This window comes from Parasteatoda tepidariorum, chromosome 3, assembly GCF_043381705.1.
Source record: "Parasteatoda tepidariorum isolate YZ-2023 chromosome 3, CAS_Ptep_4.0, whole genome shotgun sequence".
In the NCBI taxonomy this organism is placed as follows: domain Eukaryota; kingdom Metazoa; phylum Arthropoda; class Arachnida; order Araneae; family Theridiidae; genus Parasteatoda; species Parasteatoda tepidariorum.
The window spans coordinates 16232166-16304254 of NC_092206.1; the positions used below are offsets into that span (position 1 = coordinate 16232166).

At 30.1% G+C, this 72089-nt stretch overlaps 2 protein-coding genes across 2 annotated transcripts in view; one reads left to right on the forward strand and one right to left on the reverse strand.

The window, feature by feature from the left end:
• Positions 1-34280: 34280 nt before the first annotated feature.
• Positions 34281-57623, reverse strand: LOC107453393 (glucose-6-phosphate exchanger SLC37A4-like). Its single transcript, XM_016070214.4, has 9 exons — positions 57404-57623; positions 47987-48219; positions 46921-47056; positions 45303-45410; positions 44429-44584; positions 42469-42569; positions 38767-38880; positions 36670-36808; positions 34281-35728 (listed from the first exon to the last, which is right to left on the reverse strand). The coding sequence occupies exons 1-9, from the start codon at positions 57519-57521 to the stop codon at positions 35565-35567; spliced, it is 1269 nt and encodes a 422-aa protein (XP_015925700.2). The 5' UTR covers positions 57522-57623; the 3' UTR covers positions 34281-35564.
• Positions 57624-66044: 8421 nt separating this feature from the next.
• The window catches only part of LOC107453394 (uncharacterized), a 10935-nt gene continuing 4890 nt past the window's right edge, over positions 66045-72089 (forward strand). Inside the window, exon 1 of the mRNA XM_016070215.4 lies at positions 66045-67253. Within this exon, the coding sequence (XP_015925701.1) occupies positions 67051-67253 (203 nt within the window). The 5' untranslated portion in view covers positions 66045-67050. The remainder of the gene's footprint in view (positions 67254-72089) is intronic.

Below are 72089 nucleotides of genomic sequence, written 5' to 3' on the forward strand. Positions count from 1 at the left end.
TTTGCTGCCATCAGTATAGATGAGAATATCTGTGGCTGGTATTTGGTTAATTATTTCAAGAGCAAGTTGGCGTAAGTAATCAGGTAAGTCTTGCTTTTTGTTAGTATGAGCTCCAAGATCAGGCTGGAAATGTACCCCAGGAAAGCCATCCATGGGATTGAAGATTTTTCTCACGGAGTGACTCTCAACATTCATATTTAGTAAATCCATCAGGTGAAAATAAGAAAAAGGGCTGTCTCTTTTCAATCTTTGTTTGTTTGTCCAATTACGGAAATAATTTGCAGTGCGGTTAAAAACACCAAAACTGTAAAGCTTGTAAAAATACCTAGCCAGTAACTCATTCTTTCTTAGCTTTAATCACTATCTTGTTACGTATAGTAGTTGATAGTTACATGTAGTAGTTGCATAAAGTAATCTTGTTACATATTGCAGCATTTCACATGATTTGAAAGCATTAATGTGATTCATTGATGATAATTCCACTTTTAAAAAATTGATTCTGANAGTGTACTTGTTAATTTCTTTAAAAAAAACTAGTAGCAGACCAAAATACTGCAGGATGATCAAAAATGTAGAAAATATTGCGTAGAAATACTTGCAAGTGCAACAAGAGAAGAATTCAGTATCTGATCCGCAGAATTCACTAGGCTTTGCTAATTTATTAAGTAATTCCTTAAATTTTTGTGAGATAAAACAACGATCTTCTATCTATATCTGTCACAATTAATGGTGTTGAAATATTAAATGATTAATTAGACATTTTCTAGTCATTTTATGCTTATATTCATAGCTCTAGAGAATTGAAAAGAATAGAAAAAACATTTCTAATTTAAGCCAAGTAATAAAAAGATGCATTATATGAAAGTGTGAAAGAAAGGAATTAAAAAATAAATTGACTAAGGAATATATCCCTAAGTGTGAAAAAGTTGCCTCAAGTACCTTTTCTCTAGAGAGATTCTGTTTATCCGTACTTCTGGCTAAATTAATTTCCTTAATGTTGAGCCATCTTTGAAATGATTAAATTGAGGAAAAAAACCGTTTTTTGTTGAAGAAAAAAAAGTATTTTTTAATTGGAAACTTTAAAAACTTGGCTTTCTAAAAATTTTCTTTTTTTTTATTCTAAGGTATAGCTATAGCTATAAGGATTCAGGACATATATGAAGTATACAGAAAGTTTAAGTAATCAAATATAATTTCAGTTATTAGAATGAGATGGCTGGGCTACATCAGTAGAAGGGATGGTGGGGACCTAGTTAAGAAGCTGATTTTGGAAAAGTATGTAGGCAACCGAGAAGGAGGAAGACCGAACACCAGATGGATAGATTCGGTTGAAAACGATCTCAAAACCATGGGAGTCAATAAATAGAGAAACCTGGTACCTGATCGAGCCAGATGGAGAGGAATAGCTAGGACGGCTCTGGCCTGTACTAGGCTGTCATGCTGATGGAGGATGAAAAATAATGTATTGAAGTGAAACTTCTAATGCGACTTCCATCAAGGTTGCGTTAAACGTTTAACGCTACCATGGCAACGAGCGGCCTTGCAGGAGATGATCCTTGCAGGAGATTTTAATGTGAATTTCTCGTTACCTAAAGCTGAAACATTATTAACCTTCCTTAAAGACAAATTTGGATTGGAAACCATTGATACAGTTTTTGCAAGAAATATTGAAAAAATAGAACTCAAACATTTCGTAATGTTATAGATTTGGATATTTCTCCACTCGAAAATGATAATTAAAAGATGCGATAAATTGTAAATTGTAAGCAATGTTAATAAAGTTTGTATTAAAGAAACAATATGATTTCACTAAAAATCAATTTCTACCCCTTCGTATTTTCATTTCCACATTAAGAAGCTTCACTTCTTCCGCGTAGAGGGACTCCACGCACTATTTTTTGAGTTCTAAACTTCTAAAAGTAATAGGACACCTTCCTAGCAGTTAATAAGGATTTTTAATTTCTTCTGATAGAAATTTTTAAAAAATGAAGAAAAAAACAGCATCTGAAACTGTTGAGGTATATTTATATGTATTTTTAATATGAATTCCTTGATTTTCTGAACACAAGCTTTTGAAATATAATTAGAGGATTAATTTTTGTTTTTTGAGGTAACTAATAACATAACAGAGTCTGTACAAATTTCTAAATGGATTAAATTTCTCGTTTCTTTTCAAAGTAAGAAAAAAAAAGCTCAACTCACATCCCTGTTTAATTTGCAAATTTTAAATAATAATAAAATTTTAAATAGTATCGAACTCCCTCCAGACATTATCTAGTACATTATTGGAATAAAAATTTTTGACATGCATTTTTAAGCATGAATAAGTGTCTGTAAAAAATGCAAAACTATACATTGATAATACGTTTTCCTTAATTTAAAAGTCAAATTGCAGCATAAATTCCAACTATCAGGCATTAAAGAGAAAAATAATAATAATTTTCATATAATATCTGTAAAAACAATTTTAAAAGATTAAAAAATGCAAGCGAAATTTTTTATAAGATGTCAAATAATATTAAATGAAATATTTAATGTGTTATGAAGTATGACTACTGTTTTAAAAATCACCATATCCGAAAGCAATACGATATGCTATGCTGAAATTTGCTCCAAAAGATTAAGGATTGACAATGACAGATTAACTTTTTAATTATTTATGTCGCTAAGATTCTCCAATGAACTTATTTTTTTTTAAAGAAAAAGAGAGATTTTCTTGCCTACCTAAACAAAATAGTTTTTTCTTATAAAATATTTGCTTCAGGCTTATGTTATGATGCGGAAAACTTTATTTTTATACCTCGACAAAAAAATGTTTTTTTTTTTTACCTAGATCCATGAAATATTAGTAACGTTATTACTGCAATAAAATATTTATTATTTAAATAACTGATTCCTTGTTTAAATTAAAATCCTCCTGTAAAAAATATTAAAACATAAGTTAAACGTACTACAATATTTCCTTTAAAAAAATCAGTGTTTAATTAAGAAAATAAAAAATAGGTTATTTTTAGAGAAAAATATTTGTAATAAATCTTAAAACTTCAGTAAATCAACTTATTTTCATAATCTTTCCAATATTAAAAAAAAAATTCAATCCTTAGTTTGTTCATTTTTTTCGAAAATATGTAAGTGTTCTTAATTTATTTTTAAATCTAATATCAAGAAGTTTATATCTACATACAGTTGTAACTAGTATTTCCATTTCATCAGCCGATGTAACAGTGCTAGCTATTTTTTGTTTGTCTGTTTGTTTAATGTAAACATTTTTATCTGTACGATTAAGTTAACTACAAATAATGTAAAACCTAGTTCATCTCTACAGAAAAAATTAAACTTGTCATCTTACATTTTTCTAACGCTTTGACAATCCTAACTAAAAGAACTAATTCTAGAAAAAAATATTTAAATATTTTCAAAAGATTCAAGCGAATGATTTTTTTCATTTTAAATATTTGCGTCTTATTTTAAATAATATATGGATTCTAAGAAACTATTATACAAACTATATTTAATGGGGTTTTTAATTTTTTATTTGCATTTTTATCTAATGCATAATGTTATCTACACTAAAAAAATAAATTCTGGTAAAACTACCGTTCTGTATGGTAATGGTAAATAATTCCTGATTTTAAAAAAAACATAATTCTGGATATTGAAACCAACATTTACTGGATTTAAGCCATTCGGGCCTTTTTCGACCAATATTTCTTGCAGAGATCAAAATTGCGATAACAGGTCTTCGGATCATCTTCAGGGATGTTTGCCAGACAGTCGACAAAAGCCCATTGTGCAGCTCTAGAGCGACGTAACTAAAGTACCTACCTTGACCATATTTTTTTCTCAGTGTACAATGCTTCTTTCTTAGTACAAAAACACTATTTTTCTTGTAAATAAACTAAACAGTTTTTATAAATCTTTAACCATCTTAAAACAAAATGGAAATGTAACAATTCTTTAAAAATGTTTTAAATATTTTAAACAAATGATGAAATTTTCAATATATGCATTTAATTATCCTAGTAAATCTATTCGATTAGCAATCTATACGATATATCAGTAAATCTATTCAAACAGAACCAATGTTAGCTATTTGTTTTTAATTGTATCATCCTCTAAACGTCCCCAATAGCAACGTATATCGGGTCTTTTTTTCGACCAATATTCCTGAATATTGGTAGAAAAGGGGCTAGAGGGATGTCAGTCAGTAATTTGCTATATCTGTCAGTAAGAGAATATTTAACTTAGATAGAGCCTTTACAAATTTCTCTAATTCAGTCACAATTCTTGATCGAGCCATGGTGACTGAGGGGATAGAGGGTTCGCATCTTAAGGAGGGGACTTAGGTTTAAATCCCAGCGGTAGCTGGTTAATTTAAATTCTGCACCCGCCACTCACCGACCACTGTGAAGACGTGAAATATCAAATGAAATATCTCAATGGTAGACGGATTATGGGCTAGAATCTCTTTTCGGTGGTGCTAACCATGGGAGTTTTTCGTGATTTTCCTCTCCATGTAACGCAAATGCGGATTAGTTCCCTCAAAAGTTCTCCACAAAGACTGGTTGGCCCAAACCTTAATCAAGGAGTTATCTTGTTTTCTGGGTTGGGTTCAAAATTTCAAGGCTACCGAGTTGATCATAAATACAAAAATAGGCTGGTTTTCCAACACTGGTTGTAAAAAAAAATAAAAAAATAGTATTAGTAGTTAAATGAAAATGTTGAGTCCCAGTTTTATCCATTCAGCGCCAATTATAAACTGAAACATTCTAGATCTATTGTTTCCTCATGTTATTCAGTGAGAATATAGAATAAATCTTGAAATTTTCCGTATAGTTTTTCAAAGTCTTGGAGAATTTATAAATACAAATTTTTCAAACTGATTATGTCAGTTGCAAATACTTCTATCTTAATCATGCAAAAGCACACTCATCTTCATCAATTAAATTCGGTGAAAGCGTAAATATTTTCGAGAAACATCCCTAAGATTATCTTAAACTACCCAAACTTTAGGCTTCTAAAATAATTGGATGAAAGAGGATTTCTTAATTTGATCAAAGACCTTTTAAATTCAATTACATTTTCTTCAAAAGTATTGAGAATCAAACTTTAAAACACCACTTCTCAAACTAAATTAGTGCTATGGCACTAATTTAGTTTGCACTAATTTAAGTTGATTAGAGTATATTTATCAATAAGACTATTTTATAAGGACTATAAAGACTATATTTATAAACTTCTAGACATAAGGAGTACTTTTTTTATTAAATCCTCTTAAAGTATGACTTTTTATTTAAACAAGATTTTTCCATAATTATTTTTGCATAATTAATTAATTTATGAAATATTTTAATATTAAAAACAATTAAAATAAGAAAAAATTGATTCAAAAAATTATTTTGTTCTTCTGTGAGGATAATTTAGATTATTAAATAAATAAACCCAAAACAAGGAAGTGGTAAAATATTACTTCATTAAAAACATCATTCGTGTCAAAAATATATAAATAGGAAATAACAGTCAACATGTTACAAGCGCTAAAAAAAACACCTTTTTCCAAAACTTGCCAGACGTGAAAGAGAAGAAACAAAAGTGATTTAAAAGATAAAACGTAAAGTTGTTAACAAAAATCGGCAAATTAAAGGTGAGAAGCAAAACTGGAAAAACCACAGTAGCCAAGAAAAAAATTAAAATCAGAGCAAGAAAAATTACAGTGACAGAGAGGGGAAAATCGGGGGTAAAATGCAATTCCACGTGCTATGGAGAAATGGTGAGGAACTAATATACTTATGCCGCTAACCAATTAGTTTCAAATAATTTTTGTTTCTTCTTATTTAGGTCTGGAAAGTTTTGAAAATAATTGCCAGTTTTTGAGCGCCTAAAACATATCAACTGTTATCTTATAATAATATTTATAAGTTTAATCTAGTAATAGTCTAAATTCTATGAAACAGAGTTTATTAATATGCCCAATAGACAAATAATTTTTACTAAGTTTCTTCCACACATATGAGGGGAAATCTTATAATGAAAATGTACACCCCTTTATGACTAACTAGAATACACAAGTCTCTATTGAAGCTTCTTGCTTCATGACAATGCAAATAGGATTTCTGATTTTCACTTTTATTCTTTTATCACCTAAAAGTATTGATCAACAATAGACTTTCCAACAACTTAAGAGTTCTCAAGTTTCCAATGGAACTTTAAACCTGTTGAGAATATAGGCCTAATATAGCCTAATTTTTTTTTAAAAAAATTGAGAATATGCAATTAAATACTCAAAATTTGACTTTGGAACCCTCGTTGAACCCACGTTCATAAAACTTAGATTTCTGTCAAATTTAAACCGTTTACGTAATAGAGGTAAGATAAACAGACTTTGCTATAAACTATGTCTGTCACATAAAAAACTGTAATGGAAACTTTGTACAAAGATAAAAACATTTTCTCCTACTTTAAAATGTAAGAGAGTTTTAGGCGAAAATTAAAAATGATAATAATAATATATTTTTAAAAGTTACATTTTTTGAGACAATTAAAAAGTTAACTAAGATTCGAGGGTTTAGAAAATGAGTTTAGGAAAATGAGTGCTAGAAAAATTAGAAATTACTGTTATTGTCAAAAATGAAATTCATTGGAAAAATTAAAATTTGTAATAAAATAGGCAGGGATTAGAGCAATTTCTGTAAAAATTCGTTCAGAAACAGATAAATCTGATGATTGAATAGGCTTGAAAGAAGAAAAAAATTAAAAATTTTAATAATTTTTATTAAGCATCAGATTATTTTTTAAATAAATTCGAAACTTTAAATTTATTTTTAAAAAAATGTTTTACGAAATAAATTATATTTTAGGAGTTTTCGTCAATTTTTCTTAATCAGAACTTTTTATTTTGCAATTGTGTAACTTTTTTTTTCATAGAGTATTAGTTGTTTTCTATTTGAAGTACACATTACATTTAGAATCTTTAATTTCAAACAAAAATACTTTAATTGAAAATGAAAAAAATCTAATAACAAGAAGTGATCATCAATTTTTCATCAAAAAATGTATTTCTTTGTCTTCGGTTTCAAACTGTCTTCAATTTCATTTGTGACTAAATATATAAAATGACACAACCTTGAAAACTATTTCTACCTCGACAGCAATGACAAAGCGACATAAAGATATATTTATTTGAAAAATATTTCGAATTGTGAAACCAAGAATTAGAATACGGTTGTCATTTTTCACTGAGACTAAGCTGTTAAGACAGTTTAATTAGAAATATATCCTTCATTACGAAAGCAATTTCGACTTTAGTTTAGATGACGGTTAATTCCTTACTGTCTACAGCCAATATAGCCAACTATGGTATTTTGGTCACGTGACAGGTATTCCACTGGGGAAGATTTGAAATAATGAAATGTTTATCTCTTTTACTCCTCTTTCGCAGAGTAATTGCCAAAGAAGACATCATCATAACTGCGAACTATTTCGGATTCAATTGCTGCGATTAGGAAAAATTACGCCGTAAAATAGAAACGTATTTTTCTTGCGTTTCTCGACTTACAAATAACATCATAATCTAAAATTCTATGATTTCAAACAGAAGCACCAACTTTCGTCACTAGCAGTCATCTTTTTCATCACTTGACCTGAAACAGATAGATATTAAAAATTAGCGTGAATAAATTGTGAAATGGTTTTATATTGTTTTGAAATGTAATCGTTTTTAGGGTACTTTTTAAGGTCGAAATAAAGTGCAAAAAGTTATGAAAATCATAAAATAACAAAGAAGACATCACCATAAGCATAATCATCATATGCACATGCTACCGCGAATTGCAATCAAGAGAATGTCGACTTTCACCGGTGAATGTCAACAATCACATAATCGTTTTGAAGAATGTCCGAAATATTTCTTATAGGGTAAACCAACCAGTGAAGGAACATTTCATACATATTGATTAAAAATACGAATTTGAAAGTTTTTCTTTAGATTGATTAGTAACAATAGCTTACTGCCAAACAATAGGAAGTCATCTAGCAATGTTTTGGATTACCTGGCCAAATAGAATTTTTGAATTTGTTATCATCTCTGCAACACCTTGTTTCTTTTAAAAAATTATCAGGTGAGTGTTTGTATTTATATGTTTGAAGTGGAATTAATTGCATGTAATAGTTTTATTTTTCTCACTGTGAAAAAGAGAATTCAAAATATAGCTATTGAAGTTACGTTTTATTTCTTTTAAAGCATCATAGCATAATCAAGTACTGAGATAAGGGGATGTTTATTCACTGGATCACCAAACAATGAAAAGCCAGTGAAGGAACAAGTGTTCCTTTACTGGACTTTTTTCTAAATTAAGGAAAATAAAAGATAAACTTTAATTTTCGTGTACCTTTAGTGATGTTCCACATCAAAAGTATGTTAAAAATACGAAAAACAACTTCTAACCAGTGAGGAAACAGGCATGTTCCTTTACTGGGCATAGATTTCCCGGTTAATGAACAGTATGTGTTAATATGTTGACACTTTAATTTTCAATTCAAGATTACAAAAAGAAAGTTAACATTTTCCAAGTATTTATATGTTATAATTTCAAGAATAGGCTTGTTTTTAAACATTTGTGTGGCTTATAAATTCATAAAGAGCATTAAAAAATAACCAAAATTAAGTGTTCCTTTACTGGGTGTTCATTCACTGGTAAGAGCTGTTCTTTCACTTGGTCTTCCTACCACTTGTTATTTGAACCTCCAAACCTTTGAAACAATATTATGTAAGCTCTCTACAATTTTTTTACATAATTTGCAATTAGTAGCAAGTATATGTTACTAATTGCAAATTATGTCGCTGTCATTGAACTAAAATTACGAATTTTGAAATTAATATGATTTTTTAAAAGGCAAGCGAAGCTTGAGTATTCCTTCACTGGTTAGTTTACCCTATCCGATTTTATAGAAATTTATTCGTGGATATTCTTATATTTACTCGATATTTTTATATCTGCTGAGGATTGATTAGGAGAAACATCAGTGTTCGGAGTACCGGGCAAATGGGCACCAACAAGCGACTTCAATTGTTAGAACCACGCAGGATAGAATTCTGTAAATAAAAATAAATCCATGTTAAATTACGTATTCTCCTGTTCAAACGCATATTTGTCAAGAGAATTAGGGAAGATAAGGGTTTTTCTTTGAGCTTTGCTCAAGATATTTTGATGTGCTTTTATTTACTTAATGAGGAAATAGCAGCCAATTCGGTATGGAGGGGACACTCTCTGCTGGAGGGTACACTCATGCTTCGGCTATGGTAAGATTTTCCAGAGAAAAAAAAATTTATTGAATTTATTCAATCGTATTTGTGTGGTTCATATTTCCGTTGTAAAGCAATGCCTCAGGTATTTTTGAAGCTAAAAAGGGCTTTAATGTATAAGTGCGAGGAAATAATTTGTAGAGTTTTTCTCACTTTATTTCTAATAAATGACTGAGCCTCGTGTGAATATTTGTCTGAATGTTTACAGAAATGTTACGTTTTATATTCTCTATAAATTTACAAGAAACTCCTGATTTCCACCATTAAGAGCTCAGGGGATAGAGAGTTCGCCTTCCAATGAGGTAAACCGGATTCGAATCCCAGTCATAGCTGGTCGATACTAATTCCGCATCCGACTTGCACCGACCACAGTGATGACGTGAAATATCCTCAGTAGTAGACGGATCATGGGTTAAAGTCCCCTTGTCGTCAGGCTAACCATGGAATAACCATTTTCCTTTGGATCCATCAAAAAAAGTCATCCACGAAGGCAGATTTCTCCCAATACTTGATTCAGGAGTTCCCTTGTCTTCCGGATTGGGTTCAGAATTACAAGGATATGGAGTTAAACATTGGTAATCGTAAACTGAAAATTCGGTCTTCTGTTCAATGACGGTTATAAAATAAAATAATATTAAGAATTCTTGAGCTGCTGTGGCTAAGTGGTCAGAGCGATCACCTCTCAGTGAGGTGACCCAGATTCGAATCCCAGCGATGGCTGGTAGATACGAATTCTGCTCCTTGCTCTCACAGACCCTAGTGCTGACGTAAAATATCCTAAGTGGTAGACATATCATGGGTTAAAATCCCCTTGCTGTCGGGTAAACTGTGGGAGGTTTTTGTGGTTATGTGGGTAAATTCCATCAAAATAGTCCTCGACGAAGGTTAGTTTGTTCTCATGCATGATCAAAGAGTTCCCTTTTCATCTGGATTGGGTTATTCTGGACATCTGGTCTGAACTCATCTGGACTAGGCTATTTGAAACTATATAAAATTATAACGAAGTTATATAAAATTAAGAGGCTGCGGAGTTGAACTTTTATAATCGTAAACTCAGAATTCGGTCAGCTGTTCAACACCGGTTATAAAGTGAAATAAAATTTTAAAAATTTTTAGAATAAAACAAGATTCTAACAAAAAGAATTACAATGTACCAATACTTTCTCCAAATATCTCCAAATTCGCCTTTGATACATGATATTAAAAAAAATAGTATCCGTTCTATAAATCAAATTTGCTTAATACAATCATTCTGGAAATGAGATTACTCATACTTTCTCGAGATAAGTACCCCTATGATTTATGCCAGACCTTTAATTTATTTATTTATCGTACTTCCGTTCTTTATGTATAATGTTTTCAAAAATTTTTCACGGTAAACAAAACTTTCGCTTCGATAATGCACACTTGCGTACCCAGATACAACTTTTAACCAAATATTTTAACACTAACTCCATATAAATAAAAGCATTTAATAATGAATATTTCTAATGCTCCGCATTTAATTCATTTATATATTTGCTCGAATTCTGACAAACATTCTTAAATGGGCATCAAGATTCTGCTTACTAAACGCCTATCCTCCCTTCCATTAATTGATCCAATTTCCTCTTTCGATTGTACTTTACCAACGAAGCAAAACAAGAAAGTTTTCAGTTCAGTTATTTCACATTTTATGAAATCTGCATTGTCAATTAAGCGTAAATGCATTCATGTGTAATTATGCAGCTTAAAATGCATTGGTTATATTCATAGCGAAACGGAAATGAATTCAGAAGAGCGTTTGAATTACTAAAAATCTTTGCGTTGATTCAAATGCGTAGAGGTAAATTAAATTAGTCTTAATTTTTGTAATTTTCTAGCTAATTTTATTATAATAAATTAACTGGTATTTGGTGTGAGTGTTTATAGTTAAATTAATATTTATATTTTATTTAATTTAAACAAAAACTTTTGTGTAAATACTTTGCGATTTAATTATTAATTAATAATTAATAATAATATTTAAAAAGTTTATATTCTAATTTTTATAAATTGCAAAACCATTTGATTATGTAACTGTTTACCTTTAATGTTTCTCAAGTTACGAAAATATTTTTTTCAAATCATTAAAGCTCTAATGATTCTAATCTGCATTTAAATAATTAATAGTATTCTATGATCAACTTTAAGTTATCTTTATATTTAAAGTCATTATTAATAGAAACGTTTAATTATTTCAGTTGTTCCAAATTGCATTATCAGTAAAATTGGTTTAAATTTGAACTATACCTTAACCATAATGCAGTACCTTAAACCATAATGCAGTACAAATTTGCAAGAATCTTTAATAAGTTGTTAAATTGAACTATGTTTTTGTTCTAGGTAAATCATAATATTGTGTAATAAGATCTGAAAACAACTATTATATGACTCAATTTAGCGCCGTATTCATGTTGTAAAAAAATGAATGATAGTAAGGTTCGACGTAGTTAAAATTTTCCGGCAGTTTCCTGATTATTGCTCAACACGTTTCGAAATCTCTAACATTTTTTTGATTATTGCTCAACAAATATCAAAATTTAGAATAATTTCATGGTCATGCTTCAAAACATTAAACAATTTCAGACAATTTCCTGATGATTAATTAAAACATTCCAAAATTTCTAACAGAATATGTTATAGCTCAACAAATTCCAAAATTTCTAACCGTTTCGTGATTATGGCTCAACATATTCCAAACTTTTTAACAGCTTCACGATTATGGTTCGAAATATTCCAAAAATTTCTGTTAATGGTCTGATTATTGCTCAACACAGTCCAAAATTTCGAACAGAACATATTATGGCTCAACACATTCCAAAACCTCTAACAGTTCCCTTATTACTGTTCAACACGTTCCAAACTTCTTTTAACAGTTCAATAATCATTACTCAACACATTCCAAATTTTCTGCAACAGTTCTAGTATTGCTCAACACATTTCAAACTTTCTAATAGCTCAATAACTATTGCTCAACGCATTCCAAACTTTTAAACAGTTTCACGATTTTTTTTTCTCAATACATTACAAAGTTTCCAACAGTTTAAAGTTTAGAACTCAACATAATTCAAAACTGCAGACAATTAATGGTTATAGCAAAAATGCATTCAGAAATTTCAGGAAGCTTTATGATTGCGGCACACACCCGTTCAAAAATTCATAACACATCATGATTTTTTCATAAACGTTTAAAATGAAGTGACGAAAACAAACAAGAAAAACCCAACTAAAAAAAAACTCTTCTTGTATTCCCAAAAAAAGGATATTTCATATCATTGGACTTTTATTATGCAAGACACAGTTCTGTTAGCGTCGTGAAGTTTTGAAGGGAAAAAAATTTATTTTCCTTCACATTCTATTCTTAAAAGTCTTTCAAGAAGTTGAAGGTTACAAATATTTAAAATCAATATATAGCATGGCTTCAGGCTCCTTTTTTGGTTATTCCATACAACACTTTAAAGTCATTGGCTCTATTCAAGATCTATAAAATCAGATTACGTTGTGAAGTATGAAATAGGGCTTTTTTTGTCTCTGGTTGCTGAAATTGATATTTTAAAAACCTCTTAGGAGTTCAAATACACGTTTTGCGTCAATGCATGAAATTGTTGACACTTTATATAACGTTTCACGTATTTTGAGAAACAATAGAAAAACATTTTTTTTTTAATTTTAAAGTATATGCAATTTTTAGTAAACTATCATAAATTCTCTTTTGAAAGATAGAAAGGGAACTGAATACAATGTTTTGAGAAACAATAGAAAAATGATAGTTTTTTTTAGTTTTAAGCTTTAACAATTTTCAGTAAGCTAAAATCATACATTTGTTTTTCCTTTGACATTTAGAAAAGAAGCCGAACATGTTATTTTAAGAAAAAATGGAAGTTATCAGTTTTATTATTTTAAAGCATATACAGTTTTCAGAAAACTAAAACCTCTCATAAATTTGTTTACTTTTTATTGTTAAAAGAGGAGCGGATACTGCACAATGCTCTTAAGCAAAATCCTTTGTCAGAGTTGCAGTAACTAGATAAGCTGATGAAAAAAGTGTGGTCGGAACTACCAGAATATGGGAAATTTATCTTGTTTCTTGTTCTACGGTAAAACCAAAGAACTCGATAATGTTTACCGAAACGCTTTGATAATGGTTTGAGAAAAATTAACAATAAAATCTGGTTTTATAATACGTGATAAAATTTAGTAAAAGTAGTAAAAATTGGCAATTTTATCATGACATCTTAAAGCGAGGCATTAAGACCATTTATTTTATAACTGTCGTTGAACAGCTGACCCAATTTAATGGATTTACGGCTACTAATGTTCAACTCCGTAGCCTTGTAATTTTCAATCTAATTCAGAAGACAAGGGAACTCCTGGATCGAGTATTGGGAGAAATTTGCCTTCGTTGAGATTTTTTGATGGAGCTAACCCGCATTTGCGTTACATGGAGAGGAAGACCACGAGAACCTCCCACGGTTAGCCTGACTGCAAGGGGACTGTAACCCATGATCCGTCTACCACTGAGGATATTTCACGTCAGCACTGTGGTCGGTGCAAGCAGGATGAGGAATTCTTATCGACTGGGATTCGAACCCGATTCGCCGCAATGGAAGGCGAACGCTCTGTCCCCTGAGCCATCACGGCTTAAGACCATCTATTTGGTTTAATTTACTTTTCAGTTTTTTATTTTTCACTAAACATCTAGTAAGAAAAAAAAACTTTAATTATGAAAAGCAGAATTTTTGGTTTGCCGTTACTATATGAACGGAAAAATTTCCAAATGAATGGTTTATGTATTGTATTTTGGTATTGGATTTAGTATTATGTATTTGGGATTTTATTAACCAGAATTATGTTCTTTTACAGGAAATGTCATTACCATACATTACGGCAATTTTACCATAATTTCTTTTTCCCTGTGTATATACTAGCTGATAGTTCTATGGATATACAGGGTTATTCATAATTCCCTCTGCCTGTAAACGCCTTTTTTCTTTGCTACAACTGGCTTCAGTGGTACATGCTACTGCCATCTACCGGCAATTGCTAAAATTAAAACTTAAATACTTTCGGAATAATTTCATATGTTCTTTTCTGCCATATTCGTCTTCGTTTTTTTACTATAACGCTTCGAAATCCCGGAGGGAATTATGAATAACACTGTATTCCTAGTTCATTTGAGACACAAAAGGTTTTTTTTTCCTATCTTGACTACCTTGAGTATGGTACGTCACTTTGAAAAACGTGTGACTCTTTTATTGATCAGATTCAAGTTCCTTTTTTCTTCTCAAATTCAAGTTCTGTGAATCCGAAAAGGATTTTAGCTTCATAACTAGTATACCACTGTCAAAGCTCCCTTCAGTATCCATTTCTCTTGACCATTTGTTTAATCTAATTTGAAATTCACTTAATCGGCAGGTCTGTCTGTATTGCCACCAAACCATGGCCAAGGATCCAGCACATTTTCACATCCCTTTGTATTAACAGCCATTACAGGATTGCCACTTGATTATAACCCCGTCCCGGAGAAGTGGATAGCATCTGAGCCAATATCCCTTTTTCCAAACTTCTACACCACAAAAGACTTTCAGCAATTATAGATTTAACTTGCACTTTTCTGCATATGCCCACTGGTTGTTTAACTTTATGCACTCAGACTCCTTCCCTGATACGACATCAAGAGTGACCATTCTGAAATTAATTCTTTTTACATCTTTATAAGTAACCGCGTTATTTTATGAATTTTAAAAATTATGTAAAAATACCGTATTATGTATTTTAATTGATATAGTGATTACATTAGTTCAAACAGTATTTTGAAGTATTAAAATAAAGTATTTAATACTTTGTATAACGTATTTCAAAGTGCTAAGGGTTATTCTGCTGCGAGTATCGAACTCACAACAGAAGACTGAGCGACTGATATACCTATTGCGTTACCAAAGAGCTTATTTTAATAACAAATAGATTTGTTGTATTACAAGTTTTAAAGAGAGAGAAGTAAATTGGGCCATTTTGTTACTGAAAAAATATAATTTCATTACGTTTTTCTTCTTCTAATCTGATATATTTTTTTTAATTTTAGAATCCTTTGTAAATAAATAATATAGTCTTATAGGGTTTCTTTTCTAATCAATAAACAGGGTTTTTTAACCCTTATAAACTCTTAATAAACCATATTTTTTTTCTAAATTCTGTTTAACTATTAAAAAAGAGATAAAAATCAAAAACGAAATAAATGTATTACTAAATTATATGCTGAAAATGCACTAATGATGGCTAAATGATACGATAATTACTATATGATATGATAATTATTGAATGATACCGAGATGTTGAGTGATTGAGATACCAATGTGATAGACTGAAGTTCAATCCTCAGTAGTGGCTTCAAACCCATTCAGCATCAGATCGATCGAGTAACAGTTTGTCTGAGAAGTAAGGATGAATTGTGCGATTGCCGCAATAAAACCGTTGGCCACGCATTTGTGAAACAATGGCCTACAATGGGCTGCTGCGGATATGGTATTTAGTTTACGGTACATTTTTTACTTAGCATGAAGATTTAGTAATTTTACACATGGTAAAACCGGTGGTTCAGGAGATATAGAGTATTCGCCTCACAATATGACCAGGCTTGAATCCCAGTGATGGTTGGTTGGAAAGATTTCTTTTCCCGGCACGTATTGACCCCAAGGAAATATCCTCAATGGTAGACAGATCATAGGCTAGAATCCCCTTGCCCACGGGCTAACAGTGGGAGATTTACCTCTCCATGAAAAACAAATGCGGCTTAATTCCATCAAAAAATACCTCCACAAGGGTAGTTTGTCCCAATGCTTGATCCAGGAGTTCCCTTGACTTCTGGGTTGGGTTCAAAATCACAAGGCTACGGAGTTGAACTCTGACAGTCATATACTCAGAATTGAGTTGACTGTTCGATGCCGTTAATGAAAAAATACGGTTAAATGTTCTTTAAATCTTCTCAACGAAAAGCATTATCTTATTTCCATACCTAACCAAATAAAAGGTATCTTCTTTAGAGCTTTATCAGTGATATGCGATAAAAACAATCGGTAACTTTAACTGCAGCCCGAAGAAACTTAAAAATGCAGACTCTGTAGAAGATAAGTAAAAGATTTTTTTTTCCAGAATTTATTTTCGTCTTTTTTAATCCACAATCTAAAGAAAGGAAATGGAATGTTACTTTTTACTCATCCGACTTATTTCCTCACTTTATGCGACTTCTCAGTGAAAAATTTATTCTTTGATTTGAGTGAAAAGCTTAAGAATACTCAGAAGTTTGAGAAACAACTTCAAACGAATTAAATATTTAAGAATTCATTTCCACTTTTATCTTTTTCTAAATGTGACTTTAAGTATTTAAAAGTTCTTTAAGATGCATTCTAAGTAATAGAACTAAGTCTTCAAAAGGAAAATATTTTATTTGACGCGTTTGGTGAATATTTGGAAAGAATCTTATTTGTGTTCGAGACTTAATTAAATCATTTAAGACTGCTGCAAGTTGCTAAACCAATGTAAAACATGATAATTGTAAGGCAAATATTTAGTTAGAGATATCAATTTCTTTTTCTGAAAAATAGTCTTTCTTAACCAAAGCATAACTAATTTAGCTTCAACTCTTTACATTTCACATTTTCAGATAATATATATTTATCGATTTTGTTCAAGAAACTTTGTATGCAATTATTTTTAGGAAGTTTAAATGATTCAAACAATTAAACATTTAAGAAAGTTATTTTAATAGCATGGTTACCTAATAGTTTAGCTAATTTATAACTAATATTTTAACTTTAATTTTAAAAAATTTAGTTTATTTATGATTTTAAATGATAACTTCGAAAATAGCTTTATTCAATGTTAAATCAATCTTCATTCAATGTCTTAGGTTTTAAATCTGCATATTTACACTAGGAAAAAAATATATCTTCACAACATTTTCTTCGTTCTTGACGAAACCGTTTCCTGGTATATGCTCCGATAAAACATTTCGTCAAAGCAACGAAATAACTATCTCATTTCATATCCGTCGTTGAACAGCTGACCCAATTTGGGGTTTATTACTACTAATGTTCAACTCCGTAGCCTTGTAATTTTGAACCAATCCAGAAGACAAGGAAACTCCTGGAACAGTATCCCCAGAAGTATTGATTTGTTATGGGAACATGGTGGACTTAGTGACTTGACAGATTTAACATGCATCAGTCACCATTTACTACACGGGGAGTCTTTGGCCAGATGGGATCGAACCAACGAACTCTTGGACATGGGCCCAATGCCCTACCAACCAGGCTATCCCGGCCTCAAAATAATTATTGCCATTTCTACGAAGAAAGCGAATTTCGTCAAGACTAAATAAATATTTCTTCATTATATTTTTTTATCAAAAAAAAATCCTGTAATGCCTAAGGTATTTAACTTTTCTAAAATTCGCTTTATCATAAGCACCATATAGCTAGTCCAATGTCACCTTAACAACACAAGAAAGACAATTAACAAAGAGAGATAATTTACAACCACGCTCGGAGTTGGATTCAAACCAAGGATTTTCCTTTCATAAAGGCAGCTCCTTGACCACCTCACATCCAGTCTACCTAGTTTGACACCGTATTTTCGATCATTTAGTCCTCATCCCAGTTTCGTCATTCTAGTTAACAATCTATATACACTTCAACAATATAGTTAACAATATATACAGGGTGATTCTAAAAAGATGGGCAAAATTTTAGGAAGTGATAGTACACACCCAAGCAAACAATTTTTATCAAGGAATGCATGGTCGAAAACAAAGCGCAAAGGTGCTGGCTCATTTGGAAAGTTGTTTGCTGCAAACGTGAAAGCTCCATTCATATTGAGAGTTACTGCTCTGCGTTACTTGTCGCCAAGCTTTCGGATTCTGCAGGAAAAGTTCGTGATATGCCTGGTGTTTTTCAGAATATTCTTCTCTTTGCCGTTGTACTGCATGCATAGCCGCTGCCGGCTCCTGTTTTGAACTCTTATTGCCACTAAATTTGCTTTTATAAGTTAACTTCATTGTTCTCTGNGCTCCATTCTTGTTGCGAGTTGCTGCTCTGCGTTACTTGTCGCCAAGCTTTCGGATGCTGCAGGAAAAGTTCGTGATATGCCTGGTGTGTTTCAGAATGTTCGCCTATCTTTCCTTCGTCGTTGCACTGCGTGCATAGCCGCTGCCGGCCACTGTTTTAAACACTTATTGTAATCACATGCCATTAAATTTGCTTTTATAACTTAACTTCATCGTTCCTTGTGTGTTTTTGCCTCATATAAGAACTTTGACGCCCTCTAGCGGTTTTGAGTTTTGTTTTCGACCATGCATTCTTCGAAAAAAATTGTTTGCTTGGGTGTGTACTATCACTTCCTAAAATTTTGCCCATCTTTTTGGAATTACCCTGTATATATGTATGTATATAGACTCCACTTCCTGATAATGATTGTTTTGTGCACTAGACCAGACTTATCGTGTCTCACATGTGTATGTATATATTAATTTAAATATATACTTGCTAAAATTTGCTTTTACAAATCTATTGCTGCACTTCATTGTCACTTGCTAAATACAAATATGTTGCTACTCTTGTTTTATTACTGTTCACTGCTTAAAAACTCCCTTTGAAAATTGTAAAAATGAGAACTAGTTCTAATTTTTAAAAAGTTTTTTTGGATTTGTTATAAGCTTAAGTTTAAAAATTCTTCAGTTGTGTAGACAATTAAATTAAAACACGAAATTTGCGTATTTTACTTAATAAATCTGACTTAGTTACATTATTTAATATTATTCACATAATTTTTTTTAAAAAAACCAGTACGATATTCTTACATAATAATTACAGAAATTAATTTGCACCTTTTGAGGAAAATTAAATACTCAAATTTAAAATTTAAAAAAAAAATTTAAAACATTATTATTGCACTCCATTACCTTGAAAAATAATATTCACTTTGATTTAAAGATATTTCTTTTATTTCACATTCTGTTCCCAATAACTTTTTAGATAAATAATTTAAAATTTCCCTTAGAAAATTAAAATGATTCCTAAAATAATAAAACCTCGACATTTAAGACGTTGATAAAAACTATTCTTATATACAGATAATTGAAACTGAATAAATTGCGTTCAGATATATCAACATTGCGGGGTTTAATTTTAAACTTTCATGCATATTAAATAGCAGTCGCATAATGAAACAACTCAAAATAACTTTTGAATATTTTCTTGAAGTTTCTGCATTCACTCATTTCACTTCCTTATAAACAAATATATTGAATTTCTCGTTCTAATGAATTTTCTCATATTGTTGTCAAATTCCGCCTGAAGACCACTGATTGTAATTCGAAGAATTGAACTGAAAGTATTGTTTTGATACTGAAAGAGAACCATTCATATTGTTTATATCTCATTTTAAACTCGAAGTTGACATTGGCAATTATGAGGGACTTTATTATCTGAAAAATTTTCATATGTCTTTAATATTAAACAAACCTCATAAGCAATATATCATTCCTGAACGTTGCGAAAATTAATAAGCAAATGGACATTATTTCATTACTATTTAAACAATATCCGAGATCGGCTATTGTGAGATGTTTTATTATTTTAATATATATTTCTATATTTACTTAATTAAAAAGTATTATTTTCTTTATTTAGACTGTAATTGAGGTCAACATTTGGGATATTTTTTAATTTTCTGAATAATTATCATGTGTCTAGTCGTTGTTGTAGTTGTTGTTGTAGTTCATTTACGTCGCACTAGAGCTGCACAATGGGCTATTGGAGACGGTCTGGGAAACATCCCTGAGGATGATCCGAGTACACGCCATCACAATTTTGATCCTCTGAGGAGGGGATGGCACCCCCGCTTCAGTAGCCTGACGACCTGCACGCGAAGTCGAGCACTTCACGGTAGAACAGTTTAACGAGGACCAATACCGCACACCCTCGGTCCCTACGCAGACTGATCCAAGTGGTCACCCACCCGCACACTGACCGCAGCTAGTGATGCTTGACATGTGTCTAGTCAATAAGGCTATAGGTCTGCCAATCACCTTGCTCTCTCTCTCTCGCAAGCACTAATTAGGAACGGGTTGCTTTGCGACCCTTGCTCGCTCACCAGATACTGAAACATAGCAGTCTGGTACACTGTTAAAATTTTAATTCTAAAATTTTGCTAAATTAAAAGGGCAGGAGTTCGTTCATCCAATTAACCGTAAAGTTTAAGGTAAAAAAATTTCTTTTTACCTTTACGGTTTTGAAACCGCTTACAACTAGTGATTGAAAAACCATGAATACAAACTATACTGTTTTTAACCATTTACGACTAACGTGGTTTCATAACCATAAAATAGGAATTCAACTGAGTATTTTTGAGCTAGGTTTTTCGTTTTGTAATTTGCATTTGAGTTCGGTAACGATAGAGTTGAGTTTCATCAAACGAACCGAAGGAGGAAATATCGTGGTGTCAATGCTAAGACTCGAACTCCCGTTTTGTCCATCATGAAAATAACAGATTAGCCCTCTCGGCTGTATGTGCTCAGCTGAGAGGAACTAGATGGCTTCAGAAGGTAGGCCTAATTAGTGCGATAAAATTCTGGTTGTTTAACCGTATTAGGTGGAAGAAGTTAATAAATGGTTATTCTCACAGTTATTAGTTTGAATACCACCTTATTTACGGTTATTTAACTTTTTTGTTTGAATATGGTCAAATGACAATTAAATAAATAGTTATCTAACCATTTTTTCGAAGAATTTTTAACAGTGTATATTGTCGTTGAAGCCATGTTCCAAACATTAAAATAGTACTTTAATTGAACTTAGATCAAGAAATATTAAATACATTATAAGCACTAAAAATATCATGCATATAAATCATATATATACATTTAAATATCGTGTAGATATTTGTCTCTTACAAATGGGAAATGAAAATTTAGCACAATATATTAAACAAATGCCTCTATTTTTACTTATCAATAAATTAATAAATTATGATTTGATATTTATAATTGGTACTTGCTATAAACATTCACTCTTTTTTTTTTTTTTTAATTATGTGTTAGTTTTTTAGATTGACCGGCTTTTCGAAAAACTAATGTTGTACTTAAAGGTGGCCATGTAACTATAAAATGTCAAATTATAACACTGAGTAAAAAGTATGGTTGAAACTACCAAAATAAGGTAAAATAATTTCTTTCTTTTTTTTTACTAGAAATACCGTAGGTCATTATTAGATATGCACAGTAGTTTTACTGGGATTCTTTTCTCCGTGTAATTATAATTCTAAGAATACGTTTTTTGTGTCTCATATGATTAAATNGTTTTGTACTTTGCATTGGAGTTCGGTAGTGGTAGAGTTGAATTTCATCAAACGAACCGAAGGAGGAAATATCGTGGTGTCAATGCTAAGACTCGAACCTATTCCGCGGCCTTGCGGAATTTTGTTTTTAATGTAAATTTGTAAATTTTTTCTTCTTTTTGCTTTCTACTTACAACCGTAAGCCTCATGCTATACTTTGTGGTGCATGAGGAGTTTTAAGTCGTTTAAATAAAATAAAAAATAATAAATAAAAAAATGCTAAGACTCGAACTCCCGTTTTGTCGGTCATGAAAATAACAGACTCATGAAAATAACTCAGCTGAGAGGAACTAGATGACTTCAGAAAGTAGGCCTAATTAGTGCGATAAAATTCTGGTTGTTCAACCGTATTAGGGGGAAGAAGTTAATAAATGGTTATTCTCACAGTTATTAGTTTGAATACCACCTTATTTACGGTTATTTAACTTTTTTGTTTGAATATGGTCAAATGACAATTAAATAAATAGTTATCTAACAATTTTTTCGAAAAATTTTTAACAGTGTATATTCTCGTTGAAGCCATGTTCTTTCACATAAAACAAAACTTCCAAACATTACAATAGTACTTTAATTGAACACTTATACATCCTGCAGTCTAATTGTCTTTATAATAGTTGAATTAAATATCGATGTTTATTTTTGAAGTTTTGATGTTTATTTTTAAGTTAAATTACACCGGACTTATTTTAATTTTGAACTTAGATCAAGAAATATTAAATACATTATAAACACTAAAAATATCATGCATATAAATCATAGATATTTGTCTCTTACAAATGGGAAATGAAAATTTAGCACAATATATTAAACAAATGCCTCTATTTTTACTTATCAATAAATTAATAAATTATGATTTGATATTTATAATTGGTACTTGCTATAAACATGCCCGCTTTCTTTTTAATTATGTGTTAGTTTTCTTAGATTGACCGGCTTTTCGAAAAACTAATGTTGTACTTTAAGGTGGCCATGTAACTATAAAATGTCAAATTATAACACTGAGTAAAAAGTATGATTAAAACTACCAAAATAAGGTAAGATAATTTCTTTTTTTTTTTACTAGAAATACCGAAGGTCATTATTAGACATTCACAGTAGTTTTACTGGGATTTTTTTCTAATTCTAAGAATACGTTTTTTGTGTCTCATATGATTAAATTTTGATAGTTTTTTGCTTTAAATATTTTGCAATTATTCATTTATTTATTTATTTTAGCAAATAAATAATCAATTTCTGGCCAAATTTTGTAGCGAATTTTCTGGGATAACTTCAGTCTTCAAAAAATTTAGTTTTTTTGGCAAAGTTAAGTGATCGATTGTAAAAAGATTCTATATTATCTGCTTAATGTTCATAATTCTATTAAAATAACCTATTCAAATTTAACTTTTAAATTTTATAAGCTCAATCTTTTTTTTATTTTTATTTATTTATTGATTTTTATTTTTTACTGAAAATTTGTTTTAAAAGATGAAGTAGAAAAACGAACGAAACATTTCAAGAGTTTTCAAACAGTAAAAAAAAAGTAAAAAATTGCTATATGATTCAATTAAATAAAAGTTAATTTATTATTATTTTTTTAGACACACCCGTTTCACCTTTTGTTAATTTATTTATAAGTTTATTACTTTTTAACAAAAATAAATCTGTTATTTTCTGTAAAATTTCTTTAGTTTTATTGTTCAAAAAATAATCATTGAAATGGCCTTTTTATAATATTATTTAGTTCTGATGTTTGTAACAATAAGTACAAGATTTTGTTTTACATCAGTATGTTTTTCAATCTTTTTCGGTCCCTGATTAGTGACTCTGTTATAAATATATCATCGTACTGTCCCCAAAAAACTCAAGTTGTAACTGATATCTGTCATATCAAGAGTTTGCTAGTGATAAGTTTTGTTATTAATGAAATTTGTTTCGAATGCTGTTCTAGAAAGTTTTCGCAGTTCTAGAAAGTTTTCGTTATTCTGAAACTTAGTAGCATTAATAATATTAACTTAAAGCAGTTGGGATTCTAAATTTAGTTCCAATACTAAAAGAAAAACATTATTTTTACTTTATGTTAAGTTCTTTCTTTTCTTAAATACATTGTCTTTATTTCTTGTTTTTTTTTCTTGCTATTATTTACTACATTTTATCTTATTTCATAATCGTCGTTGAACATTCAACCCAATTTCGCGTTTACGACTACCAATGTTCAATTCCGTAACCTCTTAATTTTGAACCCAATCCAGAAGACAAGGGAACTCCTGGATAAAGAATTAGGAGATATGTGCCTTGGTAGAGAACTTTTCGATGGAACTAACCCACATTTGCGTTACATTGAGAAGAAATCCACGAAAACCTCCCACGGTTAGCTTAACCGCAAGGGGACTTTAACCCATGACCCGTCTACCACTGCGTTTATTCTACGTCTGCACTGTGGTCGGTTCGAGCCGGGTGCAGAATTTGTATCAACCAGCCATCCCTCGGGTTCGAATCCGGGTTACATCACTGTAAAGAAAACGTTCTATCCACTAAGCCACTACTGCTCTACTTACTATATTTAGCAATTCACGCATCCTTCAGATGTGTAAATAAGTTTCTAATAAAGAAAGGGCAAAAAAGAAAAAATTTAAGGTTTAAAAGGAAAAGAATTTTATGGCCCATGGCAAAAAATTTGCACGTGAAAAAACATTCTGGCAAAATAACCTGTAATTTTCAAACCTGGCCTTGTTTATAATTAAAGTATACCTGTACACGAGGTCATCTTTAAACTATCCTTCTCAATATACCTCTTGAAGAAGAGAGCGTCAAAAAAAATTCTAAAAATTTCTGAAGATTTCTAAGGCTCACTGCAAATACATGAAGGCCTATATTTTGCTTTTATATTAAACTTTAATTTTCAAATTTTGCTTCATTTATTATTAAAATATAGGCTTAAACATGAGATGACGAAGCAAAATTGTAGACAAATTGATCGGGCACGATTTTTACCCTATTCCTATAGTTTTGATCGTACTTTTTTTCCAAGAGTACCAACTAGCAATTACCAAACATAAAAAAAGTTAGTTTTTCATAGACAAAACATCAGAAAAAAATCCAAGTTATCAATAATGAAATCATATAGAAAATTTCAAAGCGCATTATGAATTTTATATCACGTAAATAACTTATTAATTTATAATTAATCAATGTAAAGAATATCATAATATTTTAAAGTCTCTAAACACACAGTAAATTCTAAGGCATTCTAAAAATTGTCGCACCTGAAGATAATAATAATTTACATAATATAAAAAATGTAAAAAAATATCTTTCGATAATTTCTTTCGAAGCAAAAATCTTGCAAATTCAAAATACCACGCAAAAATATAACATTGAAAAAAATTAAAAATCTTTATTTGAATATAAAATCATATAACTAATTACAAATCCATCTGATTTCCTATTACATTAATAATCTTATAAATTATAAGCAATTATAAATAAGAATGAAGAATCTCATAATATTTACCGATCTTCAAAAAACCGCACCACGTATCTCTCGTATTCTATACAAATCTCAAACCATGTAGATCTATTAATAACATAGATTCTAATAAATACATTCATTATCCAAATAATCTCGTAATCTTTTTATCAATCTTAATTCTTATAACGAATATCATATTTTTCTAATCAAATTAAAATCGATTTATAACAAAATTTTTAATTATTGCCCGTATAATCTTTTAACTAATCTAAAGTAATAAAAATTAATTAATAATTTTATCACAGAATTTTAAAAAAAACGCAGAAGTTTTAACTTTTTAACAAGTATAACGTTTACCTATAAATGGAAAAAATCTTCAATTTTTCAGGATAAAACTTTTATTTTTTCTTAAGAAGGAAATCAATAAAAAGCTTATATGTTTCTGATGGACAGATTTCATTTTGCAGACAAGAAACACTCGAGAATTTGACAAACACATAAGCCTTAGCTTTCTTTTTGGGTCTACACTAAAACAGAATAGAACAGGGGGAAAAATAGAACAGAAAGGAAAAGAATGTGAAGATTTCTAAGTATGTGTCAACATCCAGGGCCACTTTGTACAATTTTTTATAGTTTTTTTTCGACCTTTATTTCTTAAATAATTACCTTTCGTTTCAGTTAAACGTTTTGAAAAAGCATTTACTTCAGTTTATTATAGTTTATTTTGTATTTTAAATACTCTACATTTTTTGTCATAAATAAAAATATAAATAATAAAAGTCCTTTTTTTCCATGCCTAAAAAATTTATTTTCATTTTAATAAATTGCATAATTTGAAATCATAACTTTTAGGAAATTTATTACCAAAATTTGTAAGGATATTTTTTTATACATAAGCGACCATCGGTTTTTTTTCTATAATTGCTTCAACGTTGAAGTTTCTATTTATAATTTTTTGTAAAATAAGGCATGCGGTTTCATTACAATATAATAAAGGAGTAACACTATGAATTTTATGACGACTTTATATATATATATATATATTTATATGTATATATGTGTGTAATAAGTTTAATAGTGTTAGCTTGTCAGTATTGAAAATTATGAAACTTAACTAAATCGTAACTTAAAGAATGAATCAAAACTGAATAAAAAATCTGGATAAAACATTACACTAATAAATAATAAATAGTATCATGTCATTTATTTCTGCCAAACGAAATACTAATGCGTTTCCTTAATAATAACTCACCGCTTACGGTCTTAATAATACATAAAAAGCACAGATTAAATCACATAACAGCAAATAAAAATTTATTGTCTTAAATTAAACGAAGCTAAATCGTTAAACATGAATCTCCATTCTGTTGCTTTAAAGCGACAACGAACGCGTTGACAACTGTCATTACTTTCAGACACATTACCGATTTACAGGGTAACAAAAAAGTATAGGGATCACTTTTGTGGCTATCTACCACTAAAGTTTTAAAACCTTTTTACATATATAGCTTACTGATCTAAAGCTCTGCTATTAGACTTTCAATTGCAATACTATTTCATAAAATCACAAAAATGCCTTTGAAGAAATTTGACAAAAAGCTAATTGGTCAAGTACAGGCATTTTTAGAACTTCGCTGGAGCCACAGGATTATACAAACACATTTTAAAAAGAAAGGTATTGCGATTTCACTCAGCCATATCAGTCGCATCAAGAATTCGATACTCGGATCGATGCAAAATAATGCAAAACCAAGAAAAAGCGGACGGCCAAGCAAATTGAAGAAATCAGATTTGCAGAAGCTTAATAAGATGACATCAAAACCGGATCCACCAACACAGGAAAGCATGGCTAAAGCTCTTAACGTGAATCAGCAAGTTGTAAGCTATCAACTAAAACAAAAGTTGAAGAAAAAATGCCATAAAAAACCTAAATGTCATCATTTAAGTGAGAGATCGGTGCAGATTAGGAGGCAACGTTCATGGCCCCTCTACAAGCTTCTCCGTAAGGACAGATGGCGAAAGTTCATTACAACTGATGAAGCTTGGATCTATCTATCTGATACCAATGCTAAATCTAAAGTTCAATATCTTAGCCGTGGGCAGAACAGGCGAGACTTGACACCATCAACCACGGTGCCTCATCCCAAAGGCGTAATGGTTTGGATGGGCATATCCGCCCATGGTGTGACCAAACCTCGGTTTGTGAAACCTGGGGCCAAAATAAATTCTGAGTATTATATACAGAAGATATTAAAGCCCTTTCTTAAGGATGATTACTGCAGATTGTACCCTAATGGTGATGCTGTGTTCCATCAGGACTCTGCCCCATCGCATGCATCTAAGGTCACCCAGAAATTCCTAACAGATCAGCAAGTGCAATTCCTGAGACCAGAACAATGGATTCCAAACAGTCCTGATGCTGCACCATGAGACTATTTCCTATGGGGACATCTGAAAAACGAACTGATTAAGCGAAGAATTTCTACATTGAGAGGCCTTCAAAGAGCTATTAGAGAAGAGGTGAAGAAAATCCCCCAGGAAATCATTTTGCGGGCTTTAAAATCTTGGCCGAAGCGTTGTAGACAAATTTATTATGCCGGAGGTCAACATATTGAGAGGCATCGCTGAATTTATGTAATAAATTTTGGAAATATAAACATTCAAAAATTATCCCTATATTTTTTTGTTACCCTGTAAGTACCTGTACAAATTTTAATATTCAAACCGATTGCGACTCTGATTTCACTTCAACACTTATGATAGGTTTCAACTTAAATTTTATTCCAATTATTAGGATTTGGAGATCTCACACTCAAAATGTTAAAACATAATCCTTAATTGGTTATTTTGACCAATATTATTCAAGCGTAAAACCTAATGTTCAAGTTGATACTGGCGTTATTGAAAAACTGAAATTGTACTTAAGTTTTTTAATTACAGTTGCAGACAGCGATATCTTATTTTATTTTGTAACCGGCGTGGAACAGCTGACCCAGTTCTGAATTTACGACTATGTTCAACACCGTAGCCTTGTAATTTTACACCCAACCCAGAAGACAAGTGAACTACTGCATCAAGCATTTGAAAAACTACTCTTTTACGGTATTGACCGGCACTTGCGTTACTTGAAGAGGAAAACCACGAAAACCTCCCATGGTCAGCCCGATAGCAAGGGGAATCTAACCCATAATCCGTCGAGCACTAGGGATATTGTACGTCAGCACTGTGGTCGGAGCGAACCTCGAGCAGAATTCGCATAAACTAGCGATGGGATTCGAACCTGGGTCACCTCATTGGGAGATGATCGCTCAATCCCCTTAGCCACCACGGCTCTAGACAGTTATATCAACAAAATTGTTTTGTAAGAATTGCATAATTTCTTTTGGTACTCGTCACACACTTGTACTATTGTAAGGGATGTTTCGTAAAGACCCCCCTTAACATGTATTTTTAGAATTCTTATCAAAGATGAAAACTAAAAAGGATGCGCAATGAAGATCGCAAACAGCTAGGAAGAAAAGCAAAAAAGCTAAGAAAAAAAGTAAAAACGTTGTTGAATACTAACTAAATGCAGAAGTGAATGCCAGTGTAAAAAACAACAAAACAGCTCGAACTGGAGTGTGAAACATGACGGTGATTCTAATAATCAATATTTCTCTTTCTTCCCGCAATCTAACATTTATTTATTTATTTATTTATTTATTTATTTATTTATTTATTTATTTATTTATTATAACCGTAGATGAACAGCCGAACCACGTTTGGATTTACGACTACTAATGTTCAACTCCATAGCCTTGACCCAATCCAGAAGACAAGGATCTTGCATCAGTACCCTCAGAGGTATGATTTGTTATGGGAACATAAGGGACTTTGTGACTCAGTAGATTTAACGAGAATCGGTCACCATTTACTACACGAGGAGACTTCGGCCTGCAGGATCAAATCCCGACCTCTTGGACATGGACCCCCTACCAACCAAGCTATCCCGGCTTGCAATCAAGCATTTATCATAAACAACAACATTTGTTGCATGCAACTTACTGCACAGTTGGTTATATGTTGAATTTCGATTAGTTTTTTTTTTATTTTTGAAGTTATACTTCTTATGCGACTTCCAACAAGGTTGCGTTAAACGTTTAACGCTACATTTTTATTGGCCGGGAAATCACGTGGTAGGATCCAGTTTTCCCTCATTCATTTCCATATTGTTTTGGTTCTCACTAGNGGCATTTTTTTTTCAAATTTCTCAAGAAATACGTCGAGAATCATTTCATAAATTTAGAGGTATTTAGGTCATGCAGTTTTTCACATATATCAATGAAATTTAAAGCGCTTGAGGAAGCAGCTATAAATTGCAAACTAAAAAGACTGTTTTTGAACACCCTATGGAAAAGAAAAACAACCAGCTTTTAACTTGTATCAATCACTTTAGTTATTATATGCAAATTTCTCTTTCTTCCCGCAATCTAACATTTATTTATTTATTAATTTTTTATAACCGTAGTTGAACAGCCGAACCATGTTTAGGTTTACGACTACTATTGTTCAACTCCGTAGGCTTGGCCCAACCCAGAAGACAAGGATCTTGGATCAATAGCCCCAGAGGTATGGTTTGTTATGGGAGCATGGGGGACTTTGTGACTCGACTGATTTAAAGAGGATCAGTCACCATTTACTACACGGGGGTCGTCGGCCAACGGGATCGAAGCCACGACCTCTTGTACAAGGACCCAGTACCCTTTCCAGCCAGGTTATCCTGGCTTGCAATTAAACATTTATCATAAACAACAAAATTTGTTGCATGCACCTTACTGTACAGAGAGTTATATGTTGAATTTCGATAGCTTTTTTATTTTTTCCTCACCTGAATAAATCGATATGGATTCTAAAAGTACATATTAAAAGCTGCCTTTATAAAACACATTACCTTTCTCCTTGATGATAGTGATACAATATAATTTCAAATATTTTTGCTGATATAGTTATATAAGCTACAGACGAAGCTCGCAATTAATTCGTTTTTAACTAAGCTAAAATGAATAATACTAATGATTTTTCTTATTTTCTACTTATAACAATATATGAATTGAAAAAAAATCTAAGCAACAACATACATTGCAACACGTAGTATATAATAAGTAATAATAGTTAGTAATATATATAAATAATTATAGTATATCACAAAAATTGCGACACCCTAGTTTTGTCAAAACTATATGTTATTCTGCTTCATTTTATATCGTTTTAAACTTCAAATTTGTTATATATTAACACAATCTAATTTTTGAAACTATTCAAATACTTTAAGTTTAAAAAACTAGGATAAATTTGCGAATAAAACGTTGAGCAAAGCGAGCAACATAACGCTAGGTTATTTCGAAATATTAATTTATTTACTCGGAATTCTTAAACAAATATTTTTAAACAGAGAAAATTAGATTTTGTATTGATGTGATTTATATTTTAATTTTTATTCTAAATGAAATTTAAGTTGTGATTATGTTGTTTAAAAACTTAATTAAAATTTGCGACATGAAGTGTACTTTAAAAATGATGAAATATTTACTTTGAATTTTTAATCAAATATAATTCAAACGTTAAATTGAGTTTATTTTAACAGAGTATAAGTTTTTGCAATGCACGGTTCACACATTAATTTATATTTTAAATGAAACTATAAGGAACTAATTGTAGTGTTTTTAAAAACTTCCATAATTTGTTAACAAACTTGAAAAATAAATTTATTTATGAGAATCTGAAACTATGAAACATTCCAGAACAAAACTATGTCACAATTGTATTTACTACAATATTTGTTACACGCAAGAAGATTAATTATTTGTAGTCTTCAAAATTATTATTTGTATTAAGTTAAATAAAATAGTTAATGAAAGTTAAGATATTTCCTCTCGTCACTGTTAAAAATGGTTTTAAATTCAACGTGAAACTACATTATCAATCGTATATTTTTCAATTGCTACTATTAATTAGTTTTAAAGGTAATTAATTCATTCCAAAAAATAATTTCTGAAAGGTTTATTTTCAGTTTAAGAACTATCCTTCGAAAAAAAATTGTTGTATGATAATAATTTGAATTGCGAGACCCGATAGGCAGGATTTTTTTATTTATTTATTTAATTTAGATTTTGCTAAAGTTCCTAAAATTACATAAGCTGTTTTGTAATAATTTCCTTCAATAATTTTTAAATCTTTACGAAAAATAAATACCTATTAGGGATGACCCAAAATAATATTTCAGTGAAGAATGTCTGCCGAATCAATAGTAAGGAAGAGGTAACTTAATGTAGCGAACATCAAAACAAACTAAATGTTTTTACTAATAATCAATCTTCTTTTCTTCCAACAATAAAACAGGTCTTGATTTTTTCATCCTGCTTTCCTTACTAATGATTCAACAGATTTTGAAATATTTTTTTTTCTTTCTCCTTCAAATCTTAATTCTATTGGGTATATCCTTGAGTCTAATGGATATACCTTACAAAATACTAATAGGCAGACATTTTAACTTTATTTTTGACTGGCTTTCCAAAAATATAAATTAAGAACTGTAATTACCGCTGCTCTGTATAGCAGTAATGAATGTAACATATTTAATATTTATATAGACCTGCAGGATATCTTAAAAATTTAAACTCAAGTTCTTTATTTATTCAATTTTAGCAGACACGATTTAGACATTTGAATACATTTTTTTTAATCTACATGATGTAAATGACAAAGCACAGCTTATATAAAACGAGACAAAGTATTACTTTTGGAATAATAATTCATTAGAATTGCTTATGTACACTATCCTGCAATAATGGAAGAGACACTTTGAATTTTTGGCATTTTTTTTTCAAATTTCTCAAGAAATACGTCGAGAATCATTTCATAAATTTAGAGGTATTTAGGTCATGCAGTTTTTCACATATATCAATGAAATTTAAAGCGCTTGAGGAAGCAGCTATAAATTGCAAACTAAAAAGACTGTTTTTGAACACCCTATGGAAAAGAAAAACAACCAGCTTTTAACTTGTATCAATCACTTTAGTTATTATATGCAATGATTGCACAAAATGAAAGATTGCACCAAACGAAAAAAAAGACTGTTTCTGAACACCCTATGCAAAATTACGGCAACTTTCAATCACTTTAGTTATTATATACAATGATTGCACAAAACGAAAGAGTGCATCGAAATGGAAAGACTGTTTTTGAACACACTGTGAAAAAGTACAGCAATGAACTTTCAACTTGTATCGATCACTTTAGTTATTATATGCAATGATTGCACGAAACGAAAGATTGCACCGGAAGAAAAAGACTGTATTTAAATATCCTATGCAAAAGTACAGCGATAAGCTTGTAACTTGCATCAATCACTTTAGTTATTATATGCAATGATTGCAGGAAACGAAAGATTGCACCGAACGAAAAAGACTATTTTTGAACATCCTTTGTAAAAGGACGGTAATAAGCTTGCAACTTACATCAATCACTTTAGTTATTGTATGCAATGATTGCACAAAGCAAAACGATTGCGCCGAACGGGAAAGACTGCTTTTGAACACACTATGCAAAAGTACATCAATAAACTTGCAACTTTAGTTATTATATGCAATGATTGCACGAAACGAAAGATTGCATCGAAGGAAGAAGACTGTTTTTGAACATCCTATGCAAAAGTACTGCAATAAGCTTGTACCTTACATCAATCACTTTAGTTATTATATGCAATGATCGTACAAAATTGCGCATACCCAGATTTAAATACTCGTGGTAATATAGACATTTTTATGAAAAACCGAACTTATCGCCCTAAATTTTCTTACTATAACTGTAAAAAAGTAAAATAATTACGAAAAATAATTCAATAATATTCATTTAAATGAAATTTTTATAACAATTTTTAATTAGTAACAAAAATATCTTTTTTTAAAATTCAGAAATTGCATAAGATATGAGCATTTAAAGTAATCCTCTTGTACTGCGCATGCACGGAAACAACAAAAAAAATAGTGCGTGGAGTCCCTCCACGCGGAAGAAGATAAACTTCGTAACCTGCGATGTTAATTGTAGAAGAATCAGCAGTCGTAGAAGAATCACTAGTTCTATTCAACGACTCTTTTTCCTGCTCCGCTCGCTTCCGTGCTCTGTAATAACGGTAATATTGTGCATTTTTCCCTCGTGGACCTCTTGAACCAGTGGAAGTGCTTGTGGTTGCCTCATCGTCTCGCCCTGGAAAATGTATTTGTATTAATAATGTATGTGAATGCGTCATAATGTAATTTCAGAAGAGAAAACCTAACAATCAATTGATATTCACAAGAGACGTACCTTGACATAACCTTAAATCCGTCGCATTGTCCGTGGGATTGTTTTCACTCATTTTTTACAATTGTTATCCACTAAATTTGAAAATAAAAAATACTACCCTATTAAATTATATGTGTATCAAAACAAACTAAAAAAATATTTATAGAAAAACAATACTTTTATGACTTTTATTATTTTTATGCTAGTGAGAACCAAAACAATATGGAAATGAATGAGGGAAAACTGGATCCTACCACGTGATTTCTCGACCAATAAAAATGTATCGTTAAACGTTTAACGCAACCTTGTTGGAAGTCGCCTAAAAAGTATAACTTCAAAAAAAACTTTCCTAATTTTATATTTTATCGTATTTGGTAAATTAGGAAAAAAGTCTGTTTGAATGACTTGAAAATTCTAGCAATATTCCATGTAGTGTTTGTAAATTTTTAAACAATGCTGTGAATGATGAGGGACTTCCCACAAATTTTTTTTTCTACTCAATAAGATTTATAAAAAATGACACCTGCATCATAAAGGACTATCCCCTATTATAGTATACTTCATTTCGAATTTTTCTTTTCTTAAATCATCCTAACTCGTTATTCGAACAATCATTACTGGATATTATTTTCTGATATAAAATTTTGTTTAATGATAACAAAAATGAAAGTATTGTGAGAATCTGTGATTTGTGGAACGAATTTTATACATAAATGGACATAATTTTATTGTTTGTATACTACAATAGCAGCTATGAAGATTATTTTTATCAAACATTGAAAAATGGATGCAATATTCTTCCATAAATAAGTTTTTATTTATGTGTAATACAAATTTATTTTACAATAAGAAAAATATTAGAACACAATATAAACAAAAACGCTTTCTCAGGAAACCTATTTGTCTTTAAAGCTATTTTAAATAATGATTCCCATCCCCTGTGATGAATTACATTATTAATGTAAATTTATATCATAATGAATATATTATAATGGAATTATACTAATATTAAAAGAAATTATTAACATAATTTTACAATACAATTTACAATTATTTACAGTTTACAATTTAACAGTTACAAATTTACAATTTTTTAACTAGTTACAAATTTACAATTATTTAACTAGTTACAAATTTACAATTCTTTAACTAAATATCACACTTTTCAGCTTTTATTGTCATGCATTGGATGTACACATTTTCACAACTTAATTCATCAGTATTTGATGCTTTGATGTAAGAGACACATAAAAATTATATTAAGGTAAATAATTTAAGAAAATAAAGTGTGTAAAAAGTAAGCTTTTCCAAAAAGAAAAGCATAACAAAAATTACATTATAATTTAAAACTTTCAAGCTTATCTTTACTAAACTTACTAATCCTTCTTTATATATATATAAAAAAAAAATTTAGAATTTCCCTTTTGTATCTGCAGTAAACAAATTTCATCTAGTTCAAGAATAGCAAAACCTTTTGATGAACTTTATAAATTTCTTGCAGTTTGGATAGAACTGTAGCTGTAAAATCAGTTGTTAGAGTAAAATTATCTGTAAACAATAGTGGGTATCAACAATTTGTGAAAACAATAATGGGAATCTGAATTAGCCATCTTTTAGCCAAAAATTATTAATAATCACTTCATTTATTTTGGAGTTTGCTTCCAAATTTCAAAAAATTTTAACTTCATAGCTACAGAAATTAAATGTCATGAAGTATAAGATGTATTTTCTTTAATTATGAAAAGACATACTTGAATCAAGTATAGCCTTTCATGTAAAATGCTTTTGATAAAAAATAACAGTAAATAGTTAGCTTCAATAAAGTTTTTATATTTTTACCAACGTAAAAGTGAGTTATCTTTTATAGCAGCAAAAACAATGCTGATGTAACCTCGACATATAAAAATTTTTAATAACAATATGGGACTCTCTAAAACAATTATTATATATTTAACAAACAATTAAATATTTTTTAGCAATACTTCTTCATCAACTTCCCACATTGTAACTATTTAGAGAGTAAATATTGAACAATCCTCAGTTTTTAAGTAAAATAAATCTACACTTTTTTTTAAATAACTAATCTTCTTTCTTTAGTAAGGAAATCGTTGATTGGGTATTCTTGAAACAAACAACTAAGAGCGAAGTTACTCCAATAATTATTTCAAGCAAGAGGAAAACAGTGGACCAGCCGTACTGTTCAGCTAGGTAACAGATTGGAAGACCAGACATTGTAGAACCAACTAAAAACGATTAAAAAATGGATATTAATAAACTATGTAAATAAAACATTTGTTAATTCATTAAGACAAAAACATTGGATTGAAAGTTGACAAAAAATTTTCTCAATTAAGAATGTTTTTCTTCGATAAATATAAATAAAGCAGCAGCTCGGTAAGGATAAATTCAAAGTAATTTTAAATTCTATCAGAGATGAAATAAAGAAGATTTTACTGTTAATAACTTTTGTTTTAGTGATCAGATTTTCATGTAATCTTAACAGTCTTAACCCATTTTAAGCAAATGGGACACGTATTTTTCCTTTTTTTTACGCTCCTATTTTGAGGATCAAGAATTCGAATCCGTTAGAAAAAAGGTACGTTTATTCAGAGATAGTATGTTATTGTGTCTGATCGCCTGCACTCATTAATTAGCATATTTGAGTCTAGTTCTCGAGTCATTAAGATCGCGTCTCAATTCATAAAAATCCAATCATTAGATCTAAAATAAATTAGGGATGCTAATTTTTTTTTGTTCACTACTCACCTCTTTTATATTTTATTTATTTATTTTGAGTGATTGGAAGTTTAAAACCTTCCAATTTTGCTTTAAATTTAGAGATTAAACTGTGGTAGGATAGTAAACATACTTTTACTTAAATATTTCTTTGCAGCGATAAATATCACTCTGCGCTAGCTAAAAACATAATTAATCAAAATAGAAATTTAATATAATATGTGCTATAATTCTGAAATAATATTAAACACAGAGTATTGCATTAATTTCCAATATATATTATTTTAATTCTTGAGAATGAATTCAACGTGAGGGGATAAATTGAGATTAGTTATCTAAATTAAAATGAATGAAAATAATTACTAAACTAGTTATGAGTTAGAGGACGAATTTGGAAAGTTAATCTATGAAATCTATTTTATTAAAATCTAGTTAAAACTTCACTTACTATTTCCACCTAAGGCTGCTATAGCGTAAGCACTTCCGCTCATATGTGAAGGAGCAGATTCGGAAGCTGCAATACCACATATTGCAATCATTCCATACAAAGAAGCTCCTGATGAAAATCCCAGACTCATAATCCATATCTGAATAGGAGTCGAAAATAATTAATGAAATGAAGTCTATGAAATTTCAAAATATCAAATTCAGATTTAATACATATTATTTAGTAAGTATTATTTTGAAAAATATTTTAAATACATGAATTTAAAACTTAACAGCTAATATATTAGTTAATAAACTATTAATTGTAATTTTTTTTACCCTCGTTTATTCTCAGATATGCAGGGCGAACAATAAAGTTAGTATATATCCTGCTCACTTCCGAATAGTAAATAGAAAAGCATTCTTAAAAAAGTAAATAGCAATATTAAAAGTAGTGTTTACACGTTTGTAAATAGTCGTCAAGTCTTGAAAGATGAGGCCGGTCGCAGCGTCATCTGGTAGAAAAATAAAAAATTAGCTTTCGACCTCGAAAACCGTATAAGAGGGAGATTATAACGTTATAGAACATTATAGATTTAGTAGAGATAAACACTATGCGGACATAAGTGCTGAGAATGAAATGCGTAATATTTAAAATCGTTCGCCTCGTCATTCTATAGAAAATCACGAAACCGCAGTCTTGCGGTTAAAGAATCGGACTACGATCTAGAGGGACAAGGGTTCGATTCTAGATTCCACTGGGACCCACCGAGTATATGCGATATAAGTGTTCGTAAAATCTGTAGAATCGAAAGTGCAGTGGTCGGTGAGTAGTACCATGGTACAGGGATCTAGAGAGAATCTCCTTCCTCTTTACGTCTGTGTCTAAATTGAGGAAATGTTTTTACGAATGAGTGGTACAGCCATATCTATCCATAGGGTTCTGAGCTGAAACATACCTTCACCATTTTGGTGGCTCTCTTGTCAAACGGAAGGCGCACTTTTGAGACTATGCAAAAGGCAAATGGCTGAAGACCTTGGCTAGCCCAAGTGTCATTAAAAATAGCAACATAGAAAATCACCAAATGTCTTTTGTTTATTCATATTAAATTCATTAAGCTTTATAAATACTCACTTATCTTTTTTACTAGCCCCATTTCTAAGACATTAACCTTAACTCTTCAGTTTTCCACCAGATGTCTGTGTAAAGGTACTCATTAACTAGCACATTGCTAGTTAATGGCTACTTTACTCTATATATACACCACTTTTATAATTACGGCTGAAGTCGTTCAAAATATAAAAGGGTGGGAACGGAATTTTGTGGGAACTTTGCATGCATATTGAAATTAAACAAGCTTTTTATTTAATGGAAATTATTTTTATTTTAGGGATAAACTACTAATAGGAAAAGATTTTTCAGTATCATAGTAATGAACGCAAATTTGTTTACAGACACAATTCCGATATGCTTGATAGTATAAATACATACTTCATTTGATTAAAAAATTATAAAAGTAAAAAAGTAGGCAAGTTTCGAGGGCACAAAAATTAGCACCCATTCTCAAAATTTGTCTATCGTGATTGCGGAAGTCAAAACAATTTGATACTTAAAGGATCCTTAAGGGTCAATTCCGATATAACCAGTATCATTCATTTAACATGCATGAATAAGCAAGAAATAATTCTATTATAGCTACAGTGCAACCGTTCTAAAAATTAAACCATTCAAATTTTACCGCTAATAGGAATAAAATTGTTTTTGTATTTTTGGTAAATATTATTAAGTAAGGAAATATTATTGAGGAGTAAATTCTTTTCATTATTAAATATGAAGATTTTGGTTTACATAAATTATAAGAAAACTCATTTCAACTGAATTTGAAAAGAAGCATGCTTTGTTCGAATTATTATTTACCACTTTCGCAGTTGCTCATAAAATTACTAAAACTGGCACTCTATGCAACTATATGCTGGCCATTTAAATTCAAGCAATGCAGGCATTACATTGGCTTGAAATTAATATTGAATAACAAATATTGCTGATGGGAAACAACATTGTTAAATGGTGCTGTTGACTTGATTTCAACATTTTGGAACCAAAACTGAAAAGACTCACCAAAGAAGTGTCTTCATCCAGAGTTGTTCGAAACATATGCACAGAGAAAATACATCCCACTAAAAATGCTACAGCTACTGTCATACGCACTTGATAGGCAGGTGTTTTATTATCCTTTAAATAAACGAAAAATTTTATATTCATACGTTATTAATATGTTTCCAAATATGCTACACAGAAATTAACCCCTCTACTTATCTTTTTTAATTTAAAGTTCCTAAAAGTTTTAATACTATTAAAGTTATTTCCTGTTTGGAAATACACGTATGCAACTTGAACACGCATGCCAACTCCATATAAGGATTGCATAAAATGAAATGTAATGTTTGATGAACAAGAGCCAGATGTTCATAATTTCTAAAAAGCTTTATTAATAAGCAAAATTTTTTCAACAACTTAACAAAATAATACTTGTTTTAAAGAAAATACTTCAAAATTGAAAGCCTTTTGAAATTAGACAAGATTTTTAAAATGCTTTGAAGAGCTAACTATCTTGCTCTTCTATTCGAAAATAAGTTTACTTTTTTGCTTATTTAATTTGTCTTATTTTAATAGAAGTATTTCAGTAATGTTCACATGTGCTCAGGGAAAAAAAATTTCATTTGTTACTGTTCAATATTCTCCTAAAATTCCTTTTAAAAAAACATATACCTTTCCATTCATTCATTCTTTTCCAAGAAATATAAACAAAACTTGAAATACTTTATAATACCATCTTAAATCAAAAGGATTTAAAGTAATTTTGTTTTGTAATTTTATTTTGTTATCTTGTTTACTTGAGATAAATAAAAAATCTGAGCGGGAATTCTTTGAAATTAAATCCAACTATGTTTACAAACTTTGAATTAACCTCCGATGTATTAAAAAAATAGTAGAAAATAGAAGACTAGATTGAAAGATATTCAATCTAGAGGTAGCCAAAAAAAAAAAAAAATCTTTTTTCAAATGTAAACGGATCCAGCAGTAATTTTTGTTTTACTTATTTTTTTATTTTAATTTAGAGTAACATGAGTGAAACTAAGGATGATCAAAATTATTTTGCAAAATTGTTACTACATTTTTTTTCTTAAATCTTCCATTATTCTACTCTAGTTCTATCTGTTTATGTAATAACTTGATGTTCTCTTTATTTATTCATTTTTTTTTTTTTATTCTATATATTCGTGTTAAAGAATTTCAAAAAAGCATGATTTTCATACCCAAATCTAAATTTCGTTGACAGTGTATATTTTTTCTAAAATTATATAAGTTTAATTGTTTTATCTAAAAAAGAAAAAAAAAATTATATTGCTTGAGAATTGTATGATGCGCACATGCAAAATGATTTTTTAGAAAAAAATACAAATAAACTAAAAAACAAAAAACGAACAGATAGTGAAGAATTTTAATGAATATTTCCCTTATTATACTGTTCTGCTGTGAACTGATCGTTAAGACACTGCTCCCAGCAGATCACCGAAGTCAAGCATCACTGTCTGCAGTCAGTGCGCGGGTGGGTAACCACTTTGATCAGCCTGTGATAGTACTGAGGGTGCACGGTATCGATCCTATTTAAACTGTTCCACAGTAAAATACTCTACTTCGCGCAGGTCATCGGGTTACTAAAGCGGTGATGCCATCCTCTCTGCAGATGATCAAAATCGCGATGGCATGTCTTCGGATCATCCTCACGGATGTTTCCCAGGCCGTCGCCAACAGCCCATTGTGCAGTTGTTGTGCGGCGCAAATAATTTGCAACTACAACCCCTCAATATACCTCCCCCTCCATTTTCTGGTTGTACTCCTCATCTTGTTCAACATGAAGAAAAGGTTGCTTGAATCATATTCTTGTTACCCTACTCAGAATTATAGACTTTTTACTTTTTGTGTCATGACAATGGTAATATAAGTATGATATTGCATTTTAAATCAAGAAGGAAAACTGTTTTAGTAAAAAATTTAAATACAGAAAAATACTTTTTATGGAATTCACCTTCTTTAGGTCAATATGGGATTCCAAATTAAGTAAATTATGTTTGTTTGTTTTTTATCCCTTTCCTTTTTCCTATTTTTATTATCTTTTATTTTTGTCTCCCACTTAGTTTTTAAAATCTTTTTTATCCTGTTACATTGAGTGCATTATAATGTCTGAGTTTATTTGGAAGGAAATACTTTACATTAATTCGTTCTTAAGTAGAATGATAATTGTATAGTTTTAAATAACAAACATAGATGGCAGCATTAAACTTTTTAACGAAAATTGAAAATAAGTTAGATTTGAATAATCGACCACATAGTCATACACTTATTTTTATTTTTATTATACATTTACTATAAAAATCAATTTAGAATTTAGAAATTCGCTATAACACTTAATAATATCCTTTCTTCTTTCTTTCTAATTTTAATAATTCATTTTAATAACCATATATTAATCAATCATTGAATTTTCTAAATTGCATGAGATGTTAATTTTATTGATAATCAATACAATATCAATAAATTCAATGCATCGATGCAATACAGCCTTTTTCTTTCAGTGCTGTTTAATTATTTTTATTTATCAGCCTACTTTAGATCAAAATTTATAAATACGCTTTCAAAAAATTTATTAATTTAAAGTTTTGTTATATTTAAATAGTTTTACTAAATAAGCATAGATGGCAGCACGTAATATTTAAAATTTAGTTGCCAAGGTTAGAAGATTCCATATGTAAATCTCAAGTATTTCTGATATAAAATATAAAATAATTCAGTCACAAAGTTGGAACAAATCAGACAAATTTGTGTAAATTTGTTGTTTAACTTCAGCCATCTATTTACTTCTTAATTTTAAAAATAAAAATAATAAAAACTTAGGAAAGCTTCTTTATCTCAAAGACAAACTATTAATTTCTTTGTAACATTAATACGAAATTCAAATTCTTTCAAAATATTTCAATTAAGAATTTTAGTTTTAAAAATCTGTATATCTTCGAATATTTTACTAAGCCATCTTTATCTTGCCACATTTACTGTACAGCCTCAAAAATATCCAAAGTTTAAATCTATTACTTTATTTATTTATTTTATTTATTTATTTTACTCTTTTATTTATTTTTTTATTTTTAAGCTGCAATTATCAATTTAGAAAAGCAATCTTCTATTACTCTAAAAAATTGAATCATTCGAAACATTTTAACAAATTTATGTTAACTATTTCTGGGTATTTTGGTAGATCGAATTAATTTATTTAATTTTGTAATATTTTCTCGCTAGAGTAAGAAATAAATTAAATAAACTTATAGTGGGAAGGATAAACGCTGTTTTAAAGAAACAAATAATACTTAACAAGTGACAACTAATTAAAAAAATATTTAAATTGTATGAACATTCATCAAATATACAGTTTTCTTCCTGTTTTTATTAAATTATTCGATGCAATAATTTTAAAATTCCAAATGTTTAGTTTTTTCAAAAAACCAGAATGACGTTTTTTGGAATGTCACCAAGAACTGACGTAGGCAAAAATACAGAACATCGAAACTTGAAAATGCAAGTTAATAAACATACCATTAAAAAGAGCAAGCAACCACAAAATCTCAGCACGATTATGAAATGGCCTAAAAGTAAGAACTCACCGAATCTCGCCAAATTTACAACTACAAATTGCAGAATTTATCGCCCTACAAAACAGCGCCAAATCCACCTCGTATTGAATAGTATGATTAAAATAAAACTTACTTTATTTGCATTGCATCGCCTGACGAATATATCTGAAAGATAGCCAGCCAACAAACGTCCGATAAATCCGCCAACTTCTACTGTACTAGTAAAGGCACTACCTAAATTTGCATAAAAACATATAAATTGCATAAACTAAAGAAGCACGTTGAAAAAATTATTTTAGTTAAAATAATTATCTTGTTTAAAATAATTTTGGGTTATTTTACTACTTCCTTCACAGTCTTACGTTAATCAGTAAACAAAATATATGGAGAGAAATTAATATTCGGTTTATACATTTTCCTTCTGGTTACATTCTGTTTATTGGTTAACACATTTGGGTACTTGCAACTCGAGAAAAGGCGCAGTGGTTATGCCTAACTATGTGATTGAAATGTTATTTAATTAGATGCCTGTAGGCGACGTCACCCATGTGTCAAACCTGATTATCTTCTGAATCGACAAATACTATGCTTTTTCTACGATGACGTCACTTGCAAGTATCCAATGGGATACCTGCATATGACGTAGTGAGGATATCTGGATCTTGATTGGTTGTTGAAGCGTGGCATTTATTTATGTTAACAACTGTTTGTTCTATTCTATTTAGAGAAAGCCGAGCCCGCCAAGCAGCAATTCTCTTAAATGATACATTCTATATTCTTACACAAGGATTCTTTCACAAAGATTTCAAATTTTTCACTATATATTTCCTTCTTAACACAAACACAGGCATTAAGCCATGTAGAAAATAAACAGACTAATTATGCATCGAGTTTGCCAGGTACACAAAACAAAAATACATCACCGTTATAATAAAATACATAAACAAATAATAAATCTAAGTTAAGTAAAAGACTTAGAAAGAATTATATATCAATAAATTCAATGTGTGACACGGCATTGTACTTAATTAACTTTAAGTTAATTAACATTCTAACTTATGTGGAGAAACTTAGCTCAACTTTAGTACTCCATTTTGCTCAAAAACGATCAGCCGCTGCTGACGTCATAAGTCACATGTGTATATACATGGTCTTCTTCTTGAAGTGTGAAAGTATCCAATTACGGTTTTCAACTAATGTTGCATTGCGCAAAATTATTTATTAAGCTTTACTTTCTTTCTTAAACGAAAATAAAACGTGTTTTAAAGAGACAAATTGCTCAAATAGTTATTCAATCCGGAATGAATAAACAAAAGAAATTGAAAACGAAAGATGCATCTGTTAATAGAAATTTCATTTACTTCAAAATTAAATTGGAAAAAAAGTCATCACATTTCACCGACTCAAATCGAGATGCGCATTCCAAACAAAGACCAACAACGCATGAACGAAGAAAAAAACAAAACAAAAGGTTTTGAAAGAAAAAACACATGCCAGCGAAAACGGAAAAAGAGAATGATTGGAAGAAAATAAAACAGGAATAGCCAAGAAGATGACACTGGTCAAAAATAATTCAGTACAAAATACATTTCAAAGCAGAATGAAAGGTTGGAGTGGCACTGAAGTCACATCAGCTTATCTTGATGCGTTGACAGTCTTGTTTCATTCATAAGTGTACCGAATCCCTTGTTATCATTTCTTAATATTATGGGCTCCATACTCCCTATATTTCACATATTCTACCATGATTTACCCTTTTCGGACACCATCGTCTCATCGGCTAGTGCGGTTTTTCTTGTTCTATTTACCTCATTTTTTTTCGTTGGCTACTACCTTTTTTCAAACCACTTTTATAATTTCACATTCACGTATTACGTGTTGCTGCTTTCGAGGAATGAGCTCTTTGCTTTAAATGCTCATTTGGCTGTTTTTTTTTTCTTTAATATACCACTTTGAATCATAACTATGTGAAAATGAATCTATATTCATTAGAAAATGAATCTAATATATACTATAATTTTACTCAAATGCAGCTACTTTAAAAAAAGAAATTTTAAGAATAATAATAATGATCTTAAATGTAAAGATTTTACCTTGAGCAAGAGATAGGCCACGTTCTTGCTTCATATACAACTGTCCCCAATCTACTAAAGTACTCTTGGTGCAAAATACAATCATAAAAGTTAAGGTAACTAGCCATAAGAAAGGATCTTTCAATAAAGTTTTCATTGATACTGAAGCATTTGAGCCTAAAATGAAACAGTAATAATTAAAGTTAAAATTTTATATCCTTTTATACAAAAATCACATTTTCATACAGTGCAAGATAATAAATATAATCTATATGCAAGTCTTGACATAGGAAATAAAATAAAAGTACAAACAGAATTTCTATCATTAAAAAAACCTTTTAAAATAAAGGAAAAACAATTGCAATAAAAAACTGAAAAAAATAACGTGTAAATAGTGTACCATTCTATTAATCGATCAATCTTACGTATAAGTCACGTAAGAATATTTCATTTATTAGACCAACTAAATTTCATATACTGTTGCAATTAAATAATTTTCATAACTAACAGCTAATTCTGCATTTTTCGAGCATTTTATACTATATATAGGACTTTTAGATTTGTAAAAAAATTTTAGATATACTATTACTTAGAACGTATTTCCTCCGTTTATTCAAAAATCTTACAGTTCCTTTCGTACGAAAATTTTAATTTTATCTGCAAAAATGTAGATGGTAAGTTAGTTTGTTAGGTATTTAATTGTGTTAGGTAAGTTAGTTAGGTATTTAATTGTGTCATTATTTTTAAGATAGTTTATTTATTACTGTTTTTCAATTTCTGGTCGTTTTATAAATAAACATGACACAGATAATTGCTTAAAAAAATCCGTACAATTAAGGCTTTATGTAATATTAGTTGCAGTGTTTTGCAAAAAAAAAAAAAAATGCTTTCTTACTTTGTTGTTTGGGGATTTTTTCTGCTGTATTCGTTTCTTTTGCCTCACTATCAAAAGACGTCTTTATCAAAAACATGAGAACTATACTCAAAACTACGGAATACGCACCTGAAAAAAAGAATACATATTTTAGTATAGATGAAGAATGAAACTAAAATAAAACAAAACTTTAAAAAAAATAGGATTGTTCTGTATAAATCTTATTTTGTAAGAAGGCACAACACATGGAAATTATGACTTCCTTTCGCGTCTCGGTAATAATTTTAGTTGAGAAAGCTAGCTTCACAGCAGTTTCTGTGTTCTTTACTCACTGTACCCACATGCACCCTCTTCATAACTAACAATTTGTCCTTAAAATAAAATGTCAAGAGCCTATTTATAATTAATTTTAAATAAATTGTTAATATGTCCTTAAACTGTTAATTCGTTGGCAGTTCAAAGATCTATTAATGGGTTAAGATATTGCTAACCTGCATTTAAAATTAAACACAAACAGAATGTTTTAAGGTTACATTCTATTGTAACTATACTCAATTTTTATTAATAAACGCTTGCACAACTTCGCATGAAAAAATCCCTGCGATATATTTTGCAACCAACTCCGTAGTCTTTTAATTTTGAACCAAGCCCAAAAGACAAAGTAACTCCTGGAACAAGCATTATAATCAACTAGTCTTCGTGGAAGACTTTTTTAATGGAACTAGCACGCATTTTCGTTACACTACACGGAGGATGAGACTGCAAAAACCTCTAATTGTAAGTCCTACGGCAAGGGGATTCTACCCATAGAGTTGAATAGCCGTGAGTCGAGAGCAGAAAAATAGAGAAATAGAAACTCCGAGTAATAGAGAAGTTTACAGCTTATATGCTCGATACCCACATATTTACGTACGTATGTTCTGAACTAACTGCGCATGTCTGTTACACATATCCCTTAATTGTCTCTCGCACACCTATTTTAAAAGCTACGTATTACGTATACTAAATCATTTGAAAGATAAAACCACTGAACTGCATTGAGGTCTAAAAACTAGAGCTTGCTTGAAGAACATAAGGAACCTAAGGGTACAGAATAATACAGAAAAAAACTGTAAAAAGCAAGCACCCTAAGAGAACAGAATAATAGAGAGACTAGAAATTTTCACGGACCATACCCGTACACTCACGTATGTAAATTATGAACAGAATGCGCCTGTCCGCACACATTTTCCTAAAATTGCACTGAAATACAGGAGGATGTCTGAAAGTGCTGCATTGTGTGCACTGCAATGTGCATTATATGTATTAACAAAAAATACTGCTGCATCCATTCACTGTGGTCAAGGACTCTACAAAGTACGTTGTGACTCATCCATGTCTGAATGTTCTGATCTGTATTTGCTGCATTATGTCTGCAAGTGATGGTTCATCGATTTGATGTAATCAAGGACTCGACAAATTGTGTTGTTAGTAATTTTATGGAATAAATTGTCATTAAAATATTTATAATAAAGAGTTTTTAGTTTATGAAATAGGTTTGAAGGACAAAGATTTACCATGGCAATAACATATTAAATGTAGCATACACATAGAGCCATAGTTATTATAATTTTAATTAAAATGGAAAATAACTAAATACCTGCCGAAAAGATGCCAGCTGTAGATCCAAAGTTCATAACTAGGTATGCCGTCAAGTATGGTGATATGCATCCAGAAATGTTGTTGCTTGCAGATAATAAGCTCCATAATGTCCCAAAATTTGCTGGATCAGCTCTCTATTCACAGAAAATGCACCTGCTTTACAAAACACAATGAATCACTCCCTCTACATCTTTAAAATATTTACTATTTACTATGTTTATTACAATGCTTATGTTTATGTACCATGTTATGTTTATTACCATTATTAATATTTACTATGGTTAGTTTGTAGAAAGGAAAAAAAATCTGCCTAGGCACCGGATGGTATTTTTGCCCATATATTAAGCTGTAACTCAATCATGTCTGAAAGTTCTGTTCTGTATGAGTGCATCCATTTGATGTAAATCCATCGACCCATTAGCAAAATACTAAAAAGTAGGGCTCGGAATTAACGGTAGTCCGTTGGTTCAGGACCATTAAAATTTTACTCGGACCATCATAAAGTCATCATGGTGGTCTCCCAGACCAGCAAAAGGATAGAAATGAATGGTATGCTGCTTTAGCATTATGATTTCGGTTTCCTGTTTTGGTCTTTGTTTTTTGACACAGATTTCTATTATAATTCCTTCACATATTTCCTCACAATGGTGATATAACACTTATTCTGTAGTGTAATTTTTCATTTAAATTCACTTTAATTTTTTTAAGAGAAATCTAACCTGTCGGACCAATGAAAAAGTGAACGGACTACTAATTAGCTGTCCTTCGGGACAGCGACTAAATTTTTTTATTTCTGCTCCTTCCAGAAATTACCTTATCAAACTTCCTTTTTTTAAATTCCCACAACAGCTTTTAGACATATATAACTACAAGAATTTTTTAGTCATTTCTCCAAAACTCAGTTTTCCCAATCTAAACCAGCCAGCTAGCGAACTGAATTTCATTGAAAATGGAAGAGGTAAAAAGGGAAACAATCTATAAACTAATTCATTAAGCATGAAATGTCTAAATCATTTTATATGAGAGTTCTGTTCTTTTGAAAACTTGCTAATTCCATTTCTTACTTGTCGAAGTATTTTGGATAAGGCAGGCCATCCACACCCTTGAGCCAGTCCATTCAGAAACCAAAATGTGCAAAAGGCAAACACAGAAGACGATGTTGAAAACAGCAGAGTGAGTGATCCAGTCAAAAACAGACCAACAGCAAACATCTTCAGAGGATTCAATCTGTCTGACAGCATCCCGAAGGTAAATTTGCTGAAAGACATCGCTACATTTTGACAGCTTAAGATCAGACCTATAAAACAAATTACATTTCAGTCATCACAATGAATATTTCAATATTGACTTGAATATTTCGGAGAAATATGACTTTTTTACGTGTTGTGATTGTAACCAACGTATCTCAAAAGTATAAAACGCTTTTTTTTTCTAGAAGTTTTAACATCAAAATGTAATGCATCTGTTCAAATCAGCAATACCACAAAATTATTTCTGAATAAACTGAAGATTCGTCATTAGCTCTCTTGATCACCGAATTAGGATCTAATGACACTTGGGATTTGTTAGTTTGCAAGATTTATACATACAACGACACCAAGCACTTATATGTTTTCGAACTATCCAAGCCCTTTCAATTTTTCCTCCTCCCCCCCCCCCCAAAAAAGGGGACAACACTTACTAGTACTAATAATAATATTTTTAGTAATTAACACGTTCACTCTGGGGTGACCCATCGGTGGGTCACGCTAGATTGTCTCATCGGGCGGCGCACCGGAGTAAAAACTGGTAACAAATAAATTTAATTTTTTAGTTTTTTTTCCGGGAATAATAAAAATCAATAACTACCAATTGTTTTTAACGGATGCAATTTTTACATTGAACTGCTTCTTCGCCGTGATAAATTTCCTTACAGTGAATTGTTATTGTTGAGAATAGATTAACTCCTCTCGAATATTATCTAATATTGAAATAGTTCATCTACCAGTATTTTCTGTTTTCCGTCCCGCTTTCAGGCGCAACACCCGCGTGAACGCGTTAATCAGTTACGAAATTCGTAATTCCGTAACAAAGTAATATTTTTCGCCTGATTCAAAAAACTGGTGATCTACTTCAGTAATCATAATTGTATAGACCTATGTACAAGATCACCAGAAATACATTTAGGTTTGAATTGCATAGATCTATATGCAAGATCGCAACAAAAATATTTTGGTTTGAATTATTGTATAAACCTATGTGCAAGATAACGAGAAAAATATTTATGCTTGAATTATTGCATAGAACTGTGTGCAAGATCACGAGCAATATATATTGTATATATAATATATCACGAGCAATATAGGTTTGAATTGAGAAGGTCTATGGGCAAGATGACAAGAAAAATTTTTAGGTTTCAATTATTGTACAGACCAATGAGCAAAATAATGAGCAATATATTATAGTTTGTATCTTATTAAACCAAAATAATATACAAAATACTCAATTTTAATAATAATATATTATAAATATACAACACGTTAATTTTAAGTGAACTTCCAATTATGCAAAATATTTCAAAACTTAGAATTTTCTGTAAAATTTAAATATCTAAATAACTCATAAAAAATAAAGCTATTAAGAAAAGTAAAACACAGTTTTATCTTTCTTTCATAGTATTAAGAAATTATGCCTAGATAAATTTTATCTCTTTTAAAAGAATAAGTTGATAAGATTTACTGAAGATTTCTAACAAACATATCTACTCATTGTTAAGCTTCAAAATAAATTTTAATATCTCATCTTGAAGCTTTGTTATATGATTAATAAACAAAAAAATTTTCAGTGCTTAAAAGAATTTGAAGACATTCAAAGAAAACATAATACAATATCAAAATGATAAAATACGCATGCATAAAACAGTAATCAAGGTATCTGAAATTCTGCGCAAATATAAATTTCGTCTGAATTGCTTCATGTTAATTTTAATAATAATATTCAAGAATTATAGCGTAATCATTTTTCAGCATTATAGCGCCATTTCAATTATGCATGATAATAATAATTCATAAATACAACTTGTTTATCAAGTATGTAAATGGTTTTTGACGATGCTTTTATGTAGTTGATATAACACGGCATTGTAAATAATATTTGAGTATTTAATTAGATGCACTATTTTAACCCCTTAATGTTTGCATAATTTTGAAGAAAACGTTTTCGAAANAAGAAAAATGTTTAGGTTTTAATTATTGAATAGACCTATGAGCAAAATCACGAGCAATATATTTTAGTTTGTATTTTATTTAACCAAAATAATATACAAAATACTCAATTTTAATAATAATATATTGTAAATATGCAACACCTTAATTTTTTTTAAAAAATTAAGGTGAACTTACAATTATGTAAAATATTTCAAAACTTATAATTTTCTGTAAACTTTAAATATCTAAATAACTCATATAAAAAATTAAAGCTATCAAAAAAAGTAAAGCACAGTTTTATCTTTCTTTCATAGTATTAAGAAATTATGCCAAGATAAATTTTATCTCTTTTAAAAGAATAAGTTGATAAGATTTACTAAAGATTCTTAACAAACATATCTACTCATTGTTAAGCTTCAAAACAAATTTTAATATCTCATCATGAAGCTTTGTTATATGATTAATAAACAAAAATATTTTCAGAGCTTAAAAGAATTTGAAGGCATCCAAAGAAAATATAATACAATATCAAAATGATAAAATACTCATGCATAAAACAATTATTAAGACATCTGAAATTCTGCTAAGATATAAATTTCGTTTGAATTGCTTCATGTTAATTTTACTAATAATATTCAAGAATTATAGCGTAATCATTTTTCAGCATTATAGCGTCATTTCAATTATGCATGATAATAATAATTCATAAATACAACTTGTTTATCAAGTATGTAAATGGTTTTTGACGATGCTTTTATGTAGTTGATATAACACGGCATTGTAAATAATATTTGAGTATTTAATTAGATGCACTATTTTAACCCCTTAATGTTTGCATAATTTTGAAGAAAACGTTTTCGAAAATGTATATTTTTTTATTCAAGAAAATTTGTATAAAACTAATTGTATGTACCATACGTGTAATCATTTTGAAATTTTGGGTTGATTGAGTTAATGCATTTGGTGAGTGATTAATTAATTAATTCGATTTAACTCAGAAATTAAAAATGACTGCATATATTGTACATACAGATAGTTTTAATTATTTTTATTTAATGAGGGCGCCACTGGCCATGACTGCCCCCGAAATACTCGCACAGGATGGTGACCTCGAAGGTGATCATCTCATCCCTTGTCGAGTTTCAAGAAACATTCACTAGTGGACCGCTATTGGGAGGCCAGGAGTCTTTTGCATTCATGGACTACCGCTATGACTGCTTCTTTCTTCTCAATGTTTTTTTTTCTGTATGTTTTTTTCTCTACATGGTTGTTTGCATTTATTGCCTTTTAATCTTGCCATTAAAAATAATTATTCGAAGAGTGCTGACATCTACGATAGTTTAAAATCAAACTATTGCTGAACACATTACATATAATCTGGTACCGCAAACTGATGTTATATATTTAGAAACAAGCATGCTTCCGGGCATGATAAATGAATTATTTTTAAACATTTTGATGCTCTAGTTTTAATTTGAACACTCCAGCCCCGAAATATCACGGGCATGAGAAATAGGAGGCAAAATTTCATCCCGTCATTTTGACGGAAGCGTGAAATGAAGGGGTAAAAAATGACATTTTTAGAATATTAGCAGGCAAAAGCAAAAATTTTCTTCAGTCAAATTTTTTAAGATAAATTTCTAAATTGTTTTCCGTATCTTTATAATTTATTTATATTTTCAAATAAAACCTAAAATTTCGATAACGACCTTTGGAAAAATTACAAAAGGACTTAAATGATTTAGCACCTATTTTAAGAATAAAATAAGTTATAAAAAATACTGCTGTCTAAAAATCGTTAGATTTTACAAAGAAAATTCGTATAATTTACACCTTAAGACCTCGCGCAACGTAAAAAGCAAATCACATTTGCACCCAAAACTTGTAGTCCATTTCCTAGCGAGTTGCAAGTCGACTCCAATATGTATTGTACACTTTTAAAAATTTACTCGTGAAAAAAATTCTTTAAAGGATTTTTTTTAAGATGCAAATTTATGAATATACTTTTTAAAATTGCACTCATAACATTAAAATTAGGCAATAAAACTTCAAAATTCGATGAAGTTTTCAGAAAGAGCTAAAAGCTAAATCCAAAGTGAATCCTAAACCTTCATTTCAAAGCGTGACTCTTGTAGAATTTATTAAAGTGGAAATAATGTAGATTACGCTACGTTTTCCCGTCATAACATTTAAATTTAGTCACATTCTCACCTGGATCTGGAGATTTTAATTGACAGCTGTTTTCACGCCAACTCTTGGCACCATTTTGAAAAATGACTCATATAGAAAATATAATGTACAAATAATGTTGACAAATATGTCCGACAAAAAATTCAGATTCACTCACATTTTCGTCTGGAATTAAAACAGGTTAGATTTTCAGACAGGTTACAGCTCAACTCCAAAAGATTTTAATAAAGATCATTGGAGTTTAAAAACTTTCCTTTTTTTTCTACACAATTCAAAAAATAAGGAAAAAGTAAATTGTCAAAGATTTCTGTAACTTTTCCATAAATACATATTGCTCTAGGTAAAATTTGAAATAATAATAATTTAACATTAATAATATTAGGTTTTTTCGCTTAGGATAATAATTTAAAGGAAATATATTATAGGTTGAATAGGCGAGTAAGAGCTACATTGATTAAGTGAATATTATAGTTAAGTTTTTTTTTAATACTATAGATTAACAGGAGCATTTTACCACGCATTCAACAAAATTGTTATAATTGAAACAATTTTAATCAAATGATCGATAAGTCATCAATTTAAAACCTAAAAAAGAAACAAATAAACTGATTTGATATAACACGTTTCTTTTTTTTTTTTTTCATTTTGATTCGTCTTTAGTTTCGAAACTAGTTTAATTTTTTCTTTATCGACATTTTTTTTTAAAAAATTTCCTAAGTTCTATATATATTTCTCTACTTCCTTGTACAATTCCTAACAAGTAATTAACCCTTACCTAATTAAGATTTTACTTATAAAAAAAGGCATTCTGAAGTAAGAAAAAAAAAACACTCCAATATCATGAAAAAAATTTCTTTTATCACGATTTTTTTTTTTTCAAAAAAATCTTGGTTAGAAAAAAAGTTTTAAAAAAATAAGATAGTTCTTACTTGAACACTTCATATTTTTTTTAAGTAATCTTTTTAAATAAAATAAAGCATGCCGCTATTTCTTTTTCTTAACCGAAATAAATTGAATAGAATCGATATGCATCAAAACCAGTTTGATACGGAATATAATTCTTAAGTCACAAAAAAAAACTAAAATTATCTTAAATTGTCATACAGATTTTTTATCAGCACGAAAAAAAGAACATTTATTTAAATTAAATTTCTTTAGTGAAATATATTCTTTGCATCCCCCGTAAAGTTACGAAGAAAATGGATTGATTCCAAACATTGGTTCATTCACTAACCTTCCTTTCTTCCAACTTTATCTATGTCTATCTAATTTTATATCACTAAAAGAAGAAAAAAAGTAATTTCATTGTGCCGTTGCCACAAATTTTACCTGTGAAAATAAATTTATGGCTCAATTGTCAAAGAATAGATTTCAACGAGACTTATGCGTTATACAAAATTAGACTTATGCATTCCAATTAAAGTATTAACTTACCAAATGAATAGTTATAAACTTATTGTGATCAAGGTAAAATACAGTATACGTAACACGCTTAGCGCGATTATTCTTTTATAACCGACGTTGAGCAGCCGACCCAATTTTACGGGTTTAAGACTACTAATGTTCAACTCCGTAGCCTTGTAATTTTGAACCCAATCCAGAAGACAAGGGAACTCCTGGATCGAGTATTGGGAGAAATTTGACTTCGTGGAGGACTTTTTGTTGGATCTAACCAGCATTCGCGTAACATGGAGAGGAAGACCACGAGATCCTCCCACGGTTAGCCTGACGGCAAGGGGACTCTCACCCATGATCCGTCTACCACTGAGGATATTTCACATCAGCACTGTGGTCGGCGCAAGCCGGACGCGGAATTCGTATCGACTGGGATTCGAACCCGGTTCGCCGCATTGAAAAGGCGAACGCTCTATTCCCTGAGTCATCGCGGTTCTTAGCGCGATTTAGAAAAATGTCTCCAAAACTTCGAAGCGATGCATTGTAGCTTGTCGCCAAACTGTTGGTATACTGGGCAAATGTATGCCGGATGCAGCTCTTAACCTTAAAAAAATTAGTGTAGTGTATACCGGGCAAATGTACACCAACAATGGCACTAAAAGAGAGCAGAACTAAAACTGAATTGTTTAAGGTTGTCGAAGGCTCCGTTGTTATATGAAATGATACTTTTCCGTGAATAATATACTAGTTTTATTATTGCTGTTAGTTTGCAACTGTTACTCATGACTGCAGTGACAAATTTAGCCTATCTAAAGCCAGCGCTGTCTACGTTTATATTGAAAGGGCGCAAAACCTCAATATGGAAAAAAAGCCCCAGTTTTGTGAAAATGGAAAGAGTTTGCGATCTAATTTCTTTAATATTTCAAAACTTACTCCAATGCTGTATTACCAGTGCTCATACAAATTTGCAGAAACTAAGAATAAGGGAATGATTTTGATAATTTTCATCTTAGTGGAAAAATGTCTTAGGTATGAGAAATGTCTTAGTGAAAAAATTTATTCTTAATTGTGTAGGAACGATATCTTAATATAATTTGCCAAGCTCTGTTATTTGTTTTAGAAGATGGAACAACTTGAGTTTTCACCCCTTTACTGTGCAATTTCCTTGAAGTTACTTTTTGGGGAAAATTCCCAAATGGAAAATCACTTCTCAGGAAGATTAATCAGAATAGGAATTCTGGAAGATCTTTGGTTCAGAATATTACTTTTCATGCATAATGAAATATCGCTCAGAGAACTTAAACTGTAAATGTTTACATATTTTTTAATTAAACTATCACATCAAACTACACTTAATGAAACAAAAAATTATCAATAAATGAAATAACACTAAAAAGTACATTAGTATTGCAGTAAAGAAAAAGAAGGAAGCTTACAGTTCCGAACTCGTTATACAATACAATACGATACGATACGATACGATACAAATGATCAAGTTTTTAAGATTATCGAATAATAATCCACCAATAATTTTAGGAACCATGAAAAATAATGATGATGATGATGGAAATGAAATGTATGGAAAATAAATGATTGCCTTCATAAATGAAAATTATGAATGCAAACTAAAGATTTATCATAATGAATTAACGTTTAATGCAACACATTATATCGAATTTTTCCATAACATGAATATATAAAGAAAAACTTTTTATCAGATATATTAAGGCTGTATCTTAGAGTTTTTTCGACAAAAAAACACAGTGAAAATGCCGTAAATGCTAAGGAAATCTTTAATTTTAAGTAATACATACTACCTTACCGAAGGCAAAGCCGAAACTTGAAAGCGAAAAAAAATTCCCAATAATAATAATATAAAATAAAAACTGTTTCAAATAATCATAATCTATGTTTTTTTTTTTTTTTTTTTTTTTTTTTTTTTTTTTTTTTTTTTTTTNTTTTTTTTTTTTTTTTGTAGTTTTGTTTCTCACCTTTATTTTTCCATTTTTCATTGCCAACTCTAAGTTTCATATTTCAAATCAAGTTTCCTTCTCCTCATTCACGTCTGGCAAGTCATCAAAATAGGCGTCTTTTTTTTTTTCTTTTTGGACGCTTGAAACAGATCTGTTTTTTCAATTTGTATACTTCAGAAGCAAACGAATGAAGTTTTTTATCGGGCGAGTAATAATAAAAATTATTTTTTAAAAAAAAATTGCGAATTAATTGGCATTTTAGCAAGATTTTTCCTTTTAAATTAAAGTCAATGAATAAAGTTCACTTTTTGCATTTTTCATACGTCCAAACAAAGCAGTGTAAGCAAAAAATTTCAAATATTAAATAAGATCAGAAATACTTTACATTTTCAAAAAAAAAATTTGCTTATCTTTACATTGATATTTTGCCCAGTTTTCAGAATTAGCTTTTTGATCTCAGTCTATTTACCTTTCAATACACCTGCTTGTCAGCTAATTACAAAGTATGGCTTAGTGCTGTCTAAAAATGCTCAAAACTTAACCGTTATTAACAACTGCTACAAATTCGCAACAGTTTACCATTTGCCGCAGATACACCGGTCTCCCTTTTATATATTTTTCTTTGTGAAGCTCTAATTAGAAGAAAAAAATTTTGGCACTTTCAAATAATAAAAAAACAGTCTAATAGTTACTAAATAAAATCTGCTAAATCATTAGAATTATATTTGCACTAAAATGTGAAATCCAAATAGATAAAATCGAAATTTGTTTTCATTCATATTCAAAAATGCATCAATAATTGATTTGTAAATTCCAATGCTGAATAACTGTTTCTCTTAGATCTAAATAAAGACACCGGTGCTTCATGCCTTATTTCATAACCATAAATTATTAAAATACTAAATGTCATTATACGAAAAAATAAATAATTGGAATTACATTTGCACTAAAATATGAAATCCAAATAGATAAGATTGAAATTTTTTTTTCATTCATATTCGAAAACGTATCAATAATTGATTTGCAAATTCCAATGATGAATAACTGTTTCTCTAAGATCTAAATAAAGACACCGGTGTTTCATGCCGTATTTCATAACCATAAATTATTAAAATACTAAATATAATAATACGAAATAAATAATTGGAGTTATATTTGCACTAAAATATGAAATCCAAATAGATAAGATTGAAATTTTTTTTTCATTCATATTCGAAAACGTATCAATAATTGATTTGCAAATTCCAATGATGAATAACTGTTTCTCTAAGATCTAAATAAAGACACCGGTGTTTCATGCCGTATTTCATAACCATAAATTATTAAAATACTAAATATAATAATACGAAATAAATAATTGGAGTTATATTTGCACTAAAATATGAAATCCAAATAGATAAGATTGAAATTTTTTTTTTTCATTCATATTCAAAAACGTATCAATAATTGATTTGCAAATTCTAGTGCTGAATAACTGTTTCTCTAAGATCTAAATAAAGACACCGGTGTTTCATGCCGTACTTCATAACCATAAATTATTAAAATACTAATATAATAATACGAAATAATGTAAAAAGTATGAAAAATATGTTTAATGAAAAATTTACATCAAAGAGTAGCATTAAGCTAAAGAAGCATTCTTATATATTCATAAGGACATTAGAAAGATAGTTTTAAGGACAAATAAGACTTTGCCTTGGCAATAAGTTTAAAAATCAAAATTTAAAATTTGACTCACCAGCATGGCTCGTTTCCAAACCTTCTTCGATCAATTTGGGCATCGATAAAGCTACACATTTTCGATTGTAGGCATAGGCCATGTAACAAACAAACAACGTTAAATAGAAACTCTCCATGTTTGTTACCGAATGTCGTCGGAGACAAACGTACTATAAATATTCAGCTACTCTCCGATTCTAAGTAGTAAAAATAGTAACTTATCTTCATGGGATATGACGTTTTATCACTCAGAGAAGTAAGCACAGTGCTTCAGAAATACAATGCAGCTGATCAGATATGATGAAATAATTCCTCTTGGCTGTTTTAAAAGCGCTCTAAGGTTGGGTCACTAACTTGCCTTCACCTTCTTAAAATTATTATTCTTGAAAAATATGGTGGAATCATAAATTCAGTGAGTTTCGTCAATTTAGAACTCGGGCTGGAGAGTTTTTTTCTGAAAACTAAAACTTTTTCTATATCAGTGAATGTATTTACTGTTGCCTATGTTTACTCAAAATGTCTACTCAAAATTTCGTTTGATATGCAATTTTAAAAGGAACGAAATAAGATAAATTTTTTCATAAAAAATTAAAAAAGAAATTGAATTTTATATTATAAAGTTAGAGATTACAATTTAAGTTTTGAAATAAGATTAAATTGAAAATATTCGAACAACTGAAAGCAAAAGAAATTTTTAAGAAATGAAAAATAATTGAATTTCGTAATGTAAACAACAGGGTTGGTATAACTTAAATCATCAATTAAAACGCAATTTCAATCACTTGATTTTTCTTTAAAAAAATCTTTTATTTAAATCAATTGTGATTTTTTTAATAAAATTATTGATTTAAACCAATTGATTTCTTTTAAATAAATCATTTAGTCGAAAATACTTTTTATAAATATATTCTTGTGTGATTCATGTTAAAGTCTGACTGTGTTAATAATGGAAGTTTTATTTTATTCAAAGAAAATTGAAAAGGTAAATTACTATATTTCAAAATGAACTGATCAATAAATAAAATTAAAGGCTAAATAAGGGTAAGAGCAACGTTAACCTGATAAATTATGACTTTTATTAGCTGTATGTAAATAACTTGCAGGTAATAAACATATTTCAATTGTACCCATTTAGTTTCATGTTTATTTGAATACTTAAAATGCTTTTAAATCATAGTAAATACGTAGTTGGTGTTAACCAATATTGAAGAAAGACTTGTTCTGTCCAAAGAAATTTACCGTATTTTTTCCCCTTAAATATATTTTGATCTAAACTAAATTATACTTCATTGGAAGTTTAATAAATCACCTCCCAGTCTATAAAATTTAGGATGTTTAACTTGTAATAGAATAATAAAACGAGATTTTGTTGATTCCGTGATTAGTTTGTAGGAATTAAAATACAATTTTTGAATATTTAGCTATTGGCTATGTTATAGTTGTTAAATAATACTAAGTATTGTTAATATTTTATCACATGATTTGGCTGGTAAATATCAAAAAAAAAAATTTTTGATAAAAATTTTCCGATTTTTGAAAAAAAGAAAATCATGAACTTAGCTAACCATAAATAATAGAGAACTAGTAAACAACAATATTAGCAACTATATTTAATATCTCAATAGAGACAATAATAAAATGTAAAAAGTTTCCTTCTCAATATACAATCTAATAGAATAAAAAAAAACTCAATATAAACAATAATAGAATGTGAAAATTCTCAATTCAATCTCAATATAAAACTCTTAATAAATACATAACGTACAAATAAAAAATTTCTTTTTTATGAATTTTGAACTATTGTCGTTGAGAAGGAAACAGAATAAAAATAAATAAATGCTTAAAATACTTATATTATCATTTAAAAAAGAAATTAAGTATAAATATTACTGCTGTTGATACAACAATAACTTTAAATTTATTAAGAGTCTTAAAAATGAAATCTTAAAGTGAACCAAAAAAAAATTTTTTCTAACAGATGAGCCTGAAAGAGAGTAAAAATTAAATTATTGTCCAAACATTCCAAATCATGATTAATATTTGTTATGAGGCATGGTGGCTCAGGGGTTAGCGTGTTCGCCTTCTAGTGAAGTGAACCAGGTTCGAATCCCAGCGATGACTAGTCGATACGAATTCCGCACCCAGCTCGCACTGACCACGGTGCTGACGTAAAAATATCTTCTGTGGTAGACTGGTCATGGGTTAGAGTCCCCTAGCCATCGGGCTAACCACGAGAGGGTTTCGTGGTTTTCCTCGCCATATAACGCAAATGCAGGTTAGTTCCTTTAAAAGGTTTTCCACGAAGGCAAATTTTTCCCAATACTTGATCCAGGAGTTCCCTTGTCTTCTAAATTGGGTTCAAAGCTACAACGCTGCGGAGATGAACATTAGTAGTCGTAAGCTTAAAATAGGGACGGCTGTTCAACGATGATAATAAACTAAAATAAAATGTCATTTTTATAATCTCTATATATTAAGAAATCGCCAGCGCTGTTTTAGGTGTTTGGCTTTTCATTTTGTTTCACTGCATAAAACTTTAAGACTTAAACTTGAAATTACGAAGAATTGTAGTAAATTGCATACTGAGTACTATGAAATAAAAAAAATAACATTTAAAAATTAATTCGAAAATTATTAGCTTGAAGTAAAAAAAATTCCATACGGGCCGCTCTGCACACTAAAAGAATATAACTACAGATTTGAAATGAATTTTGCGAGCTAAAAAGAATAGTTTTGTTTCTAATGTTCACTCGAACATTTTTATATTCTAATTTATTTCAAAGTTACTGCAATTTTAAAGTGCCTATTCGCGAATTTTTCTCACTTTATTTTTCTTTAAATTATGCTCTGAATTTCTGAGCTTAAATTATAAGATTTAAAACTTTAAAATGACGATGGACTGTAGAGAAACAGGAGGGATATCTTATTAGGGAGGAGGAAAAAAAATTAACATTTGACAATTTATTCGAAAATTATCAACTTCTAACGAGCCATTTTTGCTTGTAAGCTTACCCTGAGTTTTATTACGAAATTCCAATTTGTCTGAAAGTTATTGTAAATTATGTAAGCTATTTATCCATTGTTGGAGAAAAAAATTTCTCGAGATATTTATTTTACAAGCTCGTGTTCGAGTTGAAGTCGATGAAAAGTAACAGGAAAAAGAGAGAGATTTCATGTTGTCTGATATAAATCTTAACATTTATACTGAAACTTATAAAAAAATTACAAAAAAAAGACTTTAATACAAGAGTGATAAAAACCTTTTCTTATTTAAATTGTCATAAATCTTGTCATGAAGAAAATTTATGTCTTATTTATTTCTTCCTATTTCGTTACATAATCTATACTCCTTGGGTTAAATTTTTGAAAATAACATATGATTATTTTTCAAATCCAGGGTAATCTTCCATTTTGTTATGATTAACGTATTGACAAAACATATTCTAAAATACTTTTTTTAAGATTAACATTTTGTTATGATTAACATATGAACTTACATAACGCTACAATAATATGTGTATCTCGTAAACAAAATGTTCTATATTTTTATGGAAGATATCTACTCTTAAGAAGAAGAAAAAAAAACAATAATGAATTGGGAGCTATTACGGGGGAAGATGAAGGGAACGAGAAGAGGGAGGAGCCTCGTAGTTGAATAAAAAGAAATAAAAGCACCGGGGAACAATCGTCCCGCAGTGGACTGATCGTTAAGACATGGTTCCCAGCAGATCACCGAAGTCAAGCATTACTTGCTGCGGTCAGTGTGCGGGTGGGTGACCACTTGGATCAGTCTGCGTAGGGACCGAGGATGTGCGGCGTTGGTCCTCGGTTAAACTGTGCTACCGTAAAGTGCTCGACTTCGCACGAAGGTCGTTGGGCTTCCGAAGCGGGGTGCCACCCCCTCTGCAAAGGATCAAAATTGTGATGGCATGTCTTTCGATCATCCTCAGAGATGTTTCCCAGGCCGTCGCCAATAGCCCATTGTACAGCTGTAGGTGCGACGTAAATGAACTACTACTACAACCGGGGAACAATCAGTGTATTTCGCCTGTGTGAGCATTCAGCTTTAAGTTTTGAAAAGTTTAAATTTTCTTTCCAAAGAAAGAAAAAGATTTTCAGACAGAATTTTTTTGATAATTTTCCAAATATTCTTGTATATAATGTAGTTTTCCTCGAAATTATAACTAATCTGTGTTGCTTTGGGGGGAGGAGGGGGGTTTCAGGTCAAGAATGCAAATATGTATAAGAAAACTTCGAAAGTTTTTTCCCAAAGATTAGCAGCATTATAATTTAAGAGTGAAAAGTAGAGTCTGTTTATGAATTGAAAAATATTTTGGTGAAGTTATAATATCCGGAACACTCAATTTGTGTACACAATATTATAAAGAAGAAAAAAAGAATACGATAGACAATTGCTAAATAGATAATTAAAGGTCTTGGGGTATTGCAAGAATAATCTACATTTTCATAATCAGATTAGTGTGCTTTATCAAAGTGTAAATTCCGGAAATTAGTAAAGCACCTTTCTGAAAACAATATTACGGATAAGTTCGATGTTAAAACATCACTTTTAGAAAAAGTGAGGCTTATCACTATATTTTCAGAAAGCCTTCAAGTTATTTTCATTCACAAAGGTTTTTTTTTATTATTATTTTGAGAAACGTTATTTTTTTTCGAAAGAAAAATTTGACTGAAATAATTCATAAAATAATATGTTTTCCGTCTTTGAACGTTTATATTTTCTTCTTTATCATTTTATTTATTAATTAATTAATTATTTATTTTTTCATTCACTTATTTATTTATCAATTTTTTCATTTACTTATTTATTTATTTGTTTATTTTATTTTATTTATTTATTTCACTTTATTTATTTATTTGTTTATTTTATTTTATTTATTTATTCACTTATTTATTTATTTATCTATTTATTTATTTATATATTTATTTCATTTTATTTATTAAAATACTAACTTAATACCACTTTTTGTAGGTAACGTAATTGTAAATTTATGTGATGCATTAAGTTCATAATTGTTGTTGCACCATCAGAAAATCAAAATATGACTATTCAAGTTCATAATTGTTGCGGCACCATCAGAAAATCAAAATATGACTATTCAAGTTCATAATTGTTGTTGCACCATCAGAAAATCAAAATAAGACTGACTATTCAAGTTCATAATTGTTGTTGCACAATCAGAAATGAAAATATGACTATTCAAGTTCATAATTGTTGTTGCACCATCAGAAAATCAAAATATGACTATTCAAGTTCATAATTGTTGTTGTAGCATCAGAAAATCAAAATATGACTATTCAAGTTCATAATTGTTGTTGCACCATCAGAAAATCAAAATATGACAATTCAAGTTCATAATTGTTGTTGCACCATCAGAAAATCAAAATATGACTATTCAATTTACCCGAAAAAATATTCATAGAATCCCGTGTTTTTTCTTATTATTGCTATAAATATTAAACTTAATAAACTAAATAATCAGAAAAATCATTTTTTTCTAAATTATATTCTATTCTTCTTGTAAAATTTAATCAGCGCAGCTCTCCAGCGCTAAAAAAAGACAAGGAATAAAATGGACAGGTCACGTTATGATGAACGAATGACTGTTATGATGAACAATGAACGAAGACTGTACCACCGAAGAATGCCAAACCAGCTAGTAGATAGAGAAAGGAATCCAAGATTGATTAATGGCTAAGGAAAAGACATTAGACACGAGCTTTAAATAATGGCAGATAACGTGACTTTTACTAAGTAATAAATAGATTAGAAAAAAGTAAACGCGTAAATACGATAAAATATTTTTTTTAAATCAATTAAATAAAAAAATTAATTAATTAAATTTAAGGAATTTATTTTATTTATTTTATGTATCACATTAAAAATGAAACATTTTTATTGTTACCTTTTTTTCTTAGAGTAAATTATTTTTACTGAGCATTTTTTTATATATTGCTTCTGAAACAAAAGCCACTAGACTCAAATAAAATTAATTGAATTTTTTATATTTCTAGTAATTTTTCTTATTAATTAAAAACTGCGACTATTGGAAGTAAGTTCAATTAAATTTTTACGTAGACTATCACTTAATCGTAAAATCATAAAAACTAAAAAAAAAACTGGAAATATCACTTTTGTTATGAAATTGAGAAAACCAAAGCCCATCCTGGACTGTCGAGCAATTCAAGAAGAGGAAACGCCACGAAATTCTTTAATATATTTGTATAATATAATGCTTTTTTTTCATTTTAATTGATAAATAATAGCTTAAACTGAATAAAATTAAGAAGTCGTATAAATGTGGAATAGGAAATTAAATTTAATTATGGATAAAAAGATTTTAATGTAAGGACAATCCAGAAAAAGTGATTAATTAGCATTGAAATTTGATGAAATTTGCAAAAAAGTAAAAATTGAAATGCAAAATTGTCAAATTCTTTATGATTGATTGAAAAAAGCATTTGAAGCATTGAAAAAAGTATAAGAAAAAAGCGTTTTGGTAAAAGAAAAAGGTGAAATTTAGGAAAAGTTTGTTTCGATATAATAGCATAAGAGATAAACTTATCTCAACTGAGCCAACTTGCAAAACTTATAGCAAAATACAAAAGTAAATGGTGCTATAAACTGCGTCTGGTTCAGAAACTAAAAGAAAGAAAATATAAACAGAACAATCCTTAGGGTCATGGATTATGTATTCACTTAAAGAACAAATTAATTAAAAATTAAATGAAAAATAATAATAATTAATCGTTATGAGACAATTAGTCATCTCTACAACGTTCTTAGCTTTATGAGACGCTTAATTCCCCTACAGAATAAAAAACTTTCAAAATAATTTTTTATTGAACAACGCATCAAAATAATAAAATAGCAATAAGTGATTATCAAAGAATACTTGGATAATATTAGGCAAAAACCTTGCTTCAAATAACCTTTTTCTTTTCTTTTTTTCCTCTTGAAAAAACAACTTATCTCTAATAGAAAATACCTTAAGGACCTTAACCTGTAAACAAAGGTTAAGGTCCTTAAGTGCTCCATAAAGCTTCTTTTTTTTTTTTAATCAGACTTAGTTTATAACACAGTTTAATCATTTTACTTAGAAAATTATTAAAGTAGTATACATCAGTAGTCAGTTATATTTGTCTTTTACGTTTGGCGCATTATAGCTGTCATTAAACTCTGCATTCAAGCCAATCAGATGAGATAGAAATTTCTTACTATCTTAATTGATGGCGTGGCACTTAAGAATTTTATTTTGGAAAAAGAAAAGCAACAATTGAATTATTTTTTTATTACTTAAGATTAAAAAAATATGCTATAATCATCGCACCCGAATATAAAATTATTATCACGCCTCTGATTAGAAAACTGTCCTAATATTAATATTTTATGAATTTGGGAAAATGCTTTTCGTTGCACTGCGTACCATATAGGAAGCTTTTACATTACCGTCAGATGTTCTATCCCAGTTGTACTTAATACTTTTAAATAGTGTCATAGTTTTGATCAATATGGCCATCGCAAATATTCTGTAACATTTTTTTAAAAACATCATTGTGGACAAGATCGAAATAACTTGCAATAAATCTTCCAGTTTCATAAGTCACATTTCTTCCAAGGAGAACATTTTGACATCAAACTGTGCCTTGGTATTGTTTTCAGTTAGGCACTTTCGAAATTTCCATTAATTATCAGCCTAAGACATAGAAATATCATATCACCTACATGAATATAAAGGCATTTTTCATCAAAAACGCTCTAAAAGACGTATTTCTGAGTGAATTGAAAAGATGGCTTATCATTATATATCCTGAAGCCTTTCTATTGCTAGTTAATGTACTATTTTAAGAGAATAACACTATCTCTCCTTGTACGCTAAGTCCAAAATTGTCAACTTCGTTATTTTTAAAATCAAACTAAAATAATGTTTATAAAAATGAAATTGGTAGTAGTCGTAACATCTAAGTTAACACTGTTTCTTTTGATAACATTTTAAGTGACCTCTATTGTTGCATAAACCTATCATTAAATATAAAGTTAAATAATAATTATAAATATTTGTTTATTGATTAGTTTATTTTGAGAAACAAGAGTTATCTTCAATTGAGTGTGCTAGTCTTTAAAAAGGCTTCTTTTTCTTTTTTAACATCCAAAAGAAATATAATAAAATTATCGTTTTATTAAAAATATCGTCTGTCACATTTCTAATGGATTCATTGATTTTCCTCGATAAAAATTTTTTACAACTAGTGATTTTACAGTATTGTTTTTATGTAATTCCCCAATTTAAACATTTTATTTCTAAGTCATCAAAAAGAATAGCAAGCAAGATCACCAAGACAATTATTGAATAAACTCGAAAATTGCATGAAAAAAGAAAACCAAAATATAAAAAAAAGAACGAAATTCAGAGAGAAAGAACAAGTGAAAAATCGTTTTCTATAAAAATTGTTATCATTTGTAACCACAGCCTTGCATGACAAGTCCCCAACATTGTAAGAACAATAAGAGATAAATGAGCAGAAACCAAACAAACACTAAAAAGACATGAAGAGAATTCGTTTTGTTCGGTATTCGGTGGAGTGGAAAAATTTCGAATCAAAGGAGGGAAAAAAGCAGACAAGAATTTTATCGACTTGAGAGGCTGTCGCGTTCTCTCCCTCTTCAAACTTCTCGCAAGAGGGTATTTTCATTCAAATTATTGAAAGAGAGAATGTTGGGAAGGCAGTGGGGACATGGGAACCGGATATGGTGGAATTATAACGAGGAGAAAAGCCATTTTTCGTCACGCGTCAGCTACGTAGACTATTATTGACGGAGTCCACTTGTCAGACTTGTCAGTGAGGCTTGAGAGAGGAAAAGGACGATGTAGATGTTGTTATGCGCCTGCGCACATGGTTATGGAAGAGTTCATTTCTCAGTGCAACTGGGTTGCGTGGGGAATAAGGTCAACGGCTTGTTAAGGAGATTGAAGACTTGATGAGATGATTTCGTTGCGTAGTGAGGTCGGGCTTTGAGATCTTTCCGAATTTTTCGTTTAATTTGTCTTTTTATAGTTGATATTGAACATTTTTGTTGTTCTAGCAAAAAATTAATGCTCGTTTGAAGAAAGACGCTTTGTCAAATCGCTTAGGAATTTTTCCTTTCGCAATTGTTCTTGGTTATTGTTGTATGCAGTTAGTTGAACTTGAATGCTTGATTTATTAATGCGGATCAAATGCTAAGTTTTTTAGTTTTTTTTATTTATTTATTTAGCGGAATTAAATTAATATCTTAATTGATTTGATGAAATTCTTCAATTCGCTTTGGAAAATTACTATTGCAGCGCGATAGTTTTGCTGTTCAGATTATTTTGACGAATATCAGTCATAGATACTTAATGAATAAAGTTTCAAATTATCTTATTTATGTTTTATGTCTAAAGTACGACTGAATTATACGTTTTCGTCAATGTTTGACATTTTTGTCATTAAATTGACTTCTTTACGGACAGTATTATCATTTTTTAGTCTTTACCGTGATTTGAAATTGAAGAAACGTAATTCATGTCGTACGTTGTATAGCGTATGAGCCACTCTCTCTTATTCTCCTTTTGTATGTTTTTTTACTTAACTTAACTGAATTGAAAATCATCAACCAAAACCATGGAACGGCAAGTTATGCAAGAATTCATTGAAATATATCATAGTGAACAGTCTTTGTGGAAAGTCCGATCCAGCCATTACAACAACAAGACAATCAAAAGTATGGCCTACAGTAGATTGGTTGCAAAACTTCAGGAACTGTATCCCAATGCTGACATAGAGTTAGTCAAAAGAAAAATCAATGCTCTTCGCACCAATTACAGGTAGATATAACTTTCCTTTTTTATTATTATTATTTTAATAATTAAGGTAGGTAGGTACTTTAATTACGTCGCACTAGAGCTGTACAATGGGCTGTTGGCGACTGACCGGGAAACGTCTCTGAGGATGATCCGAAGACATTGCATCACAATTTTGATCCTCTGCAGAGGAGATGGCTCCCCTACTTTAAGCCAGACGACCTGCGCGCGAAGTCGAGTGCTTTACGGTATAACAGTTTTACGAGGATCGATACCGTGCAACCTCAATCCCTACGCAGACTGTTCAAAATGGTCACCCACCAGCTTACTGTCCGCAGCCAGTGGAGCTGGACTCCGCTGTTCTACTGGGAACCATGTCTTTACAATCAGTCCATTGCGGGACTAATGATTAAGGTCTGTTCTAAACTGTTCCCATTGGTAGAGTTTCACTCGCATTTGCTGTGAGCACTGCTTAATAAAGGAAAAAACTCGCACTCTTAGTCCAATGCAAGCGCGATTGAAACGGTATGCAAAAACTTTTAAATGGCTTACCGTTATTAATTATCTTACAGTTTAATTACTACTTGTTAGGAAGCGAGTTCAATTACTTTGATGGAGCTATGATGGCTCAGGGGATAGAGAGTTCACCATCCAATGAGGTGAACCGGGTTCGAATCCCAGCAATAACTGATCAATATGAATTCCGCATCCGGCTTGCACCGACCACAGTACTGACGTAAAATATCCTCAGTGGTAGACGGATCATAGATTAGAGTCTCCTAATCGTCTATCGAACAGTGGAAGGTTTTCGTGGCTTTCCACTCCATGTAACGCAAATGTGTTTTACTACCATCAAAAGTCCTCCATGAAGGTAAATTTCTCCCAAACCCTGATCCAGGAGTTTCCTTGTCTTCTGAATTGAGTTGAAAATTACAAGGTTACGGAGTTGAACATTAGTAGTCGTAAACCCAAAATTGGGTCGGCTGTTCAACGACGGATATAAAATAATATTACTTTGATGATCCGCCATAAATCCTTTCACATCTCTCCAGTGTGGCTGATTAGCCCAAAAGGCGAATAACCCACAGTGAAATTATTATTAAAACTTGCTGAAAGAAATTATTACTGGAGACATTAATTTAAATAAAGCAGATTAATTAAAAAACTCAAGTTATGCAGTTCAAAAGGATAATTGTTAAATTATTAAGTGAATGGATTAATTAAAAAGAGAATAAAATGTCCTTGTTTCAATGATGATTTTATTACCTTTTTTTTTCATTTTAATTGCATTAATTTACTTATTTCAAATAAGCAGTTAAGATCAAATTCCAATTGCTAAAATGAAAAAAGTTGGACCCTTAAGATGAGACGCTTCAGAAATACTTAATTTCTTATTGCGCAACTAGTTCTTCAATTTTACAAAAACTAAAAAGTCGTTTTTTATTATCATTATTATACTTTACCGCATAGCAGTTTTGTGTCTATTGAGAAAAAAAAATCATCTCTAATAGTGTCCTATCACGGCATGATCTAAACGGCATAGAGCATATGGCTTGCATCTTCAAGAAAATTATATTAGGAGTTCGTTTAGTCCTAGTATGAGGTATATATCAGCTGTTGTGCCCTAAATTTGTTACAACAGCATAACTTATCAAGGTGCGAAGCCTTCGCTTTGTATTCTCAGTTTCGAAATAAAATTAAGCATTGGTTTTGTCGGCATATCTTGCATCTGAAAATGGTTTTGCCTTTGTATTAATATAATTCTTACATACATTAAGTTTGTGTACTCATTACAATAAAAAGAAGCTTATAAGCCCTTGTCAAGTAGAACTGATAGCACAAGTTCGAAAGGAACATAGCAACGATATATCCATGTTACGGCTATATTGTAACCCGTACCTCCACGCTACACCGTGTTTGGGAGAAGTGTTGAGACTCGTAACCAAATGAGCATTATGTATATCAGAGTTAAATTTCATCCTCATGTCATATGGTAGTTTGAAGAAAGAAGGCATCGTCTCATCTGGTTTAAATCTCATAACGCATGTTCAACAAAAAATACATGCGATATGGTAGTTTGAAGAAAGAAGGCATCGTCTCATCTGGTTTAAATCTCATAACGCATAACTGTATAAAATGATGAAATCACTAGGAGAAAAGACAAAAGCCCTCGACAGCGACATAAAAATCTGATGATTTGTGCCCCGAAATCCGAGAGTTAACAGAGAAATAGCATACAAGTTTTTATTAAAGTAGGACTCCACACAAACTGTCAATTAAAATTGATCGGATCTACATCTATAATCTAATCTATGCCTATCTATAACCTGAAGAGAGTTGTATTTAACCTAAGGATATACATTTCGAAATGATTGAAAACTAAAATATGAGTTACTGTATTTCCTATTGAAGTTGTTATCGATTCTGTTACGTAAAAATTTGCATTAAGAAGTGGTAAAAAATTTAAATATGAAGTTAATGGACGTTTTAAATTTTGATTCACTCATTAAGGGCGTTTTTACTATCCCTTTTACACTCTGTACGTAGACTGTGTTTAAAAAAAGTTCGACCATAATATTACCACCTTAATAATACGGTGCAATTTGCCTGAAACCTTAATAAAGTATTGATTTGAACCATGCTCTCGTCCAAGTTGAACCATAATATCATTCAATCAAGTTTTAATAATATGATTCCATTCGTTATCTTAATAAATATGAAGTTTATCCAACTAGTTCAAAACACTCCGAATTTTCATACAAATGAAACATTTTGACCTCAGCGTGTTGGAAAAATTAACATCTACTAATTCTTTATGTATTCAGCTTTTCTCCAAAATAATGCATTATTTACTCACTACGTTCAGGAAAGTTAATTTGTATATTTGTTTTAGAATATTAATAGTGTTTGTAAATTATTATTTCTTTTTGCTAAAACGTGACTTACAGACCAGTAAGAATGAAGTAAACGTATGCAACTAACTATATGCGTGATGATCTTCGCAGATAAATAAAAATTTCATCATAAATTAACTTTTCTGATTACTTGATATCCTTAAATTTCTGAAAAATTTTTAAGCAGGAGAGAATTTAACAAACTAAAATCAAACGTGAATGACTTTCGCTGTGATTTTTTTCCTCATTTTAACATGTCATAATTGTGTGATTTGTTTATGCTTTGACTAAGTTTTTTTCTTTTCTTTTTTTTCTAATTCGAAGCTTTTTTTCTAACTCTTCAGCATATTGAAAACCCATTTTTATTCGACTTCAATATAATATTTTTTTCAAAAAATTATTTACAAAAAGGTATTGCGTAAAATGCCTTTATCACATATATACACAGATTCAAATTGCTTAGTTGTTTAACCCTCTGATTTTTTTTTTTCAATGTGAAAGCACTTGTTTGATAATCGATCTGTGTAAGTTCAACACAAATCTCTTTGATATTAAGCAGTAACATCACTATATGGTAAAAGTTTTAGCCTCTGAAGAATAAAAAATTATTTCAAAAGTTTACCTCTAACTTATTTTGGTTTCTCTATTTTTTATTCACTGTTTTGTTTTTTATTCTGTTTTATATGAAATCAATGTGTTTCGATTTGGCAAGTGAGAGAGTAAAATTGTCAATTTACTCTTTTCGTTTTCTAAAAATTAGATGAATTGCTCACTATTCAATTTGATTCTTCACAGTAGCAGCTTTAGATACTATTTTGGTAAAAATTAGGTAGGCCGGGATAGCCTGATTATTCGGGCGTTGGGTCCATGTTCAAGTCCGTGAGTTTAAATCTGTCAGGTCACAAAGTACTCCATTTTTTCCATAACAAATCATGCCTTTGGGGATACTGAATTAGAGATTGATCTTTCTATGGTTCAGGTCAACATTCTGTGGAGGTTCTAATGGATGCATGAATGTGTCCACCCTATAAACGGACTGTGACGTGCGTGTGGCTGAAGTCGTATTCGTGGCCATAGATGGCGCCACTTAAAAACAAGAAATGCACCTTCTGCCTTAAATTCGCAGACTTGCTGGCATTGGAAGCAACACAAATGTAGTAATAATACCGTGAAATTTTTAAAACGGCCTTTGTGAAGCATAGCGTTCACACTATTGAAAATTAAGATTTACTAGAGGATTAAGTCAGTGATGAATAAAAATAATTAAATCATAAACGAATTATTGTTATTTATCAATATAGTATTGTAACATATATTTTAATGCACACCAAAATTAACAATACATTAATTTCTAAAATGGGATTGAAAGATATATTTATTGATTTAAAAGCGGACAGCTTAAAAACTCATTTTGTTTTTGATGCTAAAATCCTTCTCTTTGTATACCAACTTAAAGATACTCTAGAGATATACAAGATACTCTATTTACTAAGTTTCCTAATAAAAGAATCGAAATTTTAAGGCTATTGATTTTTTTCATTACATGTAATTAGAAGTGTTATTTACCTTACAACATATTTTAAATAATTTTATTTTGTTTTGAAACTTTATATTTTTTCTATAGTTCTTAAAAATATCTAATATTAAATTATTTTTTTTTCAATTCTGTGTATATCTACGTTAAGAGCGGTGAAAATATAAACACCAAGTATTTCCTCCCGTGACTTCTCAATAAATTATGAAGACTTCTCATGAAGCAGACTATATGGTTAATCTTTTCGTAAATCTGATTCTATACGATTATTGAATCATTTTCTCTACCTGAAACCATTAGACATCTTCCTAATGGAAGTAGCTAAGTGAAGAAGTTTCCGGTTAATGATACTGCTCTGGCAAAATACAGTATAGGGAGCAATGTTAAGTTCGTTTCTTATCTTAAGGAACTGCAATAAAGGACCTTTCTGTA

Bases quoted from the DNA above. Each gene is read 5' to 3' on its own strand.
- LOC107453393 (XM_016070214.4), bottom strand. From the start codon at position 57,521: ATGGAGAGTTTCTATTTAACGTTGTTTGTTTGTTACATGGCCTATGCC. The intron at 36,809-38,766 runs GTGAGTCTTTTC...ACTCCTATTCAG, and splicing joins TGGATGAAGACACTTCTTTG to ATATGGATTATGAGTCTGGG. The intron at 35,729-36,669 runs GTAAGTGAAGTT...AATCGTTTTTAG, and splicing joins AGCAGCCTTAGGTGGAAATA to TTGGTTCTACAATGTCTGGT.